The 62,547-nt window shown below is 27.1% G+C and overlaps 3 protein-coding genes and 1 pseudogene across 5 annotated transcripts; 1 reads left to right on the top strand and 3 right to left on the bottom strand.

Annotated features, from left to right (window-relative positions):
* Positions 1-4,915: 4,915 nt before the first annotated feature.
* LOC126899752 (peroxisomal biogenesis factor 6) lies at positions 4,916-21,411 on the bottom strand. 3 transcript variants are annotated; one of them, XM_050674913.1, is made up of 12 exons: positions 21,266-21,404; positions 20,211-21,202; positions 19,254-19,477; positions 18,385-18,707; positions 18,252-18,325; positions 17,689-17,841; positions 16,037-16,183; positions 14,854-14,962; positions 14,678-14,797; positions 8,872-8,949; positions 5,162-5,307; positions 4,916-5,078 (listed from the first exon to the last, which is right to left on the bottom strand). In XM_050674913.1, exons 2-12 carry the CDS (start codon positions 21,187-21,189, stop codon positions 4,993-4,995), a joined length of 2,439 nt encoding a protein of 812 aa, XP_050530870.1. In that variant the 5' UTR covers positions 21,190-21,202; positions 21,266-21,404; the 3' UTR covers positions 4,916-4,992. The 3 variants fall into 3 exon arrangements, with proteins under 3 accessions (XP_050530870.1, XP_050530872.1, XP_050530873.1); XM_050674915.1 differs by having other exon boundaries at positions 17,698-17,841; XM_050674916.1 differs by lacking the exons at positions 4,916-5,078; positions 5,162-5,307; positions 8,872-8,949 and having other exon boundaries at positions 16,047-16,183; positions 21,266-21,411.
* A 3,873-nt stretch (positions 21,412-25,284) lies between these two features.
* LOC126899764 (probable ATP-dependent RNA helicase pitchoune) lies at positions 25,285-31,002 on the bottom strand. The gene is made up of 6 exons (XM_050674951.1): positions 30,834-31,002; positions 30,352-30,768; positions 29,917-30,081; positions 28,458-28,759; positions 25,930-26,082; positions 25,285-25,868 (listed from the first exon to the last, which is right to left on the bottom strand). The coding sequence occupies exons 1-6, from the start codon at positions 30,847-30,849 to the stop codon at positions 25,383-25,385; spliced, it is 1,539 nt and encodes a 512-aa protein (XP_050530908.1). The 5' UTR covers positions 30,850-31,002; the 3' UTR covers positions 25,285-25,382.
* Positions 31,003-31,144: 142 nt separating this feature from the next.
* Positions 31,145-53,282, top strand: LOC126899745 (calcineurin-binding protein cabin-1-like). Its single transcript, XM_050674897.1, has 32 exons — positions 31,145-31,440; positions 32,124-32,237; positions 34,954-35,088; positions 35,466-35,567; positions 36,122-36,330; positions 36,393-36,627; positions 36,722-36,842; positions 39,675-39,822; positions 39,900-40,067; positions 40,120-40,311; positions 40,375-40,548; positions 43,473-43,644; positions 43,814-43,926; positions 43,997-44,186; positions 44,294-44,459; positions 44,530-44,671; positions 44,767-44,859; positions 45,040-45,220; positions 45,287-45,464; positions 45,563-45,699; positions 45,759-45,872; positions 46,286-46,450; positions 47,089-47,187; positions 47,709-47,918; positions 48,295-48,434; positions 49,139-49,364; positions 50,058-50,127; positions 50,311-50,510; positions 50,575-50,738; positions 50,795-51,038; positions 51,727-51,795; positions 51,862-53,282. The coding sequence occupies exons 1-32, from the start codon at positions 31,345-31,347 to the stop codon at positions 52,915-52,917; spliced, it is 5,823 nt and encodes a 1,940-aa protein (XP_050530854.1). The 5' UTR covers positions 31,145-31,344; the 3' UTR covers positions 52,918-53,282.
* A 6,325-nt stretch (positions 53,283-59,607) lies between these two features.
* On the bottom strand, positions 59,608-61,353 carry LOC126897999 (uncharacterized; annotated as a pseudogene).
* Between the last annotated feature and the right edge of the window lie 1,194 nt (positions 61,354-62,547).

Genomic DNA, 62,547 nt, shown 5'->3' with positions numbered 1-62,547 from the left:
TTTTTTTTTTACATTTTATTTAAAATTTAAAAGTAATTAATATTTTTAATAAAATGTAAAAAAAATAATTATTGAGATATAACTATAGACCTAACGTATAACTATTATTTGAAAAAAAAATCAGCTAAAAATATTAACTGGATCAAAAGTTATTTAAGTTGTCAGTGAGTGGTGGGCCATTCTGTATATATACATGTAAAGGGACTTGAGTACGTAAACGTATCATGCATGAGGTGTAGCCGTGTTTTGTGGCGGGTGAACATTATACACGAGGCAGAAGCGTCGGCTGTAAGAATATATAAATGAATATTAACATATACGTATAAATATTAATATATATATTAATATTAGCGGTGGCGGTAGGAATATATGAACTTCGCATAATATCGCGACACTTTTGATGGCGTCGACGACGCGATGTCCGGCGTGATCCTCGGGCGTCAAAAGGTTAGCAGCGTAGATGACAACAGTGCGCGAGTGCGGATCGGTTTGTTGACGTTGTCACTTGGACAACGGTATCATTAACGGCAGGACGTCGTCGGCCGTGCGGCATTTTCTGGACTTTGCACCGCGGCGTAAAACGACGCGGGTATGTGTCAATTACAATAAAAATTTGTTATATANCACTTGCTGGACTTTGCACCGCGGCGTAAAACGACGCGGGGCTGTGTCAATTACAATAAAAATTTGTTATATATATATATATATATATAATTGATGACACGCGCGCGTCTACGGGTTGGAAAATATTATTTTCGACGACTGTAGAGCGGGGTGGGTGAATGCGTTACGACCGTCTAGTCTCGTGCGCTTGTGCGTGGAAAGTTACAAACAACTCACAACACACAACATACAAGTGAATCTAATATAAGCGTGTTAATAAATATAATTAAAAAAACTAAAAAAACACGCTTTTAAACTATATTTATTTTTTACTTTTTAGTTTCATGTTACGATAGTAGTTACTATCAATATCATGGTTGTTACGGGTAACGGGAAATCAGGGTTCGATTCCGGGGTGGGAGTCTGAGAAACGGCTACCACATCCAAGGAAAGCAGCAGGCGCGTAAATTACTCACTCCCGGAACGTGGAGGTAGTGACGAAAAATGACGATACGGAAATCATCCCTCGTAATCGGAATGAATACTTTATATCTCTTAATTAGAATAAATCGTGTTAATATATTAATTTTAATAGTAATTAGAATATGTATACATGTACAAATAATGCGACTTAACTACGTAAACGTATCATGCATTAGGTATAGCCGTGTTTTGTGGGCGGGCGGGTCGGACTAACGTTATTCCTGAGGTATAAACGGCGGTAGGAATATATACGTAAGACGAATGCACGCGGATGATAATGGTCGGTCAAAATAAAAATTTGTTTATGTATATATAATATTAATGACAAGCACGCGCGTACGGGTAAGATAACTAAAAATAAATTTTTATAGGAATAGTGTGCCGTCGTGTGGTGAGCGAGGCGTGGGGTGGGGTGAATGCGTTATGACAGTCTAGTCTAGACGACGGAATATGCGATAACGCGTGGCGTTTGGAGAGTTACAAACATACATACATACAGGTGAAACTAATATAAGCGTGTTAAAAATGTAATATTTGCGATAAAAATCCACCTTCTATAAGAATGTTTTTTGTACTTAAAACTGCCATATATTAACATATAATTAAATATTAACAAATCAAAAAAATATTTTTTTATATTGAAACCTTATGTAATTTCCTTTCATTTGATATCATTTNTGTATTGAAACCTTAGATATTTCCCTTTCATTTGATATATTTTTTTTTGAAAATCTAACACTTATTCTGCTCACAAGGGGGATTTAAAATAGCAACTTTTTTTACAAAAACTAACTTTTTCAACTTAGTTTTTGAAAATGTTTCGGAAATACTGCGTCTTTTAAACATGTATAAAATTAAAGCTTATTTTATGTACTATAAAATGAAAAAAAAAATTTGTCCCGACGACCTATCTGCTATGCGAAAATGGCTACCGTATTCAAAAATATGCTATTTTAATATTTAGGTTAATGTTGCTTTTGTAATTATCCATCAATTTCTTAGAATTAAACACTATCTACAGATTTGCATCGAAGCGTTTCTTATGATAGTGATTTTAATCACTGTCAGATTAAATCTATACTGGTGAAAAATCAACAAATCAACATAATTTTTTTTTATACTAAAACCTTAGATATTTACCTTTCATTTGATATCATTTTTTTGAAAATCTATCACTTAACCTGCTCATTGGGGGGGATTTAAAATGGCAACTTTTTTACAAAAATTAATTTTTTCAACTTAATTTTTGAAAATGTTCCGGAAAGACTGCGTCCTTTAAACATATATCAAATTAAAGCTTATTTTATGTACTACAAAATGAAAAAAAAAAATTTGTCCCGACACTTTTTTTTCTACATTTAAACGGCTGCCGTAGTTAAAAAAACACTATTTTTGTGTTAAAATTTTCGATTTTCGATTTTAAATTTTCAACTTAAAAATGCTATAACTTTTTGAAAAATGTATATATCAGCACAAATTTTTTTTTTCTAAATACATTATAAGTACATCTTTCATTTGACATACTTTTTATTAAAATTGGACAATTTCCCCTTATATAGGGGGCGTTCAAAACTTAAAATATTGTAAAAAACATAGATCTTTTTCAACTGAACTTTTGAAAATGTTCCGGAAATACTGCGTCCTTTAAACATATATCAAATCAAAGGTTATGTTATATACTATCAAATGAAAAAAAAAAATTTGTCCCGACATCTTATCTTCTATGTGCAAATGGCTGTCGAAAATTCTAAAAAAAATGTAATGTTTGCGATAATAATTACATTTTATCGGGATGTTTGTTGTACTTAAAACTGCCATAAATTTTTCAAAAATGAATAAATAAAAATAATATTTTTTTGTATTGAAACCTTAGATATTTCCCTTTCATTTGATATAATTTTTTTTGAAAATCTAACACTTATTCTGCTCACTGGGAGGATTTAAAATAGTAACTTTTTTACAAAAAATAACTTTTTCAACTTAATTTTTGAAAATGTTCCGGAAATACTGCGTCCTTTAAACATATATAAAATTAAAGCTTATTTTATGTACTACAAAATGAAAAAAAAAAATTTGTCCCGACGATCTATCTTCTATACGCAAATGGCTACCATATTGAAAAATATACTATTTTTGTATGATAATTATGGGTTTTGTATTTTATTTTAATAGAAGTTGATGTTGCTTTTGCAATTATCCATCAATTTTTTAAAATTAAACACTATCTACAGATTTGCATCGAAGCGTTTCTTATGATAGTGATTTTAATCACTGTCAGATTAAATCTATACTGGACCCTACTATGCAATCTCTACTATGCCGCGACCCCACTGTGCTACCGTTTTTTGTTTATTTATATATGTATTGGTAGAATGACTAAGGGAAGGAAAGGAAGGAGAAGTTACGACTTCGACATTAGATATATTTGTATTTTTAGCAATATCAGAAAAGGTAAAAGCTTTATTAACTAAACTGGAACGTTTGATCGAGGAGGCTTCAGAAAACGAGACATTGTTTGTGGCCATTATTTTTTTAATGACCTTTTGCACAGACAATTCGCTGCAAGATCTATCCGTCGCAGCGTGGTTAAGTTTACAAAAAATTCACGAAGGAGTTGTGGTTAACTTGACGTTACTATTAGATTCAGTATGGTCAAAGAGGCCGCAGTGACTGCAGCACTCCTTACTGCGACAGAATTTGAAGGTGTGACCAAAACATAAACACTTGCGACATTGGACAAGAGAACGAATACTCGTAGAAACATCGAAAATAACTTTGTACATTAATAATTTTTCAGGAAGAGTTGCTGACAAAAATTTAAGTTCAACTAAATTTGAAGAAACTAGGATCTTATCTTTTTTTATATTAATGCGTCTAAATGAAACAACTTTGACTGAACATTCATAACCTTCCCAAAAGTCTTCTTCAGAGGTACTTTTGTCAAGACGTATGATTCCAATACTATATAGTAAAGTGTTACGAATATTCGCAGAGTAGCCGTGTTCAGAAAGAGTAGGAGAAGTGAGTCAATTGTTGGCGTTAATAACCGAATCAAACGTGATTTTCACACGCTTAGAATAGAGTTTATGCTCAGAATACAAGAAAATAGTTTGGAAACAGTTTTACCGAGCTTAACTAGGTGAAAATTACCTAAGTTATTATCGCTAGATGCAGAAATAAGTACGTTAAAAGGACCAATGTAGTGTAGTGGAAAGCATTTAGGAACATTGGGTTGCATGACTGTTGATATATTAGGAGAATCGACATAGAGCGAGTTTATGTTTTAAGTTGGCGAACCGGGTGACGTCATCGCGATGACTTCAGGTGAGCTACAACCCATGCTGCTAGTTTGAGATTGGGGTCATTAGATTTTGGTTTATCGTCAGATAGGTTTTTTGTGTAAAGGGCTAGTTGGAGATTTAGAACCTTGATTGTTCTTACCACAATAACGAGAATTATCCATGGTGATTTGTGGGTTGGAAGATTGCAAAGTGCTTCTACGGCGCAGTGGGGAGTGTTGCTGATCACCTCCTCCATGATTAGGTCTGGATTGCATCCAGAGCCTCGGTGGACACCGTAAATGTGCCAAAATGGCGAAACAATGGTTTCAAAATTGATAAAAACTATGAATAAGCAGAATAGTACTCCAAAAATAGGCGGGTAACTATAAACGTACGCGAGATAAACACGTCCGTACAATATGACCGATAAATCGTAACTGACAAATATGAGTATTTTATCTAATTTGCAATTTTAATAATTTTTTTAAAATATTAATAACTATTAAAAATCAAGATTTCATTTTTCATTGAAAAAAAAATTTCAAGAATATTTAATAAACTCAGTTATTTATTAGTTCAGTCTTGAATTAATTTTATTTATTAAAGATTTTAATAAAATAAATAGTTAAATAATGTTTTGATTTTTCAAAGATTCTATAAAATCTTCTTTATTGACAATAATATTGTTTTCATAGCCTTCTTTTGAGATACCTAAACAAATAAATTTTAGGTAATTATTTGAAAAATTCGATAGTAAGCATTTTATTAAGTATATTATTTGTTCATATTAATACCTTTCACTAAATTTTTATCTTGAATGACTCTTTTTGCACTGATCAACCATGCATTGTAACAAATACCATACAAATCAGCACCTGTTATCATATTTGGTAAATATTCCACGATATCTTCAAGAAGAAAATCAGAACTCAATTTAAACCTAATAAAAATTAAGTAAGTTTTTATTTTTAAAATAATTTAACCAAGTTTGTTCATTTTAATGATTCTACCAATCTTGTAATTAGAATTTCAGTATTAAAGCTATTTATGGTAATTTGTATTTTAAAATATGTTCTATATGTTAAGTACTCTAAATACACTTAGAATATTTTTGGCACTTATTAGTATTTAGAATATTAAATACTTCTTAGTGTAGCATCCATTTACTATACTGAATAATCATTATGATTCCTTATATGATGAAAATTATTAATAGGAAAGTTTAGAGAAAAGAAGAAAAAGCTGTGTGTGGTATTTATAAATTCGGAGAAAGCGTATGATAGAGTACCGAGAGAGATTTTAAAGTGAGGATTAATGAGGAAAAGAGTCCCGAAAGGTACAATAATATAATAGAAGATATGTATGATGGTACTTGTGCTAGGGTAAAAAGCATAGGAGGAGTATCAGAAGGTTTTCGGGCAAGAGTAGGAGTGCACCAAGGTTCTGCATTAGGCCCTTACTTATTTTCTATAATGATGGGTGATATTACTAGAGAAATACAAAGAGAGGTGCTGTGGTGCATGTTGTTTGTGTTAATAGGAGAAAATGAATCAAAGGCTAGAGGTGTGGAGATCAGCTCTTGAAGAAAAGTGTTTTACTTTAATAAGTAGAAGTAAGACAGAGTATATAGAGTACGAGTTTGACAAAGGAGAACACGAGGTAGGTGAAATGAAAAGATCAGTGATAATAAGTGAGGACGTGATTGGAAAGGTGGAGAGTTTTAAGTATTTAGGGTCAGTTGTGCAAAAGAGTGCTGGTATTGACGAGGATGTAAGATATAGAATTAAGTGCGGGTGGTGGAAATAAGGAGAAGCGTCTGGCGTCTTATGCGATAAAAGAATTACAATGAGGCTGAAAGATAAATTCTACAAGACTGTAATAAGGCCAACTGTGATGTATGGTTCAGAGTGTTGGGCGGCTGATAAGAAAGTAGAGCAGAGATGAGAATGCTTAGATGGGTAAGTGGAGTGACTAGAAAAGATAGAATAAGGAACGAGCATATCAGAGGGAGTATAGGTGAAACGTCAATCGTAGATAAGATGAGAGAAAATAGATTTAGATGGTTATGAAGAGAGAGGAATAAGAAGCTATAAGAACAGTTATGGAAATGAATGTTGAATGAAGAAGAGGTAGAGGAAGACCATAAAAAGATGGAGGGATGCTATTGAATGCGATTTGAGGACAGCTGTTGTGAATGTAGATGATGTGGGAGATTGTGTCAAGTGGAAGTTTAGGATAAGGGTGGCCGACCCTAAGTAGTTGTGATTAAAGCGAGTAAAAAGAAGAAGTATTTAAATATGTATATTAAATACATTTTATAAATATTTTTAACAAATCTGTCTATATGATGATGGTAATTTCTATCTAAATGTATTTCTATAAAAATGACTGGGTTTATGGAAATCGGACAATTATCAACCACAAGATAAAATAATTGCCTGCTGACTACTGAATAATTTTTATTAATTAAGAATTAAATACATTAAATTAAGTTTTTTATATTAAAATAGGATTAATTGGTATTTAAAATTTGGGATTTTTTTTGTTTTGTAGCAAAGCATAGGCGTTAAGTAAACAAGTGCAAATATTTTTTTATATTAAGCTAAAGGAAGTCTAATATTTTATTATTTAACTAATCAATTGAAATAAAGTTTCTTTGTATTTTTTTAAAATTTATGCCTTTACAAAACAAAATATTTATTTGAAATTAAATAATTGGTCAGTTTTTATTTAAATAAAAAGGTGACAAATGTTTTGCGTACACAGTCATATGTTGTCTTTGTTGTGACCACCCCATCAATATGTGACTGACCGTTGGTAAAAATAACTGGACGAGTTCCACGCGACTCGATAAAACGAGTCATTATTCATTAACAATCAAACGCTCGCTTGAGTATCGTTGATACTGAACAATATATTATTGTTTCTCATTCTTTTTCTTTTGTGCTCTTTTGAAGCATCGTAAACTCAATAGAAACTTGGTGTAGTTGAAGCGGTACACCCCGGTCCAGACCACATAGTTAGAATCGCTATTATTCGCACGGCGGAGACCACGATGAAACGACCAGTGGTTAAATTAGCGGTATTACGGACTGATCCAGATTCGCCTTCTTAAAATATTTGATTACACGTTTTGTTTAATTGAATTTCGTTATTTTCTGCATTAATTCCTTCTTATTCGTCATTATTTCCTTTAATAATCCTACAAGCTGTTTGAGAGTATATTTTTATGTAAATATTATGTATATTTATCTACCTTTTTATTTTTTTTTATTTTTTATTGTATAATTATTATATACCAAACGGTATTAAAAAAAAATGTCGTCAATCCTTTTGTTAATACACTGACATGTTTCTAGCATTACCAAGGTTTATTTGTATTTATTTTATTTCTCATTATTGTTCATAATATGATCCACGGGCTATGGTGACCGAGAAATTCATTGAAGTCCAAAAGATCTTTATATGTTGAAAGACATATCTACGTTTTTCAATGGAGGAGGATGTTGCGTACACAGTCATATGGTGTCTATGTTGTGACCGCCCCATCAATATGTGACTGACCGTAGGTAAAAATAACTGGACGAGTTCCACGAGACTCGATAAAATGAGTCATTATTCATTAGCAATCAAACGCTCGCTTGAGTATCGTTGATACTGAACAATATATTATTGTTTCTCATTCTTTTTCTTATTTTTTTGTGCTCTTTTGAAGCATCGCAAAGGTGTATACACGAATAGTTTCGTATACGCAAAAATTCTCTACCGTCGGGACGAGTTAACTTCATTTCCACGCTGTGGAACGCATTCTGTACCACGTCTCCTGTAATTCGCAATCCAGCCCCAATTAAGGTTGCTGTCATCCATGGACATACATACAGGTCACATTTATTGTATATTTTATTGGTAATTTGTGTATGAATATATTAAGTACATCTGTGTATATATAGTTTTAGTTAATTTCTACTAACATTAATTTAAGATTATTTTATATAAGATGTTTTACTTAGAAATAATAATATAACTAAACATTATTCAACATTCCTTTTCTTATATACATATACATCTACTCATGACACGCAAGTAGTGTTCTCCTTTTAAATTTTAGTTAAAGGAACACTCAAACAAAATGTTCTAAAACATAGCCATACACAAAAAAAAATATTTTTTTGGATTAAATTAACTTAGCCTTCAGAAGTTGGATCACGCTTATTGTTTTTCGGATTGCTGAAAGTCTCTATAGTTTAAAAATCTCCAGTAAATCAGGATTTTGATTTTCAAAGGAAACTCATGAAATTTATTCATCCAACTTATATGCTTGGCTGAGTTTTTAAAGGTAATGTCAAAACACTGACATGCTGGGGGTTTCCTACCTCAAAAATACAGTAAACAGGTCTTTAGGCAGGAAAAAAATATATTTTTTGTGTGACTGTGCTAATACTATTTATTTTTATAGAATAATATTAGTGATAATTAATGACAGCATAAATACTAAAATACATACTTTCTAGTAAGAGCTTTGAGTACATTAGTTTTTGATACTTTGTCTTCACAACCACCTACGTAAATACTTTTGTCAAGTCTAATACAAAAAAAATAATTCTGATTATTTATTAAATATTAATTTTTTACTAGTTAATAATGGCCATTCCCACAAGACCTAGATGTGAGAGATAGATTTATTTAAAAAAAAACCCAGCACAGGGGGATTGCGGCACAGTGGTGACGTGGCATAGTTGGATTAAGTAAAATGATATCTGACAGTGACTAAAATCACTATAAAAAAACCCAGCACAGGGGGTCCGCGGCACAGTGGTGACGTGCCATAGTTGGATCAAGTATAATGATATCTGACAGTGATTAAAATCACTATCAAAAAAGAACGCTTCGATGCAAATCTTTAGATAGTGTTTAATTTTAAAAAATTGGCGGATTATTCCAAAAGCTTCATAAACTGCTAGTTCCTTATTAATATCCTGATTAAGATAAAGTATGTCGAATGAAAAAGGGATTATTAAAAAATAGTATTTCCCATAAAAAAATTATATTGATCAATACACTTTTCAATAAGTTATAGCATTATAATGTTAAAAATGTAAAAAATAAAATTGAGAATTTTCACACAATAATAGCATTTGGTAGCCATTTTCACCGTGAAGACAAAATAAAGTCCGAAATTTTTTTTTTACATAATAAAGTAGATTACATTAGCTTTAATTTAATATATATATAAAAGTGTCAGACTTTCCGGAACACTTTCAAAATTTAAGTTGAAAAAGTCAATTTTTTGTGAAAAAGTTGTCATTTTAAATACCCCCTTGTGGGCAGGTTAAGGGTTAAATTTATAAAAAAAATATACCAAATGAAAGGTAATGATATTATGTATCTATATAAAAAAGAATTATATTGATATGTTTATTTTTGAAAAAGTTATGGCACTTTTAAGTAAAAAAAATTGAAAAAATTTCGAAAATTAGCGATTTTTAAATTTGTAATTTTTTTGGAGGTTTCCCCCATTTACGGGGAACGAGGGAATTTTTTTCAATTTTTAAGGGTAATGTCTTCGACTAGATACGATTTTTGATCTTTTGACGTATCATTGAAAGAAATCGGTTCGGTGAGAGCTGAGAAAAAGTGGTAACAGACAAAAAAAAAAAAAAAAACACATCTTAGTAAAACCAATACCTTCTCAGCTTCGCATCGAAGCTAAAAAACGCTTTAATGCAAATCTTTAGATAGTGTTTAATTTTAAAAAGTTGGTGGATTATTCCAAAAGCTACATGATCTGTTATTTCCTTATTAATATCCTGTTTAAGATAAAGTATGTCGAATGAAAAAAGCATATAAATATTATTTCTCTTAAAAAAATTGTGTTGATTCATACACTTTTTAATAAGTTATAGCATTATAAAGAAAAAAAAAAATTTGTTTTCAAATTATTACTGATTTTGATTTTTATTATATTAAAAATAATCAGTTCAAAATTTCATTTTGAAGCTATTTTTTTGGTCCTTTAAAAAAAATTAAATATGTTGCTATAACTTTTAGCTCAATTACAGGTTTGAAATTGACATAATTAAACAGAAAATTTTTATGAGAATTAAAAAAATGGTATTTTTAAGATTAATATGCAGTCAGGAAATTATATAATTACTATTTACAGTATACTTATCAGAAAATTATTTTTTTGAATTTTTATCGTAATTGAACACTTAAATAGAAATCATAGTAATCATTTCTAAGTAACTTTTGGTATGTAAAAAGATTCTACAATTGAAATATCTAGAACTGAATTAATTTTAATGATTTACTTTAACTAAAAAAAAAAAAGTTGTCATTTTGAATCCCTCTTGTGGGCAGGTAGAGTCAAATTTATATATAAAAAAATTGTACACCACCTTATATATATAATATTTCTTATTTTACTTAAATATAATCCATAGAAAACTTATTAATTAAAAAAAACGGTAGCCATAGTGGGGTCGAGGCACAGTGTAGACAAGGCATAGATGGGACAAGTATAGATGATATTTGACAGTGATTAAAATCACTATCATAAGAAACGTTTCGATGCAAATCTGTAGATAGTGTTTCATTTAGAGAAATTGGTGGATTATTCCAAAAGCAACATCAACTCTTATTTCTTTGATTATATCCTAATTAGTAGTTCTTTGATTTTAAAATATAATATATGAATAAATACTAATTATAATTATTAAATTTAGTATGAAATTGATATTCAATAATTTAATATTGTAATTTAAACGGAGAAATTATAAAAATAATAAAGAAGTTGTATTTTGCTTTATTTTTACGTGTATAAAATTTTAAAAGGCTTGATACAATAAAATTCAATAAAAACTGTTTGTTACTATAAATAAATGCACTGAACTACAAGGAACTTTCATCAGTAACAAAAATATACCATTCTAAATCAACTTTTCGCGATGTTTTCAAATCTGCAATTAGACTTTTTCTATCAATTCTAAGTTTTAATATTATCATAAATTAGTATTTACATATAAAATATTCGCATCGAACGATAAAATTGGCTATTTAAGCTAACTCAAATTTAAAAATTACTTTTTCGACTTTAAAAAAGTAAAAAAAATTTAATAAGTTTAATTTCTTATGTCTTATGAACTTTATTCTATGTCAATTAAATTATATAATATTCATGAAAGTCAATATATTCTTCTAATAAGATATTTTAAAATAAAATACAAAACTTAGAATTTTAATAGAAAAATAGCATATTTTTGAATACGGTAGCCATTTGAGCATAGAAGATAGGTCGTCGAGACAAATTTTTTTTTTTAATTTTATAGTACATAAAATAAGCTTTAATTTGATATATGTTTAAAGGACGCAGTATTTCCGGAACATTTTCAAAAATTAAGTTAAAAAGTTAGTTTTTGTAAAAAAGTTGCTATTTTAAATCCCCCCCAATGAGCAGGTTAAGTGTTAGATTTTCAAAAAAATGATATCAAATGAAAGGGAAATATCTAAGGTTTTAGTATAAAAAAAAATTATGTTGATTTGTTTATTTTTGAAAAAGTTATGGGAGTTTTAAGAAAAAAAAGTGAAAAATATGACAGAATTATCCGATTTTTAAATTTGTAATTTTTTTGAATAATTCCCCCATTTGCATGGAACGAGGAAAAATTTTTCAATTTTTAAGGGTAATGTTTCCAACTAGATACAATTTGTGATCTTTTGACGTATTATTGAAAGAAATCGGTCCAGTGAGAGCTGAGAAAAAGTGGCAACAGACATAAAAAAAAAACACATTATGGTAAAATTAATACCTTCTTAGCTTCGCATCGAAGCTAAAAAAAACTAAATGATAGGTTAAGACATGCATCTATATAAAAAAAAATTATACTGATTTAGTCAATTTTGATAAAGTTATAACAGTTAACAAAGTTAACACACAATAAAAATTAACAGAAATTATAAAAATAATAAAGTAGTTGTATATTGCTTGGCTTATATGTGTAGAAAAATTTAAAGGGATTGATGCAATACTTTTTAATAAAAAATTTTTGTTACTTATGAATAAATACACTGGACTACAAGGAACTTACATCAGTAACAAAAATATCTTTTTTCTTTTGATAAAAATTTATCAGAGTAGCTCAATATTTTTTTGCATTTATATCGTAATAGATAACTTAAATAAAAGTAATAGTAATCATTTCCTAGTAACTTTTGGTGTTTAAAAACATTCTACAATTGAAATATGAACTAAATTAATTTTAATGATTTACTTTAACTAAAATAATCAATAAAAAAAAAAAAAACACATCATAGAAAAATGAATACCTTCTCAGCTTCGCATCAAAGCTAAAAAAGTGGTTAAGAAGATCTACTCAATAGCGTATTATAAAATTTGATTATAATTGTAAAAATTCATTGTTAATTCAGGAGAAACTAACAAACATTTTTTTTAGAAATAATTTATATAGCAACATGTTACCAAACATTTGGAATATTATAGTCTAGTAGAGCATACACAAATAGAGTAAAAACTAATTAAACTACAAAGTAAACATTAAAAACGAATGTTTTTAATTGTCTGTATGGAGAACATGGGACAAGTAACTGTTTAATTGATAAATTAGAATTTTTTTTCAATTTTTGAGGGTTATATCTTCAACTAATTGTAATAATTTGACGTATCGTTGAAAAATGTAGGTTAAAAATAAGCAGAGAAAATAAATGATAGTCACAAAAAAATACCTTCTCAGCTTTGTATCGAAGCTAAAACCTAAAATATAGTAAAATAATTTTAGTATGAATAAGAAATTTCTTCTTGCAAGGGGCGACTACAGTGATAGGATCCTTGATCTTTATTGGAGTTATTGAATCTAAATGAGATAAAAATCAAACGAGTTGAAATTTTATTCTAATTTAAAAAGCATCAAGAAAGAAATCCAAAAAATTCCTTGCCATACGCGGGTTAAAACCTTGTACCCCAAGCGCGTAAGACACAAGTTTTACCGACTCGGCACTATACGTTGCTACCAATAATTGAAAAAAAATGGCAATTTAAGCTAGTTCAAATTTCAAAGTTATTTTTCTCAACTTAAAAAAAGCAAACAAAATTAAATAAGTTTAGCTTTCTATGCTATATCAATTTGATTTATATAATATTTATAAAAATCAGTGTACTCCCCTTGTCAGGTATTTTAAATTAAAATAAAATACAAAATCCAGAATTTTACACACAAAAATAGCATATTTTTGAATATGGTAATCATTTTCACCACGAAGACAAATCCAGAGATCAATTTTTTTTTTTTAATTAAAGTACATTACATAAGCTTTAATTTAAGATATATATAAAAGTGTCAGTATTTCTGGAACACTTTCAAAAATTAAATTGAAAATGTCCCAGTTTCAATACGCATGTTTTAAGTTTTGACCCCCCTTGTATAAAGGAGTATGATCAGATTTACAAAAAAGTGTCTCAGATGAAAGGGGTATATAAAAATTATTTATAAAAAAATAATAATATTGATCCATACATTTTTCCAAAGGTTATAGCAATATAAATTTAAAAATATAAAATCGAGAATTTTTTCACAAAAATAGTATGTTTTTCTTTAACTTTGATGTCCGCTTTCACTATGAAGACAAATCCAGAGGTCAAATTATTTTTTTTTTTCAAAATAAAGAATATTACATAAGTTTTAATTTAAGGTATGTATAAAAGTGTCAGTATTTCTGGAACACTTTCAAAAGTTAATTTTTTGTAAAAAAGTTACCATTTTGAAATCCTTCCTGTGGGCTGGTAAAGGGTCAAATGTTCACAAAAGTATATAAAATGATAAGTAAATACCTCAGGTATTTATATATATATATATAAAAAAATTATATTGATTCGGTCATTTTTAAAAAAGTTATGGCAATTTTAGGTAAAAAAAATTTGAAAATATGTCGAAAATTTGCAATTTTTAAATTTGTAATTTTTGGGGGGATTTTCCTCGTTTACATGGAACGAGGGAATTTTTTTCAGTTTTTGAGGTTAATGTATTCGACTAGATACAATTTGGGATTTTTTGACGTATTGTTCATCAAAAACGGGCAGCAAGAGCTGAGATTGAGCGTTCACAGACACAAAAAAAAATTAAAAAAAAAAAAAAAACATATCATAGTAAAATTAATACCTTTTCAGCTTCGTATCGAAGCTAAATATAGAATTACTTTCTTGGAGGGGTAGTAAAAAATGTCTTTAGGTATATCTTCAAGACAAAATATTGAGAAAACTTCTATTAGATGTTAATATTGTTAACAAATTTTTTTACCTTCCAGGCCGTATTAAAGCAGAATCTATGAGATCAGGTCTATTTGTTGCACCCAACACAAATATCTCTTGATTTTCTGAATTAACTCCATCCATTTCAGTTAACAATTGTGATACAACTCTGCAAATAATAATGCTCATTAAATGAAATATATAAAAAAAGTTACATAATTATACCTATCTCCAACTCCACCAGAATCACCATTTTGTCCTCGTTTAGGCGCTACTGAATCAAGCTCATCAAAAAAAAGAATACAAGGAACAGCTGAACGTGCTTTGTTAAATACTAAAATAAATTATACATTTATATTAATAGAGTTTATTATTTTATTATTATTATTTGTAATCAAATTTAACGTCCTTTAAAAGCTATTGTTTGGTTCAGAGGATACATAGGTCAGTGCAAAAAAATCAAACCCTGGTATATACACTACAAGGAACAATCAATTTTTACCATGTAAACACCTAATTTCAAAAATCTTTCTCAACCATTCAAGTAAAACCTAAAATTAGGTTTTCCAACAATTTTTTAAAATTTTATTTGCTTAATTTAATATCTCATTAATGACTAGATGAACTTGTAGTTCATAAATTACTATATAAATATATTATAAAGTTAAACTATATTTAGAAAATAATGTAATATCTGAGATGTATGAAAAATAAAGAAGTAGATGAAAAGTACATCACAGTATAATTAAAATACTATTCATGAACGATTGAATATTACAAAAAAATTTTTTTTGAAGCATTTATAGAACAAAATAATTAAGTATAATTCACAGTTAAAATAATTTGATATCAAAATAGTCATGTTTTTCTTGAAACTATAATGCTTGTTAATGAATGACAAACATTTTTTGATCCTTAACAATAATTTTTGTAAAAAATGTGTGACTTGGTACTCTTATTAAACATTTTTTTTTGAAAATCTAAACACAATAAGTATTTACCCAATGTTATCCTTCCTTTGTCTACTATAATATATCTTATTTTATTATAATAATATTAATAATCGTAATAATATAATATATTTATTTACATTTATTATATTATTTCAGCATATTAAGTTGTAAATTGGCTAATTTGAAATCATTGTAAAAATAAAAAATATAACATTTCATATTCTAACAATCTTTAAGAATATACTTTTTTGTATAGCAATAAAATTTTGGAAAAAAATGTGAATAAAACAAGCTGAGTTTATTCATGGAAAATTTTATCACAAGGAATAGAAACGGGTACTTTGAAATTGTGCGATTGGCTGAGGCTAAAAATTATGTAGTGTAGATATAATTTTTTTTCATTTTAACTATTATTAGGTAAAAAAAAAATGTCATTACTCTATCAGAAAATTTACCTTCTCTTACATTTGCTTCACTTTGTCCAATGTACATATTCAATAGCTCTGGACCTTTTATTGATAAAAAGTTATAATTACATTCAGTAGCAACAGCTTTTGCTAGTAATGTTTTCCCAGTTCCAGGTGGTCCATAGAGTAATAAACCTAAAAACAACAAAAATTAATTATCAATGATATAAATCAGCAGTACTCTAACTTTATTTATGATGGTATATACTTTTTTTAATGAATTTAATCACATTATCTTGCTGTATAGGTGTATTTAAAGTCAATTTACCCACTCTATTTTACTTTGTATTAAGGTATACATAGGTACTAAAATAAATTTATAATAAGCCAACCCCAACGAAAAGGTCTAAATATGTAAATAAAGATGTTATTATTAGATGAAACATTAATTTAAAATAGTTAAGTATAATTGGGATATTATAGTGCAGTGAAGTTGAAGCAGTTCGTTTATTAGTATTGTTTGATATTTGCCATAGATTTAAATCACTGTTGTAAAATTCTTTGATGCAAATTTGAAACAAATTTAAAAAAATGTTAACATATTCATTAAAAATTACATGACTTTTAACTTTAGAGACCAATTATTAATTGATTTTAAGTCTTTCTTTTTATCATATAATTAACTAATTAATTAATTGTATCATATAATTATAAAACAGATAGATTTAATTAAATTTAGTTTTGAATAATGTTCCAATTGCTATGTAAAAATCTTCAAAATTGGGCATTTTTATACAAATTTAAATGATTTTATCTGATAACTTCTAGAAATCAATCTTTGGATAGTTTTTCTATTATTATCTTATAGTAAATTGTATGATCTAAAATTTGAAGTAGGCTTAGTGAAATTAAGTTTTTTAGAAGGTTATAAAAATTTGAAAAGAAAATATTTTAATAATGTTTGAATGAACCCATACTTTGATTAATGTCTTCCATTTTGATTTTCCAGAAAAGTATGATATCAGCAAGGTACATATTAAAATATCTAAAATGTTTGACAATAGAAATTTTGAAATTATCTGTCCAGTTCACAAAAAATTATTTCAATATAAAGTATAAAAAAAATATCAAATTCTCACAAATAGTCAAAAGTATGAACATTAGAGAGAAGCAAATAGGATACCTCACCACCTCTCCCAATCTCTGAAACAAGACCTCAACTATGTACAAAAGATGACAAAATTCCTCAACGCACCGAATTGTTTAATTTAATATAATATTTGTATAACTTATGTACTAGTGACCAATTTCTATTCACTCTTATTGCTACCCTTATCTAATTAATTTATTGTAATATACACTTGATATGCATATAATCACAGCCAATAGCTTTTGTTGCTGCGGCTTTTACTTAAAAAAAAAAAAATATCAACATCAACTGTTTTATAACAATTGTAATATTTTAGATGTTTTTATCTTAATCATGAAGATTAAGGGTAATTTTTCTAAACCATGATACTCTTAACTTGAAAAACTAGATACAATTTATGTTTATTGACATATTATTGAGCAAAACTGGTCCAGTAAGAGTTAATCAATTTAGTCTACTGACACAAAAAAATACAACAGAGTAAAACTAATATTAAATTGAAATTAATTTTTAACCCCTTGTAATTTGGAAATCATTAATTTAAACTAACAATAAATACCAGATCTCTTTATATTATAAGTTGTAGGTTTTAAAGCCATTAAAATTTCTTCTTTAACATATTGTAAGCCACCAATATCATCCCAATTAACAGTTTGTACTGATGGTGATCCTATTGATTTAGAAAATTTGGTATTTATTTCATCTAAACAGAAAATTAAAAATCATATAAAATGTATCAATATATAATTATATAGTATTATACTTCAATAAATATATAAAATAATTCTATAAAACATTGGTCATACCATTTACATATATATTATCAATGTTTGACAGAATTTTTCTAGGAGTCCATAGATAAACTTTTATTAATATTTCTAAAATTCCCCCGAGGATCAATATATCTTTTCATTACACATAGTGTTGAATAAATTAAACAAGTTGGTTTAAAAATAAACGAATAACTAAATTAGTTAATATTATGCATACATTATTTTAATAGAAAGGATAATATTATGACCATTTCAATCTACATTGAGAAATGTCTTCTGAGATATTGTATTTAATTAATGTTTTTATATTTTTGAAATAATTAGAAAAAACTGAACTTACTAATTGCAAACATAATATCAAATTCAGATAAATTTATTTGATAAGTTCTGTCAGAATTTATACTTGTATTATGCCTGAAAAAAAAAATTAAAATTAAACTAAATAAAAATTAAAATGACAGTGAGAAACCAACTTTGTAGCTATTAAAATCATATTTAGGTAATTTGAATAATTGTATCCAGATGTAAGTTCTATGATCTTATTAAATAGACACGTTTCAATGTCAATAGATTCATTCTTCAGCATCCATTTTAATAATTTTTCTCGAGAAATTTTGTTTAAATTTTTTATTTCTAGAACTTGCAGGAAAAGCCTCAAAAAACTAGGACTTAATTTTTCTTTTAAATTTGTAGTGCCTATTATAATGATTGGTTTGGTAGTTTTAATTTGCATTTGTTTTTCTAAAATGTTATTCAACTCTTGTTCTAAATCTTTTGTTGAAGATAAACACAGAGCCTAAAATAGTAAAATAACATATTTCTATAATATAAAACACAAATTAAAATATAAGGTTTGTTTCCAAAAATAATTATTTTTCAATAATATAACCTTTTTCTTCTAGTTGATAATCAGAAAATAAAAAGTTATACAAACTGAAGATAGTGACAGACATTTATGTTACTCCTTAATTTTTTTTAAATTATCAATATTTTAAAATTAAACAACTCAAATTTTCAAGAATGGTATACCTCAACAAGTTACATATAGCAGGTCATAGTAATATAATATTTAATTGTATTTAAACTTTAATTATTAAAGTTTGATCTCAGCACAACATAAATAAAATGAACATTCAATTTAGAATGTAGACTCATTATACTTAGCACATAAATATTTTATGTTTTTTTTATGTATATTTATTTAAGCCACACTTTTTTATATAAAGTACTCAATTATACGCTTAACATTTTATATTTAACATTATAAAATTTTTTTTTTTATTAGTACAGTATTCTACATGTACTGTATTAAATTATAGAAATAGTTTATGAATATATTTACTTCAACATTTTCTAAATGTAAAAGACAGGGTGAATGTTTCCTAATTTTTTCAAAAAAATATTCTATTTTTTTTTTTAACTGAGCAATATTGTTTGTTGGCCATTCAAAACAACATTGAGAAATATATTTCAGACCAATAAATTGAGCTAATGATTTGATAAGAATATTTTTACCATCGCCATTATTCCCAAAGACTAAAAACAGTGGTTTCAGTGACTGAAGATCTGAAATATTCATTAAAATAATTAATTATGTAAAATTAATCATATTTTTAAGATATACAGAATGTCACAGAAAACAATTATAATTGTATTCTTTTTAATTCAGGTTTAAAAATAGGACACCAAGCTGGAAAACAGGAAAATCCTTTAAAAATACAGTACCCCTACATTAAAAGTAGTCATGTACTAGCCAAATCAAACGAACCTTTGAAAGTTCTTCAGTTTCAAAATGGAATTTAATAAAATCTAAAATTTTTTCTTGTAAATCAGTTTGAGAATCAAATTAATAAAACTAAATATCATATTGAATAATGTTAAAAAATGTTTTTGTATGAAAATAATTAAAATTGATGTTCGTTTCAAAATTGAGTTTGACTTTAAAACTGAAAGTTCAGTTCAAATCCAAAAATAAAGGTTCTTAACTGTTAAAAGTATATTTTTTATTATTTTTCATTAATAAAACAATTTTATTTTTTAAAATTTCAAAATAACAATTCATGTTTTTAAATACCTAGGGATGTATAAAAAAGATTAGGATAAATCTTTTTTTATATTTAGAGCCAATTTAATCAAATTCAATGTAAAATTGAATATTATTAAAATTTAAAAATAATTCAAACACTTTTTTATGAATGATAAATATTTTAGCTTTGTCATGAACAGTTGCATGCAAAATTCGTTTATTTTAGTAAATTATTTAGAATTATAAGAATAATTAATTATAATGTTCACTTGCCGACAAGCGTATTGCTAATAAATGGCTGAATCCAAGATTTTATCACCTCACCATAATCTTGCAATCCATCAGGAATTATATTTATTAAATAATCATTATAATTATTAATTTTCATATTGTTAGAGTTATTTGTTAAATAATAAAATTGTGAGGGTAAATACATGTTATTTAAACATTGAACCTCAATTAATTTAGTTTGTTTATTTGTTATATAAGCACTTTTTTTAAAGTTATATAAGGTTTCATTGGTACATTTACCTTTTAAATTTAAAATTTTTATGTAAAAACTATGAGTCATTGAAGGATTTATTAGATATTTATTTTCTGGATACCACTTATTTAAATCTATATGAAGCACATCTCCAACAGAAACGAATATGGGGAAAGTAAAGTAATTAAAAAATGCTTTGTCTATCAATTTTTGCATACTATTATTAAAATTAAATGGCTTAGAAACAATTATTGAAGCTTCTTGTGATATTTTAGGTTCATTTTCAACCAAAGGTTTAATTAATCTTAGTTTAAATACATTACAAGATGGATCACAGTTTTTTAAATTAAAAAGATTTGTTGAAGTAAGAATGCAATTTCTTTCTTTCAAATCTTTTAACACTATAACTCTATTATAATGTAATATAGGAAGTTTATAAGATTTGTTAAAACATACATTCATGAACACCCATTGAAAATTAGTTAATTTTAATTCATCTAACATGTGTTGACTAATAAAAATACATTTATGTATATGTAATGGGTACTTCATTATTATTTTTAAATTATAACTATTGTTTAAAAGTTTTTCAAGTATTTTTTCAGGAACACATTTAAATGGAACTTCAAGCCCAAATAATACTCGTAACTTTAGATCATACAGTAATCTTCTAATAATTTTTTTTACTTGATTTGTATTTTGGCACAATTTTAAAATATACAAAGTAATTACAATGTATTTTAAAAATGATTTCTTAAGACAATCCATTTTCAACTTTTACCTAAAATAAGGATACATGTAATTTTTTTACAAAACAAAAATTATTTTAACACATTAAACTTACTAATATGTAATATAATATAGTTCAATTATTGTAATTTTTCACATTTCATTTAAAGTGACTGATTCTAATTAGCTTAATTTCTATAGAATGTCAGTTATTATTTATGTTTCGTTTTAGAGTTGTTATGAAATATGGGGCGACATTTGATAATACTTTATTGATAAGAATGTATATAATATACGATATGTGGGAAATTTATGTAAACTATTATTTTAGTATAGTGTCACAGACTATATAAAACTATTTTCATTTAGTCTGTGATAGTGTGATCACAGTTCGTGGGTGTAGGTCAATTTTAATAATTTTTCAGGAGTCATTTAATGTATCTTAATTTGATTACTATTATAAATGAAAGTGTATTGATATGATTTCAATTTAATCATTATCGTTGATATTTAAGAATAGTTTAACTTTTAGATAATTATTATCAAATCAGTCATTTTATCCAAAAATTGATATGCACCAATTTCGCTTTATTCCCAAAATTCATACATTATATATTGGTTTATTACAACATCAGATTTTATCAATATTATGTTTGGAGGACCATGGGTAATTGCCTTGCTCGTATCGCCTTTCCACTATCCTCATGTATAATTCTATAGATTTTGTATTTTTACAAATAAATTAACACAAAATTGTTACAAAGAAAACAAGTTGATTTTTTGTGAAAAAGATATAATTTTTCAAATGATACATTCTATAAACGTTTCCGCAATTATGTTCCACAAACAATATTTCTCCAAATACATAATAAAATACAAATTTTTATACAAAAGCTTTTAAGTGTCTAATATCTTGATGTAAACATTAATAAAAAGTTATATCCCAATTTCTTACTATTATATAATGATATAATTATCAACCTGAAGTTACTTTATTTGTTTAACGGTTTTGTATAAATTAAGTCTTAACAGTTTATCTTCTATATCCTTTAATTTACTAAAAGAAATGTCAAAATACGTAATATTTCGTGAAATTGGTATATTTACGAATATTTCATCATATTTGACGAACCATATATGATACGACCTAATGTTTCATACGAAAATTGTTTAAAATTAAATTTTACGAAATAAAAGTAACAACTGAAAATTCTTTTGAACCGATCATTTTATTGCTATAACTGAAATATCTCGATCATATTTTGATTTTTACTCTACTTCTTCTTCTTTCTCGTCTAAATCCCAACTACTTGGGGTCGGCCACCCTTATCCTTAACTTCTACTTGACTCAATCACCCACGTCATTTACGTTCACATCGCCGTCCTCATATCACATTCACTGATATCCCTCCATCTTTTTATGGTCTTCCTCTACCTCTTGTTCCTTCAAAATTCATTTCTATAACTGTTATTACAGCTTCAGATTCCTCTCTCCTTATAACATGACCAAAGCTATTTTCTCTCATCTTTTCTACGATTGACGTTTCACCTATACTCCCTTTTATATGTTCATCCCTTATTCTATCTTTTCTAGTCACACCACTCATCCATCTAAGCATTCTCATCTCTACTACGCTCATTCTCTACTCTACTTTCTTGTCAACTGCCTAACAACTCTTATGATCGAGATATTTCAGCTATAGCAATAAAACGATGGGTTGAAAAGAATTTTTACTTAGTACTTTTATTTCGTAAAATTTAATTTTAAACAATTTTCGTATGAAACATTAAGTTGTATCATATATGGTTTGTCAAATATGATGAAATATTCGTAAATATGCCAATTTTACGAAATATTACGTATTTTGACATTTTTTTTAGAAAACTAATGGATAAAGAAGATAAACTGATAAGACTTAATTTATACAAAACAATTAGATGTACACTTTGAAATTACTAGAGAAATACAAGGAGAGGTGCCATGGTGCATGTTGTTTGTATAGGAGAAAATTAATCAAAGGCTAGAGGTTTGGAGATCAGCTTTTGAAGAAAAGGGTTCAAGAATAAGTAGAAGTAAGACAGAGTATATAGAGTATGAGTTTGACAAAGATGAACACGAGGTAGATAAAATGAGGAGGTCATTGATAATAGGTGAGAACGTGATTGGAAAGGTGGAGAGTTTTAAGTATTTAGGGTCAGTTGTGCAAAAGAGTACTGGTATTGACGAGGATGTAAGACAGAGAATTATGTGCGGGTGGTTGAAGTGGAGAGTCTTATGCGATAAAATAATTACAATGAGGCTGAAAGGTAAATTCTACAAGACTGTAATAAAGCCAGCTATGATGTATGGTTCAGAGTGTTGGGCGGTTGATAAGAAAGTAGAGCAGAGAATGAGTGTAGCAGAGATGAGAATGCTTAGATGGATGAGTGAAGTGACTAGAAAAGATAGAATAAGGAATGAGCATATAAGAGGAAGTATAGGTGTAGCGTCAATCGTAGATAAGATGAGAAAAAATAGATTTAGATGGTTATGACGAGAGAGGAATAAGAAGCTATAAGAACAGTTATGGAAATGAATGTTGAAGGAAGAAGAGGTGGAGAAAGACAATAAAGAGATGGAGGGATGTCATTGAATGTGATATGAGGACGGCGATGTGTACGTAAATGATCTGGGAGATCGTGTCAAGTGGAAGTTTAGGATTAGGGTGGTCGATCTAAGTAGTTGGGATAAAGATGAGGAAGAAGAATTAGATCTACAGTTTAATTTCAGTATTTTTTTTTCTTGGGTTGCGCTTTGATTGATTGCTCTGCCAGTCCTACCATTTACTACTGTAAACAATTAGGTATTAGACATTTAATGGGAGCACCATTCCATCCTGCATCAAATGGTTGCGCTGAATAAGGTGTCAAAATCGTTAAACAATTCTTAAAAAAATGCTCGTTCTCTTTAAACTAGTTAAACAAATTTTTGCTGATGCATAGAAACACACCGCACACGAGACGCCAGCTAAGTTAATGTTAGGGCATTCTACTAGAACAATATTTGATTTGCTAATACCCAGCACTAATGAAGTAGTAGTAGACAGTCAAATTTCTCAAATAAAATATGGGGGGAATAGAAACATAAAAGTGACAAAACACACAAAGTTACATTAGATCAAGGTGCCACGTGGACAAGACACGACGACCAAATTTGGCCATTAAACAAAACAAGCGGTTCGTTATCCCCCGTAGGTGAAAATACTGACATAGACAACAATGACCACACAGAATCAACCGTACCGCTCTGCAATAAATCTCCCCGACCTGTTAGAGTTAAAAAACCTATTTAGCGTTTCTCTCCATCCGACTAAAAATGACAACAAATAATTTTACACTATGTAAAAATCTCTGTCTATATGAATGAATATCTATCTGTTATAAACAGTAAACTAAAAACTAAATCTTACTCTCTCATCAAATTTCAATATTTATTTATATGTTAATAAATATTTAAAATATAAGTGTATTATAATTTTATAAGGAAAGAGGTTTTGATTGATTGCTCTGCCAGTCCTACCATTGGTTCTGTATAATATAGGTGTTCTCTGCTCCTTTATAGCTAGAAAGTCAGCTTTTTCATTTCAAGTGACACCGTTTTTTCTTGGTATCTACGCTAGTATAACTTTTTTAAATCTCAATATTGATTCTAAAGTTTCCCTACATTAAAGGACAAGCTTTGAATTCACCTGATTGTTATAGAGTGCTTTCAGAACCACAAGACTATCACTTGAGATAGTTATGGTCAAGAGGTAACAACAAAACATAAAATTAAAGAAAGTGGTTTAAATTATAAATTATGATTAATTTTTAAGAACAATTTTTTTTAGCATTTTTAGCATACCAACTCAAATAGATCATATTTTGACGATTGTTACGTATTGATAAATATTATATAAATTAGTAGTGGGGATTGTCCACTACTCTCGAGTGCGATCAATGACACACAACCATTAACAATTATATTGTTTCTCAATAAAGACTTATTTTCTGTTTAACTATTTGATGTTGTCTTTCATATAAACAACACAACAACGATCTTTTTATTTTTTTTATTATTTATTACACATTTTTCTAAAAAGTGCAAAACTTGAACATTATTTCAAAGTTTTATTTAAGCAAACATAAATCAAAATAATATTGCAAAAGTTAAATAACAGTAAAAAAAAAAAAAATTATTTAGTAAAAATGTGTCATTTTTTAATTTTCCTTTTTTTTTCCGGAGGTTGAACAAATTTATATACTTTTTTATTGTCAGGTTTATTCAATTTATTGAATTTACCCAAACCACCACCACCATGTCGTTTTCTTGGTCTTATAGCTTTGGCATTAAGTTCAACTGCAGGGGGAGTTGAAAAACCAAATGATTTAGCAACTTTAACAATATCTAATGTTCCAACATCAAATATTTGTTTTAGATGATGAGAATCATAAGCACGGACATATGATTTAAATGCTTCTTTAGCAGATATATGTAAAAAATAATTTTTTGCTACTAGTTTTTCAAGTTGTAGTTGAATATCGGAAATCTTATTCCATGAAAACTCAAATTCATTCAAAGGAACTTTTGCTTTTTTTAAGTATTGTAAAAATCCTAATTCTTCAGGTCGTAGTATAAGAAGTGCATGACCACTACTACCTTCACCTCGAGCGGTACGGCCAACACGATGAATATATTCCTATAAAAAATGTATAAAATAATAATCCCTTTTTTGAAAAGTTATTAATTCAACTACATACTTTTGGGTCATCAGGTGGATCATATTGGACAATCCAGTCAACTAAAGGAATATCTAAGCCTCGAGCAGCTACATCTGTGCAAAGAAGTATACCTGTTTCAGTATTGCAATATTGAAAAAAAGTAGTTGTGCGTTTCTCTTGTTTCTGTTTACCCTACATATAAATGAAAAATTTGTCATAATAAATTTTTAACAATAGTTGAAAAAATGTTAAAAAATTTTTTTTTTTTTTTTTTTTTATAAAATATACTTTTTGGGTCTCAATATTTATTTTTTATTTACTAAATTGCAATTTCCCTGCGGATAGGGAATAAGAATACTTCCACAGCCCCTCTGCCAGTCGTAAAAGGCGACTAATAAGGTTATATCAGATTGACAGCCAGCGTAAAAATCTTTGTCAAAAAAGAATGAGGAATCTTGAACAAAACTTAGGCGGATTGTCCTATCTCAGGGATAACAGAAAGTAGTTAAAAACGGAGAAGGCCTAAGAAATAAAGTGTTTGATATCAGCCAGACTACTTATTCAGTAGCTGTTTCACCAATCATGTGTACAGGTCTACCCAACGCTTGTAGTGTTAGGGACATCTCCACTTAATTCTAGGCTGGACTCGTGTATAAGGAAGAAATATAGATACAAAGTAAGAATAGGTACTTGGAATGTTGGAACATTAACTGGTAGAAGTGGAGAATCAGTAGAAGTATTGAAGAGGAGTAAAGTTAACATTTGTTGTGTGCAGGAAACTAAGTGGAAAGGAGAGAAATCACGGGAAATAGGCGAGGGTTATAAAATAATATACTTAGGTAAGTCTAGTACAAAGAATGGTATAGGGATTATAATGGATGAGGAGATGAAAAGTGAAGTAGTAGAAGTAGCTAGGAAATGTGACAGAATTATGGTTGTAAAATTTATATTCGAAGAAAAAGTGCTGAATGTAATAAGTGCCTATGCGCCACAAGTGGGATGTGATGAAATAGACAAGGAAGTTTTGGAGAGAGATGGATGAGGTGATGCAAGGGGTACCTGGCAATGAAGAGGCGGTGATAGGTGGAGATATGAAAGGACATGTAGGTAATGAGAGGAGAGGATATGAAAGAGTACATGGAGGATATGGTTTTAGTGGGAAGAATGAGAAAGAATACTGGATTTTGCAGTATTGTACGATCTTGTTCTGGTTAATACTTATTGTAGAAAGAGGGAAGAACATTATATAACATATAAGGTGGAAGGAATAGATCACAGTTTGATTATTTTATGTGGAAGAGAGAGAGCGTAAAGCGAGTCAAAGATTGTAAAGTTTTATCAGGCGAGAGTGTAACTACACAACATAGACTGATGGTGATGGAGTTGTGGTGTACCCGAAAGAGAATAAACAAAAATAGAAGAAACAAAGGGGAAAAATCGAAGATCCGATGGTGGAAATTGAAAGAGTTTGTAAAGGCGTAAAAAGAGAGGGCGGTGTGGAATGTCGAGGGAGACATAAATGATGTGTGGAATAGATTTTCTAGTTGTGTAAAGAATACTGCAAAGGAGATTGTTGGTGAGAGTAGGAGTAGAATGCCAGGTAACAAGGAAACCTGGTGGTGGGATGAGGACGTTCGAAAAATCATAGAAAGTAAGAAAAAGCAATTCAAAGTATGGCAGAAGAGCAAAAGGAGAGAAGACTGGATAGAGTATAAACGCTTGTGCAAAGGAGCCAAGTGTGCAGTAAGTAAGGCAAATTTTAAGAGGTATGATAAGCTGCTAGGTACAAATAAAGGTGAAAAATAAGTATATAGACTTGCAAAGATAAGAGAGAAAAGGTCTAAAGATTATCATTATAAAAGGTATATAAAAAGTGTCGATAATAAGGTACTCTCGATTGATGATGATGTGAAAAAAAGGTGGAGAGCATTTTGAAAAATTATTGAATGAGGAGTATCCAAAAGAGACATTAGAGTGATTCTTTTAACTCTAGTTACTTGATTTCTCTTAAAATAATTTTCTTTTTGTAAATTTGCTAGTTAAATGTATAACTCTATTTATCACTTATAAAATGTTTATCCTTTATATCTTATATGGGTATCATCTTTATTTTTTCAAATATCAAGAATAAGGTGACCGTAAGCTACATGGGTAGGTTTTTTTTAATAATATTTAGAAGTGCCACCCCTTAGAATTGTTAATATTAGGCGGTGTTGGCAAGGTGGGGTGAATGCGTTACGACGTCTAGTCTCAAGGTCATAGACGACAGGATACACGAGAATAATAACACGTGACAGGTGGACATTATAAGTGTGTTAATATGGAAGATATTTAAAGCTAAGCACTTTTGAATACATCAATGAATATAAAATTATGTAGTAAAACATTATAAAAACTTATAAGTATAAAATTGATTTTAGAACTTTTACGTTTTTTTAATCAAAACTATCAAATTTATTTAAAACTTTATGAAGATAAAAAAAAATTAAACATAGCTATAACTCTATAAAATTTTTATGTTACCTATGAAAGTTATGAGTAATAAGCCATAGTATATATTAACTTACATGAATACACATGACAGGTAAATCTATATAATTGAGTAATTCATGGAAATATTTAACTGCTAGACACGAACTAAAGAACACCATAACTTTTTTGTTTCTATTTTTTTTTAAAAATGTGAACAACAACAGAAATCGTTTCTCAGAGGGACATACAACATATCCTTGTTCTAAACCTTCAACTGTTGCTTCATCTTTACTATCATCAACACCAACATAAATAGGTTCTTTTTTTAAAGCAAATGTTGTCAATGCATCAGTTTTTGGTGTTTTTGTTGCACTAAATAGCATAGTCTGCCTTCGCTCTATAATAAAACGAACATTTTAAATATACAAATTTTATGTTTGTAAATAGTTGCAATTTGAATTTAAAAAAGTTAATTTGATAGGTTTTCTTCTATTTACTTATGTATTAAGTTAATAATTATTTATAACTTAAGTAGAAAAAAATAGATGTAAGTGATATAATTATTCTAATATTTATGTTGTTTTTCTTATGATCGTATTATCATTAAATATAGATAGAATAGAGTAACAATTTGGCAACTATACAACTGTGCAGGAAATTAGTTTAATAAGGTCTATTACTTAAGTTTCATATGGGTGTCAACTTTTTAATGATAATATATATACAGGACGATTTTTTTTTATCATAACCCACTCAATCACTTACAGAATAAATATAATTTACACATTTACAACTAATTAAAATATAAATAAGAATTTTTGTAAAATTAAGTGTTTATTTTCAAACAAATCAACTATTTTCTTAAAAGTTCGTCAAAGGAACTTGAGTATTTATTCCCTACGACCAAATAAAAATTTAATACAAGTAAACACTAGCCACTCAATTTCTTTTTAAAAAATAATTGTATTACAAAAATTATTTTTGGTACCTATTAGTTTCATTATTTTCTCAATTTATCAATATTACTTACTTTTAATTCATTCCTTATGTCTTAAAAAGGTGACAACTTAATTTTTTTAAACAAAATAACACACATATTTAACTAGCTCATAAAATAGAAAGTAATGTAATTAAGAAAATAATAGGCCAATAACAACTTTTAAACCAGTACTTTTAAAGTTACTAATATTATACATAAGCAAAAGAAGGAATGACCTAAAAATGTCTCATAATAAATATTATAATACCCGTACCTTACCTTCAGTCTATATTTTAAAAGGTAATAAATCTGAAACAATGAGCCAAAGGTTATTATTGACCAGTTCTTAATTAGATTCTTTTTGTTTTATAAACTAGTTAAATATGTATCCTGGCATTAAAAAAAAAATTGACACTCATATAAAGTATAAAAGATGAATGAAAATGTAATTGTACCTGATAAATGAAGAAATTAATGAAACCAAAAATTATTTTTTTACAATACCTATTATTTTAAGAAAAATTGAATGGCTAGCATTAAAAGAATCACCTTATTTAGGAAAAAAATATATATACTTGGGAGCAAATTTATAATTTGTTTTATTTCTTCTTCGAATCCAATATCCAAAATACGATCAGCTTCATCAATAATAAGACATTGAAGATTTTTGTATAAGAAATCTGGGGAATTTTGTAAATGATCTAATAACCGACCCGGTGTAGCAACAACTATATTTATACCTAAATAAAATAAAATTATATTACTCAAAAATTATGACAAGGAGGTTATAATTAACATAATTAAAGGAATAATTAAGAAAACAAAGAACTTACTCGATTTTCAAGAAAATTAACATTTCAAGTATTAAAATCACCAATTAAAAATTTATCAATTTACATTTATTTTGATCCATAATTTAGTTAACTATACTCTCATAATTTACAATAGACTTGTATTAAAGTTGTTATTAAAAATATAAATGCTATTTTTACAAAAATATATTATAATACCTTTAGATAGTTTTGTAACTTCTGTTTGCCTATTAGCACCACCCATCAATAGCCCATAAGTATGATGATGATGTTTCATTAATTCTTTAAGAACTCCATAAGTTTGCATTGAGAGTTCTCTAGTTGGTGAAATTATAATAACACCAGTACCATTTCTTGGCATAAATTTTAGTTTATAAATAAGTTCGACTGCAGGAATTAAAAAGGCTAACGTTTTTCCACTACCTGTTTTGGCAGCACCCACTAAATCTCTACCCTCTAATAATGGAGGAATTGTCTTTGCTTGAATTTCTGTCATGGTTGTAAAACCCATGTCAGTGATACCTTTTAAAGTATTTTCACATACATGACCTTCAAGGCTATTAAAGTTCCGTTCAGAAGCTGTAATTTTCAAACCCAAGTTGGAACCAGGTAAAGCTACAACAGAAAAGAAAAGATAAATTTAACACAACAAGTAACATTTAAAAAAAAAAGTAACTTACACTGATCATCAGCCATTTTATGAAATTAAGTAAAATTTTGAAAGACTTAAAAAGACTTTCTTAAAAAGACTTTTTAAAAGTTTAATACTAACATACCCGTTAGTTGTAAACAAGTAAGAACTATTTTGGAAGTATTACATATTATAATCAAGTTATAGGTTATTAAGTCCACATGACTTTTGGTATGTATCAGTGAATAATTTTTTATATATAAACGCGGTTGAAATTTTACAGCAATATTTTGTTATTATCTATGGTTTTTATCGTCAACTATTATCATTTTTTGTTATCAACATCTATATTCATTTAAAATTATAGTTGTGTTTATTAGAATTTAAATTAAGTAAAAATTACTATAATTTATTACTTAAAACTTACCGTTCTTATTATTTTTCAACAAACGATTGCAAAGATGACACAAGTGATTTTATATCAAATCAAAGTTTTAGCTGTTATTTAACTGTAAAAATTATTATGAATTTTTATGAATAAATAATATTTTTAATTCAATATGTTTCCTACTAAACTTAAAGCTTTGAATGCTTCTACTTCAGACGAAAGTAGCGATGACGAAGAGGCACCAGTTAAGATCACAAAAGAAGCATTAGTTAGTAAAACTTAGTTATAATTACAATTTTTATTAAAATAAATAAATTTTATTTTGATTTAATATTATGCATTCAAATATAAATCTAGATAAATAATTTTGTCTTTCTTCTTTTTTTTTTTGTTTTACAAACCATTTATAAATACTTATAATATTTAAGTTTTTTTTTTTAGTTTTTGGAAATTTAATAATTTTATCTGTTTATTTATAAGTATTTTCAGAATTATCCCTTATGCTTTATAAAAGTTAAAACACCATAATGATAAATGAAAACTCACATTTACAATTTAATAAATGGATTTGAATTGAAAGGGTTTTCTTTATAGTATAAAAAAATTTAATTTGATTTTCAGTTTGTAGCTTAGTTATTTTTATACTATTTCTGAAATCTGATAAATACCAATAATTAATTTTTCTTGTATCTTTTAATAATCAACTTATAGTGAATTTTATATCTTTTTTCACTAATATATAATATTTTTGGTTATTTAACTTTTTTGACTATTTATTTTAGTATATAGGGTGTATATTGGAACTAAGTCCTAAATAAGACAATAATTACCTTCATTTATTCAGGTTATAAAATTAATTACAATAAAATATTATTTTAATAATTGGAAACGAATACATTAGTTGCAGTAATAACATTTTTATTTAGTATAGTTTAATAATTCTTTTTTTAGGAAACTAAGGCTGAACTTCAGTATAGCCAAGCTCTTCAGTTTTTAGCTAGAGATAAATTGGATGAAGCCGAAGATGAATTATTTAAGTTGCTTCAAAGTGAAATTATTAGTTCTGTAAGTTTTTTAAATTTAGTACATATAGAGGGATTCTTTTATCATTATATAATTTAATCAAAAAATAAAAATATTATTGAAACACTCCTATTAATCTTAAACTCTCTGTTGGTAAATTGTCTTATATTATCCTCTTGAAGAAATTTTCATGTCATTCTTATCCCCAAAACTAATACGCCCCTCCTCTTTTTTGACTTATTGCCCTCTCCACATCTCTCTGTAAAGTAGTAAAATACATAATAAAAATTTATTTTGAACTATTTAAAATAGTCTGATCCCTAAAAACCTACTCAGTTTTAGGAGAGGTTTAGGTACTAAGGAATGCCTATTTTCTTTTATGGAACCCATCTATGAGTCCTGTTACAAAACAAATTCATTCTAGCAGTATTTATTGATATCAAAGGTGCTTTTGACTCAGTCCATATTCCTACTCTTTTAAAATGCTTAAACGTCATTAAACTACCTCTTTTTCTTTGTAATTTCATTTCCTCATTATTTTCTCATCCAAATCTTAATATTTCCTTTTCCTCCAACCTTGCTCCCCTTTCTTCCTCCTTTACTTCTGAATGCGTTACTGTTCTTAATGCACTATTCTACATTTAGACCAAACAATGATTCAATGAATACTGTAATAAATATAGTTTAAAAAAACTGAAAAACACGCTTTTAAAGCATATCAAACTAAAAAGTTAAAAATAATTTTTAAACTAAGCTTAAAACAATTATGAACTAAAAATACTAGTATTATTGTGAAAAAAAGAGTGGGGACTTTGTGCTATATTTTTCGTATATTGAGTGCCCGATGCTTTAAAAGCGTGTTTTTTAGTTTTTTTAAACTATATTTATTTTTCACTTTTTAATTTTTTATGACATCGCTGTCACAGTCACATAGTGTTTATTGTCAATTATGATTGTCAATAGATATAATTTCTGTATTGCCAGTTAGTGTGTTTATAAACTCACAACAATGTGTCTTATTACCATTGATAATAAAGGCTATATACTTGCGAATGTCATCATAAAAAACCAATTAGCTACCTGTATTTGTAATCCCTTATGTATTATACATGTATATACAAAAACATTTGAGTTTTTAAATGTTTTTATCTAATAATAAACAATAAAAATTAGTTTATGTATATAATATTGATGTACGCTCGCATGTATGGGTACGAAAACCAAAAATAAAATTTTACAGGAATAGTGTTGTTGGCGTGTGGTGGTGAGTGGGGTGGGGTGGGGTGAATGCGTTACGACAGTCTAGTCTGAAGGCCATAGACGACGGGATACGCAAGAATAATAACAAATGACGTGTGGAGAGTTACTAACATACATATAGGTGAAACTAATATAAGCGTGTTAAAAAAAAAAAGAGAACTAGCCCAGAAACAATGAGAAATGAAAAGAATAATAAAAAGAGTTAAAAGAAAGTGGGAAAAACAACAAATCGAGATGATGAAAGGGTTTTTTAAAGACTATAAAATGTTTTTCAAGAAAGCTAACAAAATAAGAAAATTGTGTAAACCAAAATCGACAATAATGAAAAATCAGAATAACAAATTTATAACAGATAATCAATTCATTGCTGTAGAGTTCAAAAGAGTCTCACAAAAAAAACTGGTCCAACCAGAAAAATTTGGTGCACAATTGAAATTAGTCAGAATGGTGAAAGCATGCATTTTTATTGCATGGATATTTATTCAGAAGAATTCGAGACAAAAGTAGGTTTAAAACAAGGAGATTCCCTGTCACCGACGTTGTTTAACATTGCCCTAGACGAAGTTATTAGGAAGGTTGAAGAAACAGCGAATGGTTTTAGTTTGAATGGAAAAGCACACGCATTACTAGCCTATGCTTATGACGTAGTAACACTTGGATGCAATGAAAAAGATTTAAAAAATTTTATGAAGGAGCTGATTAACCAGAGCGCAGGTCCAAAATATTATCAAAAAAATCAAATACGCGACTATACAAGGTTTTAATGAAACTTGTGATTCTATATACATGTAAAACATGGCCTATGTCAAAAGGACACAAAAGAAAATTGGTAGTCTTAGAGAGAAAATTCTTACGGCGTATTTTTGGTTTTAAAAAAATTATCAAACAAGTGATTATGAAATACAATCCAATAAGGAAATTAAAGACCTATGAGGAGAAGAGAACATTATTCAGACTCTCAAAGGAAAAAAAATGAGCTGGCTTGAACACGTATGTAGATAGAATGAAATAATAAAGGATGCGCTTAACTGGACACCAGAAGGTAAGATACCACTAGGTAGGCCAAAGAAAAAGTGGATAGATGAACCCAATCAGAACTTTCAGTTGATAACCCGAAGGAATTGGCTAATGACAGAGTGGAATGGAGAAGGCTGTGTGTGATCTGCACGAGTAATGATAAAAAAATCTTCAATGATTTTTTTTTTTTTAATTTTATTTGATTAATTATATTTTTTAGATTAATAGTTAACGGTATTTAAATATAAATTAAGATTACAAAAAAAAAAAGTATTTAAAATACATAACTATTCAAACACAATTTTTTTTAAGAATTCTGAATATCATAAAAATTTTAAAAAATATTATAATACTTTCATTAGTATATTTTACAAGACTATGCCTACTACTACTGTTATTCAAATATACACCAAAAAACCTAATTTTTTAATTAGAATTTTATTATATGGTATAGTTAAATATTGTTTAATTTTTTTTCTAGTTAAATACAACACTTAATCAAAAGGATTCTTCTAAATCAGTTTTAACACATTTGAAATATTGTTGTTTGACTAATTTAGGAAATATTTTAGCAAATAAATCTAATTATCAAAAAGCCTTAATATATTATCAAGAGGTAAGTTTTATTTAATTCTTCTTTTTCCACGCCTTAATCCCAACTACTTAGGATCTGCTACCCTTATCCTAAACTTCAACTTGATACAATCTCCCACATTATCTATGCAGACATCAACCGTCCTCATATCACGTTCAATAACATCCCTCCATCTTTTTTTTGGTTTTCCTCTACCTCTTCTTCCTTCAACATTCATTTCCATAACTGTTTTTATAGCTTCTGATTCCTCTCTCTTTATAACCATCTAAATCACTTTTCTTTCAGCTTATCCACAATTGTCACTACACCTATACTTCATATATGTTTGTTCCTTATCTTATCTTCTTTAAACACTTCACTCATCTATTAAAATGTTATTATAATTTATATTTCCATAGGCTTTATTAATGGATAATACAGATTTGAATCTCTGGTATAAAATAGGACTTACACATAGTAAAATGTACCAAACTGATCAAGCTATATCAGCATTTTTAGAGGTAATGTATATGGATTTAATTAACTGAGTGAGAAGTGAAAAGATAATTTCACCTACAAAATCAATAAAAGTTTTTTTTAACAAATTATTTATATCACCTGAAAGTTTTTAAAAACACATTTTAAATTGTTGATTTTTCATTAAGAAAAAGAAAACACTATTTAGAGTGCCTTTGAAATACAAAAAATTATACAATTGATCTCTGATATCTCCTGTTTTCCGAGAGATTTTCCATGCCACATTATCTTATATTTTTCGTATAAAATTATTAAGTGTCTACATTATACACTTAATTTATAACATAAATTATATAACCCACACTTACCTCCCCACAAAAATATGAGCAATTTAATCAGGTATTAAATTAGATACATACTGACCTACTGAGATAACAAGAAAATCCTGGAAATCTCTTTGATATAGCCCCTATGTCTCAAAAAGTTATAATATAAAAAGACATTTATCATTTTTATCGTAAAACAGTGAGACCATAGCATGTTATTTTAGTTAATGTTTTAATATATTGTATAAGTATACTGAACTTTAATTTTACAGGGTTTAAAATGTAATCCACATCATTGGCCAAGTTTAGATAATTTAATTACGTTATTGTTTGCAAGTAATGAGTATATTTGCTGTTTACATTACATAAGTATAACTCTGAATTTAGATCCAGAATATTTGAAAGGACATTTTATTAAAGAGATTATTTATAATAAATTTCCTTCTTTAGTATCATATTTTAAAAGTTATTGTCCTAATGGGTAAGATAAAAATTTCAAGATTATATTTTAGATATTATAAAATTCAAATTTTTTTTACTTAGAGGTTTAGATGTAGAGTGCACAGAAGAAATTGATGAAGATATTAAGCAAAGAATTCTAAAAGAAATAAATAATATAAAAACAAACGATACATGTTTGGGATTAAACAAAATTTCTAGATCTAATGAATGCTCATTGATAATTTATGCAAAAATATCTGATTTTAAAAATTTTTGCAATTTAGGAAAATGGTTATTAAATATTTATAATAATTTATTTGAAAATCATGACCATTTGGTAAACAATTTATTTATTAAAATTATTATGTATTTTCATTAATTTCATTTAGTATTATTAATGATTTATACAATCATTATTAAATTATTTCTAGCTGTTATATCAAGTAATTAAATTCTATGATGAAACTTCAGAACAAATTGATTCAGATAACTACTTAAAGTTAGACATTATGAAGGGGGATAATTTTGATAATCCATTATTTAAACATGAAGGTAAGTAATCAATTATACATGAATACTATAATAGCATTACTGTAAGAATGATAGATTAAGGATAAGATTTATTTTCTCAGCAAATTGAAGTTTTTTTATTTTGTTTATGTGATAAAAATGCCTAACATTATTCTCAAATATACATGTGTATACACATGTCTGCAAATGCTTCCTTATATATCCCTTTTCATTCAGAGAAATAAAAATAAGTCACATATCAGGCAACAGTGGTCAAATAATTTTTTATCAAAAATTGACGTACATAGAGTGCAGTATGATCAAGAGTGTTGCTGTGATGGCAAACCAGTCACCCAACTACCAAAAATTGGGTCTTTTCATCTGCAAACTGTTATGACAATTTTTCAAATCTTCTAGATGAACCTGGTTAACTGTCTGACCTCGTGGAACACTCTGAATGGACAACTCCTCTCATATCAAAAAAAACAAATAAGCATTATCTTAATGTTTGATTATCTTAATCTTAAAACTCACCTGAGAGCTTTTGGGGTGAGGTAAATTCGGAGTCTTCCATTGGCTTGATTGTTGCTTAGTTTTAGGATTGTACATATAGCACCATGATTTATCACTTGTTATGACTTTTGAAAAGTGTGGGCTATTTTGAATGTAATGCATGCTTCTATGTGACTTTATTTTTACTGTGCGGTTAGCATTCAAAAAAATATTGTAGCCCCTCTTCTCAAATCATAATGACACATCTGTATAGGTTGGTACCTAATGAGTCTTCTTACATGGAGCGCCTCTGACTGCCGCTCAATTCCTCAAAGTTTTTGGCCTTTGATTTTGTTAACTATTGCTCCCAGTTGATCTTGTGATTCCTGATTTGCATTTGTTGACATTGCTGTTTCTTTACTAGTTGATGGTTTACTAAGTGCCCTTTTGTTCACATAGGGACTTTTAAATTTGATAATTCTTCTGTATAGTACAGTCAATTCATGCTCTTGTTCCAACAGATTGTCTGTAAGATCCTTGTTTGTCTTAAGTTCGTTGTTTTGTGGTTTTTCTATATTTTTATCTATATAGTTCCTACAAATAGATGAGAAATAAAGGTCCATCACAGCAGAGCTTAATATTATGATAAAGCTGTATACTCTGTGGTGCATCAGGTGCCATAGAGAATTCCAATGATCAGTTTACCTTTTGGTTAACTATCTTGTGACAAGTTAGCAACCCTTTTACATAGTATGGCTGGGTTAGGATAGCCTAACTTATCTAATACTTTGATGGATGAGTGGAGTACTTTTGAAGAAAGAATAAGGAAGAAAAATATAAGGAGCATAGGTGTAGCGACAATCGTGGATAAGATGAAAGAAATTAGATTTAGATGGTTATGAAGAGAGAGGAAACTATAAGAACATTTATGGAAATGAATGTTGAAGGAAGAAGAGGTAGAGGAAGGCCATAAAGAGATGGAGGAAAGACATTGAATGTGATATGAGGATAGCTGATGTGAGCGTAGATGATGTGGGAGATCGTGTCAAATGTAAGTTTAGGATAAGTTTGGCCGACCCCAAGTAGTTGGGATTAAGACGGGGAAAAAGAAGGAAAAGAAGAACATAATCCTACGGGTGAAATACAGTACTGCAAATCCCCCTCCCACACGACATAAGTTTAGTTTTTTTTATCTTGTTTTTGCATAGAGTATTTTAATTGTAATACTAATTCTTATAAGCTTCCTAAGGATACCTATATAGTGGCAGATCCAGGGATAGGACAAAGAAGGTGTGTGTTCCCTTTAAACTATTGTTGTTTGTAACTTAAAAGTTTTTTGAGTAAAAACACAAACTAAAAATGATTTTTAATTTTTAGTTTGATGTGCTTTAAAAGCGTGTTTTTTTTAACTGTATTTATTTTTTACTTTTTAATTTCATATGCTATGAAAGCGTGTTTTTTTTAAACTATATTTTTTCTTCCATTCAAATTATATTTTTTTTACTGATTATTCTTGGAAAATATTTACAGCCATTATGGGCTTTAATTATAAAAATCATTTGTTACCTCCTACGAATTAAAATTTAACTATCAGACATGTATCCTTGGGTATTTTCATAAGCCTTATGTATTTTAAGAAAAAGGAAAGTTACAAACAAACATACAGGTGAAGCTAATAATTTTGATATGTATATCAAATGAAAAAAGTAAACATAAAGTATTTATGAAAAAATAATTGCATTGATCCACACATTTTTTCAAAAGTTTTAGTTATTTAAAGTTTAAAAAAATAAAATCTGAAATTCTAAATTTTAACGCCTAAATTGCATATTTTTTAACTACAGCAACCATTAAAGATAAAGGGTCAGATTTTCAATAAAATTATATCAAATGAAAAAAAAATGTCTAAGATTACAATTTATAAAATAATTATTTTGATTCGTTCATTTTTCAATATGTAATGGCAAGTTTTAGAAAAAAAAGTTTAAAAAATGTTGAAATTTACCGATTTTTAAAATCATAATTTTTTGGGTGGATTTTCATTATTTACTGGAAACGAGTGCAACAATTTTTGAAGGTAATGTTTTCAATTAGAAACGATTTGTGATCTTTTGACATATTGTTCAGAAAAATCTGTCCAGTGAGAGCTGAGAAAAAGTAATGACAGACAAAAAAAAAAAAAAAATAAATAAATAAACACATTATGGTAAAATTAATACCTTCTCAGAATTGTATCGAAGCTAAAATCTATGTCTTATTGTCAGATAAAAAATTTTGTATTCCCTTTGAAATAGTACTAATTCTGTGTGCACTTGCTAATTTTTAAAACAAACACATTCAATAAAATTTATTTTTGCTAAAAGTCTGTTTTAATTGTGCTAGTTAACACAACAAAACGAAGAAAAAGCTCCCCATCTTTAGCAGATCAATTGAAACTTAGTCGAAGATCGGCGCGAAATAAAGCTAATAATAAAGTTAATGAGTCATCACTTGCAAAAACTGTTTGGGATATAATACCAGAACATTTAGGGTAATATTAAGCTCTTATAAACTAATATTCATACTTTCAATTACTCTTGAATGTTTGCAAATTTTCAAATATTTTAGGTTCAATAAAGATGGTAGTGATAAAATGACTCTCACTTCAATAAAATGGTCAGATGACTCAATGGACACAATGGATTTATACAGACTATATGAATTTTCAGATGTGCTTAGTGATGGACAAACTGAAAATTTGCTTAAAAACAATTTATCTGATGAAGAACGTCAAAAGTTTGTATTATACAATTAAAATTAATAAATTTATTAAATAAATAATTTACAGGTTAATAAATAAAGAAGGTTTTTTTGGTACTGATCTTGAGAAAGAAGAAGTAATTTCTTTTTTAAAAATGAATGAAAATAAATCAATTTCTGATTTACTGCAAATCTATTTGACTTTTATTACTTTTAAGTGGAATTATGCATGGCCTTTGGATTTGATAACAATATATATTGATTTATTTAAAAGAGTGTGGTATGATTTATGTTTTTTGATATTATTTCAGTTTATTTTTTTTTACTAACTTATATTTTATAGGATTCATACTGAAACTCAAAATATTATCAGTATTAATAAAACTGACTTATACTTATTGGACAATGAAAAGATTACTAAAGTAAAAAATGATATTATATCTGTACTTACTTATGGAGAACTACTCTGTGATCTTTATTTTCAATTAAGACTTGACCATAAACCTTTGGAAGGAAGGTACAAATAATTTTTAACAATATAATATAAAAATTGAACTTAAAGTATCCTTTACTTTTCTTAATTATTCTTTATTCTACTTTAATTATCATTGTATACTTATTGTTCATTTAATATATAGAGTGATTCCTTTAACTCTAGCTACTTGATTTCTCTTAAAATAATTTTTTTTTTTTAAATTTGCTAGTTAAATTTATAACTCTATTTATTATTTATAAAATGTTTATTATGTTTATCCCTTATACCTTATATGGGCATCATCTTTATTTTTTCAAATAGCAACAATAAGGTGACCGTAAGCTACATGGGTAGGTTTTTTTTAATAATATTTAGAAGTGCCACCCCCTAGAATTGTTCGAACATTGATATTGTATAAAATAAGATTTTATGAGTTTGCTTAGTGGAGATTATTATCATTTTTGATAAATTAAATAAATAATATATAATATATAATATGAAATAATAAATAATAATGTGTGGTGTGGCGTGGTGGTCACACTAGTTATTGACAAAACTCTAGTGTTAAGTCGCGCCTACCGCCGTAGTTGAACGGATGGGTGACCAAGTGTGCGCTTCTATAGTGATGAAAAAGCACCATGTTTCCAGTGCAGAAGGCAACGGGAAATCACTGTACTTAAATTTCACCAGGACATACCAATCCAATTGGTATTAACAAACCTAACGGTTGTAAAAAAAAAAAAAAAAATAAATAAATAATAATACTAATTGATATCTGCTATCAAAAGGAGTATCCAAAAGAGATGTAAGAGGATATCTTGTGGAATGAGGGACAGGGTAGATTTAAACAGTGAGAATGAGGTATGGGAGGCTGTGGCATTAATGAAAAATATAAAACAGTAGGACCAGATGAAGTGCCAGTAGAAGTATGGAAAATATTAGGCGGTCTTGGCATTAGGTGGTTGAAGGAACTTTTAAATAAAATCTTATTAGAAGGGAAAATACAAAAATGAATGGAGGAATAGAATCGTGGTGCCGATATATAAAGGTAAAGGTGACATACAGGAATGTGTAAATTATAGTGGTATAAAGTTTATTAGTCATAGTATGAAAATTTGGGAAAAGGTAATAGAAAAGAAAATAAGAAATGAGACATCGGTACCTAAAAACCAGTTTGGATTTTAGCCTGGTAGGTCAACAATGGAGCCATTATTTTGTGTGAGGCAACTAATAGTAAATTTTAGGGGAAAAAAGGAAAATACTTCTTAGTGTAGCATCCATTTACTAAACTGAATAACTATTATAGTTCCTTTATGATGAAAATTATTAATAGGAAAGTTTAGAGAAAAGAAGAAAAAGCTTTGTATGGTGTTTATAGATTTGGAGAAAGCGCATGACAGAGTATTGAGAGAGGTTTTATAGTGGGCATTAATAAGAAAAGGAGTCCCGAAAAGGTACATTAATAAAATAGAAGATATGTATGATGGCACTTGTACAAAGATAAAAAGTGTGGGAGGAGTAACAGAAGGTTTTTGGGTAAAAGTAGGAGTGCATTAGGGTTCTGCTTTAAGCCCTTACTTATTTTCTATAATGATGGATGATATTACTAGAGAAATACAAGGAGAGGTGCTGTGGTGCATGTTGTTTATGTTAATAGGAGAAAATTAATCAAAGGCTAGAGGTGTGGAGATCAGCTCTTGAAGAAAAGGGTTCAAGAATAAGTAGAGTAAGACAGAGTATATAGAGTATGAGTTTGACAAAAGTGAACTTGAGGTAGATAAAATGAGGAGGTCAGTGATAATAGGTGAGAACGTGATTGGAAAGGTGGAGAGTTTTAAGTATTTAGGGTCAGTTGTGCAAAAGAGTGCTGGTATTGACGAGGATGTAAGATATAGAATTAAGTGCGGGTGGTTGAAATAAGGAGAAGCGTCTGGCGTCTTATGCGATAAAAGAATTACAATGAGGCTGAAAGATAAATTCTACAAGACTGTAATAAGGCCAACTGTGATGTATGGTTCAGAGTGTTGGGCGGTTGATAAGAAAGTAGAGCAGAGAATGAGTGTAGCAAAGATGAGAATGCTTAGATGGATGAGTTAAGTGACTAGAAAAGATAGAATAAGGAATGAGCATATAAGAGGGAGTATAGGTGTAGCGTCAATCGTAGATAAGATGAGAAAAAATAGATTTAGATGGTTATGAAGAGAGAGGAATAAGAAGTTATAAGAACAGTTATGGAAATGAATGTTGAAGGAAGAAGAGGTAGAGGAATGCAATTTGAGGACAGCTGATGTAAGCGTAGATGATGTGGGAAATTGTGTCAAGTGGAAATTTAGGATAAGGGTGGCTGACCCCAAGTAGTTGGGATTAAGGCGAAGAAGAAGAATATCTGCTGATATTCTGATCTGATATATCTGGGTCTAAAAAAACAATTTACAAAAATGAAAAAAAATTTTTTTTTCAAATAACTACAGTACAAAAACTGTATATTGTTGATATTGTCCAAAAATTAGAAGTAAATATTTTATTTAAAATTTTTTTGCAACAATAATTTAAGTTTGTAGAACACATTAAATAACTATTATTTTGTAATTAATCTACAAAATATATAAAATTACATTTTGTTTTTATTTATTAAAAAGTTTTTTAACTTAAAAATGTTTTGAAAAAAATTTTTTTGTATTGGTTTGGGTACTTCTGTAATAATGGGAATAATATTCTGGCAATTTATTTAAATTTTCTTGTAAAAATTAATAATATATTTATCTTTAAATAAAAACTCAATATTTCTTATAGTAAAAACTATTTTTTTTTTTTCATTTTTGTGCATTAGCTTTTTTAGATCTTATCCTAATATGAAATACTCAGAATATATTTGAATTTTTAATCCAAGTTTCATATTAAAATCATATTTGATTTTTGAAACAATAGAATTATGTACATTTTTTGACAATAATCGTTTTAAATAGTATATTAGGTGGTGAATTTTGTACTTTATGGATGGGTGATATAGATGACATTCTCTCAATGTTAGATTTAAAAGAAGATCATGAAAGTATTACTATTCGGTTTTATTGGTTACAAGCATTATTTCATTTACAAGAAAAAGAAATTGGGCTCACATGTGACGTGCTTAATACAGTAACTTATTTATTTGTTTTTTTAAGTATATTTTCTCTTATAATACTAAATTGTATTCTTTTTAATTTTTATATTAGTAAGTTTTCTGTAATTTATTTTTATTTATTAATATTTTAAAATTAATTTTATTAATTCAATTCAATAATAGTTCAATATGAATTTTTTTCAGTTATCATCTATTTTAAATAATTATGAAGATTATGAAATTGTGATACCAAATATAGAATATTTTTATAGAATTAATAAGAAAATAGTTGAAAAACTTATTATTACATTAAAACGGTTTGTTATAAATATATTATTGAAATTGTAATGATTGAATGGTATTATGTTAATTATCATTATTTTATAGTAATAAAATTCTCAGTACTGTGAAGGACTTGTATGAAGCACAGGACTTTAATACTGTTACTGAAATCTTAAAAGAAACATTGAAGTCTCAAAGCCGTACAACTATAGAAATACCTAACTATCAAACTATGACTCGATTAAATCAATATATATATCTGTTAAAATCATTTTTTGAATTGAAAAACTATAATGTATGCTTAAACAATTTAGAATTTTTTAAATTTTTTTAATATTTAATGATAAATGTATTTTTTAAAAAATCTACTACAATAAAAATTGATTTTATAATATTTTCCAGGAATTATTCAAGTGGTGTGAGCCATGTTTATATGAAGCTATATTACAACACCGTAAAAGTTTAATTGAAGAATGTGATTCAATCCAAAAAACCAGTCAAGCTGAATTTATAAATAATATTTTTAATGCAATGTTAGAATCAATAAGAATTGTTGGACTTCAAATTTGTAAGTGAATTCATTAAATACTTTAAGCGAAAATTAGTTTTAAAATGCGTTTTATGCCTTGTTTTCCTAGTTGATGACTTACCTCATGGATTTAAGTCTAGGCTACTACAATCAGTAATAAATTTACTATCATATCTCATTGAAACAGTTGAAGGAAATCCGGAAATTGATGCAATATCTCCGTGGTTGTTAATTTATAATCTATTAAAGCAGTAAGTTTTATATGCAATATGCCATTATTATAACTTTTGGTTATTTTATTTCAAGAAATTTAATTCTTTATCTATATTATAAAAATTATTTTTAGTGAAGAGTCAAGAGAAAGTTCAGTATCTTTACAAGTGTCCAGTATCCCTCAGTCATTGTCATTATTAATTCTTGGACATGAATATTTAGGAAAGTAAGAAATTAGAAATATAAACAGTAGTTTTACTATGTATTATAATTTTAATAATATATAAAAATGATAATTTTAATATGGAATTTAAAAATTCCCCGTAAAAAATATGTATCCTTTTATCCTTTTAATATTTATAAATATATTAATCAAAGTATAAATTTTTCTATGTATCATTCTTAGAAGATCATGGTGTTGTTTTGAAGATGGCGTTCTTCTCTACTTAATATTATGTGAAATAGAACCCTACATTCATTTAGATATTTATACTGAAACACTTGCACAACATGTAGAACAAATATTTCAATGTTTGTATACAAATTTAATGAAACGTAATAACAAACCTCGTGGTGTACAACTACAAGTAATATTTTGATATTTCATTATAACTATTTTTCATTAATTTGAAATTATATTAAAAAAATTTCAGCAACATAATTCTATGGGTCTTGCTCTGACATGGCCTCGTGCTAGACAATTAGCCTATTTTCATCAACCCATAGAACTGCCTACTTTTGATGGTGTGTATAAATTTTTTTCTGTGAATTGTGATACGGAAATAATATTCAAAAAAGTAATTGCTTTAATTCCTAATGAAATCAAACCAGGTAATTTATTAATATTATAATTTTATTGATTAAATTAATGAACTAAATTTAAATTATTATGTTTAATTGAAAAACTATTCATTATTATTTTTATTTAGATCGATATTTAGATACTTTAATGGAGTTTATAAGAGGTGAATCTAATAATCTTCCAGCGAATGATAATCCACTACCTAAAGATGTTGAACATGTTTTCTATCTTCTAGCTGATTACAACTTTAAAAATAAAAATTGGGTAGTTTAATTTATTTGTTAATATTAAATTAAATGTTAATTTTTTGAAAATATTTTTAGAATAAAGCTATACGATATTATTTACTTGATCTTTGCAATAAAATAAATCGCTTTGATTCATGGGCAGCTATGGCTTTGGCAAGAGGTAGTCAAATTGAAACAAAGTTAAATTCTGTAAGTGTTAAATTTTATATTCAATTATTTTATGCTTTAGAGGAAAGCAGTTTTTTTTATCTGAAATTTTGCATAAGTAAAAAAGAAAATATAATGAAAAATTTATAATAGGGCTAAAAAATGTGTTGTGTTATTATTGGATACTTTATGTATAGGGATTAAAACAAATAACAACATAAAATTAAAGATTTAAAAATAAAAACAAAAATAAAAATTTATTGAAAACTAATTTTTTATGGTATAAGAACATTTTTTTAAATAAATTTAATTCATATTTACATTTAAATTAATAATGTATTTTACTCTTAAAAAATATTAAAATATGTTTACTTTTTTCTAGTATTAGTTAAAATTAAATTACTAATAAGTAATATTGAAATATTATCTTTATATAAATATTTTCAAATTTCAAGTGTGAATCTATAAAAAATGAAGGAGATATAATTAGAAGAGCTCATATGACTGGAAGATGTTATAAACATTCATTAAAGATAAATCCTGAAAATACTACATTATTAATAGAATATGGTACATTTACATATAGTATTCACTCATACTGCTCACGTTTATTAAAACAAGTATGTATTTTTTAGTTGATTGTATTATTTAAAATTAAGAGCAAGATATAGTCAAAATTTAACTAAATAATAAATACTATATCCCAGTTAGTCTAAAGCTATTTATATTTATGTATTGACTTTTTAAAACCATTTTATATTTTGAACAGTCACAAACTAACTTGACATAATCAAAGACACCCTTATAGGAGATGAATAAAACCTTCTGTATAAAAAAATATATTCAAATATAATTTAAAGAGGGTTGTAAACATTTTTCTTAGATATACCATTCATGAAAAAATCTTTTAATAAATCTCTTCTTTTGTTATCTCATATACAAGGCACTTAAATGCAACAGGTAAACATAACTTTTTATACAAAAATTTAATTACGTGTATCATTAAACTATAATTGTGATTTTTACTTTGTAGTAATATATTAAAATAAAATTATGTATAAAAAAACATGAAATAAATGTTTTTGAATTTTTTATAGTGTTATCATAAAAACAAAAACTTATAATTTAATTTTCTCAAAATGATCATTTTTAATCCTTATATCCTAAACAACTTACCTAAAATTTTTATTTATCCTAAAATATTTCATTTTTATTGATGTTAAGAAACATAATATAGTTAACCAACAATTTTTTTAAGGAAACATCTAGTATGAGTTTGCAAATGTTTGGAGAGCTTGAAAAAGAAAAAGAAAAAATGATAAAAGTTGCACGAAAATGTTTTGAATCAGCAAACAATGTAAATATAGAATAAATTATAGCTTTTACTATTTTTAATAGTAATAAATATTAAACTTTGTCAAAATGTAGATTATCAAAAATAATTAGTATAGTGTAATCATTACAATTATAACTAAATAAGCATATTATTAGTCATTATATTTTATATATTAAGCAAATTCTTGTTATTATATTAATTCAGCTCTAAAAAAACTTATATAAAATGCTTTACTTTAGATATGATCTCACCAAAAAAAAATTACAAAATAAAATATTCCCAACCAGTCATATTCCTGATTAATACTGCAAAACATGAAATTTAACATTTAGATAATATTTATTTAATACTAAAATCATTTTATAACTTATTTTTAATAATAGTTCTTATTTATTTATAATATATATTAAAGAAATTTAATTACAATTTTTGAAACTTAAAATTTTTTTTATTGATAAACTTCTTTATTAATTTCAATTTATTTTATCACACTATTTATTAAGTTAAAGTAATATAGTATCAATATTTTTTTGATTTTTAAGGTATGGGAGTACACAGATTGTGATGCTCAAGATGAAAGATGGGTACACCATTATATACTTGGAAAAATAGCAGAAAAAAGTGATGATAATCCTTCTATATTTATGAAGCATTATTTAAAAGCTATAGAATATTTAGATTCATACGGAGCTAAGTATCCTGATCATATTCAATATACTACTCCATTATTATATTCTATTGAAGTATTGGAGGTAAATGAAATTTGTTTTTATTATATTTCTAGCCAATATTTTAAATTAAAAATTGACTAATTTTATTAAAACATCAAATCAATTGACAATTATTAATAGAAATGTGTATGTTACAAAAAAAAAAAAATCTGGATAAAGATAACTGAATCTATTACATTTAAATTGTTATATATATACTACTTACAAGTCATTTCAGAAATATTTAATGTATTTCTATACATAAAATATGTACCTTGTTATTTTTGAGATAAATTATTAATGTATAAAATATTGTAATATATACTGATATCACTAGAAAGAATTATTCTTTAAATTTGTTATGTTTTGTTGTGTCTTTTTTAACATAAATTAAATTTTTGTTAATATTTTTATTTAGATTTTTTATAGAATGCATGCGGGTACTTTAAAATTACTTGAAAAGTATGATAATAATTCCCTAAATGAAGAATTATTAATTGAAATTGAAAAAGCTTTAGATCAAATATCAAATAGCTCCCCTGTATGCAATAAAAACAAGTAAGCAATATAGTATTAGCCTAAATTAATTAATACATATATGTTTAACTAATACAAACTATAATTTAAAAATTCATTTTGTATTAATAATTTGATATAATGTTGTTATCATAAAATTTTAGATTTCATTTAGCGCCAATGATTTCTAATTTCTTCTCCTTTTTTAAAAATAATTTGCTTGAGTATGAATTGTATTGTCTTATTAAAAAAAATACATTGATTATTTACTTCATTGATTTATTATTATTACAATTTATTATCGTAATTTTTTTTTTCAAATATCAATTCCTTTTTCTATACACAAGTTGCGCTGAGCTATGTAGGTATTCCCATCCAATGTGACATGAGCAATAGAATTTAGAGAGGATGTTAAACATAATTAAAAATAATAATAATATAATACACATTATCACCTAATACAAATTTGTATTAATTGACTTGAATATTTAGTAATGTGTTTTTCCGATATTATAGTTTGGGGAGATTAGGATTTATCCCCCTAAATCAAAAAAATATTTCTACGCTAATATATAATCCTATGACAAAGTAACACAAACTTGAAACCTTTCAAAGGCTCAAACAAAATGTATAAATGTATATAATTCACATCCTTGGTAATGTGTATTTATATCAAATGTATATTTATTTATTTATATTTGCTTAATATTTTATATTTAATTATTTTACTGACACTTGATTTTTAGTAAATCAAACTTTCAATTTTCAAATTGTAAAATAAATGATGCAGAAGAATTGGATATAGTTGTTAAACAAACTTTAGATTGCATTCTCAATGAAGTTTTTGAATCCAAAAAGATAGAAAATACTCATTATATCATTAAAACAAGTTATAAAGCTAGCAAGTGTTTAAATCAAGAAAGGAATAACTTAACCTTTAATGAGAAATACTTGGAATTCCCAATAGTGCAGGTGAAGATATTATTTATATTTGCCATTATAGTATAGAATTGTATGTAATTCAGAGTAGTGCTGACTAAGAGTACCAAGAATAAAAGTGATTAAATAGATCACTGCGGACCTTATGTATTTGCATGTAAATATATAATTTATTACATTGGGAATGATCCCTGCTTATTGTTTTTTTATGAAACTATAAAGGCGCCTATAAGACAACTATTATCAGTGGCATATATAGAGGAGCTATAAGGGTTAAATCCCTTCTCATCGACTGTGCTAAACCAATATTTAATATAAAAAGTCACCAACTATTTTTTTTTTTTTTGAATATGCCCCTCTTCCATTTAATAATTTTATTACCACTAAATAGTATAATTAAATAATTTAAAATGTAATTACAGTGTTTAATATGACAATTATAATTAGATCTTACATTTTGTATACTGATATGAGATTGATATTTTTCTATTAAATTTAAAGGAACTTTATTTAATATAATAAATATTTTTCCTTGTGTTGCATAATAAGTGATATTTTTCCCTTTAAATTCTATAAATTGTATTTTTCTATTTCTACTTTAATTAATATTCAACATTTTTAAAATGATTAATTCAATGTTATATTTTTTAATAACAAAAATAAAACTATTTTATTAAAAATTATTAATACTATTTATAACTAATTTATTTATTTTTAAAAATTTAGGAAGATATGCTAGTACCTATAAAAAAAATTAAGTTGGATTGTATTCAAGGAAATAACCATTTATCTCAATGTAAGTTTATTTATAAATTTTTAAGATGCATCAAAATATTTGAAAGAGCAAATATATAGAGAGGATCAAATAAATAAGGTTTTAGATCTTAGGAATTTAGTGAAAAAAAATTTAGTTAAGGCAATTTATTGACCCTTTCATTTACTTTTTTGTAAAAGTTTAAATAAAATTTTTTTTTAATAGTACATTTGAAATTGATCCAACGTTGCATAAATGCTTTAGAAGACTGTATAAAGAGATTTCCTCAACATTATAAATCTTACTACAGATTAGCTCATTTTTATTTTCGATCATCTACTCACAAAAATTTTACAAAATGTAAGGAATTACTACTAGGGAGTCGTGGTTTATTTGCTGGCCAAAAAAATCACAATTTTTTTCAAGTAAATATCTCTTTCACTTAAAAATAATTTTGTACTTCACTTTTATTTTTTATTTATATTATAGGGTATTTGGCGAATACCAGTTTGTGAAATTGATAGACCAGGGTCATTTGCATATCATATGAGTAGATGTATTCATTTGCTATTGGACTTTCTAAAGGAAACGGGTGATTACAAATCATTGTTAGACTTAGCTATTCAGTTAAAAAATATTCCTGAACCAGAAAAGTAGGATCAACTTAGATGTTATCTTTACTTTTTATTAATAATTAATTATTTTTTAGAAAATATTTACGTGATGATGAACGGGAAGGTATTTCTAAAGAAGCTTTATTTCTTAGTATTCAAATACTGCGAAAACTTAAGTTAGAAAATTCAAAATTTAATAATCAATCTAAAAATGAACTTTTATTAGTTGAAGTGTATAAAATTTACAAAAAAGTGATGAAGCACTGGCAGCAAAAAGAAAACACAATATCATTATCTAAATTATTACTAAATATATACCAGAATATTTTAGGAACTAAGGTAATGCTTTTATATTTTTATTAAAATGATTAAATTTCAATATAAATTCAAGTTAATTAAAATACTTTTGTTCAAAAATGAAATAAAACTATACCTTCATAACAATTAGTAAATCAATTTTTGATTTACTAATTTTTACATAAGAAGAAATGTGGTATTTGCTGACAAGAATTAATTTATAAAACCTTTAATCAATTATATATATAATTTAACTAGATAATAACTTTTGAACTAGTATTTCTAAAATTGAAGGTGAGGTGCAGATTATGTTATTTTTATTATTATGTATTACTCCTCTTTGTATCAAATGTATACAATTTTCATGACTTCTGAAATACTGATTCAAAAGTTGTTATTGACCAGTCATTAATTTAGTTGGACTATTTTCCAATATTTAAAGTAGTATAATATGTTAGCCATATGCAATAAATTGGATAAATCAATAATAAAAAAAAAAGAAAAAATTTAAATATTTGTTTGCTTTTAAAAAAAAATTAAGTTGGTACCCTTTCAAACGGTAAGGGATAAATCTAAAAAATATTAAACAACTTATTAATCGAGAAACAAATAGTGGCAAATAAAGCAAAATAAAAAAAATTCTCAAAAGTTTATTATTTTAAGAAAAAGTTAAACCAATTATCTTGTATACTTTAAATAAATTTTGTAGTTAAAATTTTTTTTCTTTTAGGAAGAGGTTTCTATTGATGTAATAATAAAGCATGCTCAAAAGCTTGACAAACAAAAAGAGACTGGGAAGGTTGTATCCAATAATGATTATGTTACATAATTAAAAATATATTTTTCAATTTTTTTTTTTTTACAGGTTATATGTTCTACAACTGCACAATCAAAATCTGCAGTAAAACCAGAATCTCTTCAAACATCAACTCCTTTACCTCCCAAATCGCAAAAAAGATCATTTCATCCTGATCCATCTTCTAGTATACCTTATTATCAAGATTTATCAAATCAATTATTGTCTTTTATGTCTTCATTGCAAAATCCAAATAAATGTCCTTCACCAATTCAGTTAAGTAACAGTGATATTACATTACAACAGAAACTACAAGCAACTAAACAAAAACTGAAACGTAGTCACAAGCAAAAACATTTTGTCTCCATTAATAAATCACCTATTAATAACTTGTTGGAACAACCTAATATGAATGCATTTCAGTATGAAAAATCAAAAAAAAATCTGAATATTAATTATGGAGAGTCAAAATTTGTTCAAAATTTTAAATCACGTGAATTAGATATAAATTATACTCCACAAAGTTCAAAGAATATTAACACCAGTAAAATTAATGAATCTAAAATAAGTCCCCATTTTAAATCTACAATAGAGTTAGAAGTAGGTAGAAAATTGAGTTGTGTTAGATCAAATAAATTGTCAAAAGGGCAATCTTTAGAAAAATCAAAATTTAACAGTGTAATAAACTATGAAAAAATCAGACCAGTAGAATTTAATCAAATAAATAATATTCATGAAAAAAACTTCATCAAAGGAAAAGTCAAACAGTCTAATTTGGTTAAACCAAATTCGGTATATATTGATTTAGATTCTGCTGCAGAACAGGCTCGATTACAATCTAATGTATTTCAAAATAAAATAGAAATGAAAAATACACCTATTTCTCTAAATCCAGCAACATTGCTATCATCTTGTCCTGGTTTAAGTATAACTCCTGTTGTAAATTCAAATGATAATATAAACATACACAAAGGTCCACACTACTCAAATAGTATTCCCTCATCTCAAAATTTTAATTTTCAACAAGCAATTCAGCAACTTGGAAAAAATTTAACAATTACCAAAACTGAAAAAAATAGTAACAATGGTAATAAATCAATTTCAGAAATAATTTTCATAGATTAACTTTAAATTAACTGTCAATTTTTTTCCTATATTAAATATAAATATATTTTTGATCTATACTTTTTTTAAATCTTATTATTTAAATTAAAAAAGTGCACATTTAAATTTATTGTGTGGCTTGGTAATTATTGTGTGAAGTTATACATTTATATCAGTATTAATGTTAGTAGTTTTCTATTTTCTGTTTTTTCTTTTTTAATATCTAGTCAAATGGTGTTGTAGTAATTGTAATTAATTATATGTATTGTCTTATTTTATCTTCAATGTGTATATAATTATCATGATTTTTTGACATTAATTTATACTAAAATTATTATTTTTTCTACAAGATATTTGAAACCTAATAAATAAGTATATTTTTTAATGTTTTTTAGTATTGTAATAACTTAAAATTATTATTGTACTAATTTTTAATCTTTTAATGTTTAAATATTTTATCTGAAACTATAAAGATTTCGAATAATAGATTTAGTTGAAGGTCAGACTCACATATCCTCTTGGGTACTCTTTAAAAATAACTTCCTCTTATAAGCTTACATTAAGATCACATATGTAACTAGGGGAAAGTAGCTTAGCCCCCTAACATTTTTATTCTAGTTTTACTTATGATTATGACTATTTAAGTAGTAGAATGCAAGGAAACAAGGTAACCTGGTGGTGGGATGTGAACGTTCAGAAAATTATTAAGAGTAAGAATAAGTAGTTCAAAGTATAGCAGAAGAGCAAAAAGAGAGAAGATTGGATGGAGTATAAATGCTTGTGCGAAGAAGCTAAGTGTGGAGTAAGTAAGGCGAAGTTTATGTGGTATGATAAGCTACTAGGTACAAATGAAGTTGAAAAATAAGTATATAGACTTGCAAAAGTAAAAGAAAAAAAAATATTATCATTATGTAAGGTGTATAAAAAGTGTTGGTATTATCAAATGATGATGATGTGAAAAAAAAGCGGAAAGAGTATTTTGAGTATCCAAGAGAGATATTAGAGTATATCTCAAGGAATGAGAGACTGGTAGGTTTAATTAGTGAGAAAGAGGTACGGGAGATTGTGGCATCAATGAAAAAGAATAAAGCAGTAGGACCAGATGAAGTGCCGTGTTAGGCAACCCAGTAACACTGGCTGTGTTGTGAACCAGCTCTTGATTAATTTCGGGCTGATTCACAACGTGGTGGTGTGAATTGTATAGACGGCGTGGGCTGCCCTGAAGTAATGCCTAACGGCAGTTCCAGGGCGGTCCATAACAATGCCGGGTGTGGAAAAATAAAAGTCAGTTTTGATATAAGTTAGGCGGGTGGCGATCCGGACAGTTTCGGCATACCGAACGGTGTCCGGAGTGACTGCGAATATTCTGTCGTCACTACTGACCGCCGACTTACTCGCTGAGGTCCTTGTTTAAAAAATCTGTGACGTCCTTGGTTTTTATAATTAATTTTTTGGGGGTTCTTCTTAAAATTCTACGTCTTTTTTGTCATTTAGATAGTCCACGATTTGATTGCCCATTCGTCTCTTTATATTCAAATGAATACGATCGTCAAAAATAGATAATATTGAAGTTTCTACTCCAAGGTACCTTAAATGATTTACAATCTTTTTGATAGCTAATTAAGCTACTTGTGCATCATCAAGTGCTTTTAAAAATAAAATATTATATGGAGATTCAATAGAATTAGATACCATAAACCAAAATTTTATATAGCATTTAACAACTAAACAACATATTATTTTTAATGATTTTAATCCAAATGGAATGAAACGGCATTGTATTTGGAAAAAAACATTTTGAGACAATAAATAGCTTTGCATATTAATCTAGCTCAATGGTAAGCGCCTGGTTTTCGACAATTAATGCCTTTAGGTAATATCCAACCTAAAAAAACTCAGCACAGGGGGGTCGCGGCACAGTGGTGACGTGGCATAGATGGATCAAGTATAATGATATCTGACAGTGAATAAAATCACTATCAAAAAAAAACGCTTCGATGCAAATCTTTAGATAGTGTTTAATTTTAAAAAATTGGTGGATTATTCCAAAAGCTACATGATCTGCTAGTTCATTATTAATATCCTAATTAAGATAAAGTATATCAAAGGAAAAAAGGATTATTAAAAAATATTATTTCTCATAAAAAAATTATGTTGATCCATACACTTTTTAATAAGTTATAGCATTATAAAGTTAAATATAATATAAAAAATAAAATCGAGAATTTTCACACAATAATAGCATTTGGTAGCCATTATCACAGTGAAGATAAAATAAAGTCCGAAATTTTTTTTTTCCATGATAAAGTATATTACATTAGCTTAATTTAAGATACATGTTTAAAGGACGCAGTCTTTCCGGAACATTTTCAAAAGTAAATTTGAAAAAATTAATTTTTTGCGAAAAAGTTGTCATTTAAAGATTTATAAAAAAAATATACCAAATGATAGGTAAAGACATCATGATTCTATAAAAAAAAGAATTATATTGATCCATACATCTTTCAAAAAGTTATAGCATTATAAAGTTAAAAATATAAAAAAGAATTTTTTTACAAAAATCGTATTTTAGCTTTGATGCGAAGCTGAGAAGGTATTGGTTTTACTAAGATGTGTTTTTTTTTTTTTTTGTGTCTGTTACCACTTTTTCTCAGCTCTCACCGAACCGATTTCTTTCAATGATACGTCAAAAGATCACAAATCGTATCTAGTCGAAGACATTACCCTTAAAAATTGAAAAAAATTCCCTCGTTCCCCGTAAATGGGGGAAACCTCCAAAAAAATTACAAATTTAAAAATCGCTAATTTTCGAAATTTTTTCAATTTTTTTTACTTAAAAGTGCCATAACTTTTTCAAAAATGAACATATCAATATAATTCTTTTTTATATAGATGCATAATATCATTACCTTTCATTTGGTATATTTTTTTCATAAATTTAACCCTTAACCTGCCCACAAGGGGGGATTTAAAATGACAACTTTTTCACAAAAAATTAATTTTTTTAACTTAAATTTTGAAAATGTTCCGGAAGGTCTGACACTTTTATATATATCTTAAATTAAAGCTAATGTAATATGCTTTATCATGAAAAAAAAAAATTTCGGACTTTATCTTATCTTCATGGTGAAAATGGCTACCGAATGCTATTTTTGTGTGAAAATTTTCGATTTTGTATTTTCCATTTTTAACTTTATTATGCTATAACTTTTTGAAAAATGTATGAATCATTACAATTTTTTTATGAGAAGTAGTATTTATATAGATCTTTCATTCGACATACTGTTTTTTTAAATCGGACCATTTCCCTAAATACAGGGGGGATTCAAAACATAAAAATGCATATAGAAAGTAGAACTTTTTCAACGTAACTTTTGAAAGTGTTCCGGAAGGTCTGACACTTTTATATATATCTTAAATTAAAGCTAATGTAATATACTTTATAATGGTAAAAAAAAATTTCGGACTTTATTTTATCTTCATGGTGAAAACAGACATTAAACTTAATAAAAAAAATACGATTTTTGTAAAAAAATTCTTTTTTATATTTTTAACTTTATAATGCTATAACTTCTCGAAAGATGTATGGATCAATATAATTCTTTTTTTTGTAGATGCATGATGTCTTTACCTATCATTTGGTATATTTTTTTTATAAATCTGACTTTTTACCTGCCTACAGGGGGGGATTCAAAATGACAACTTTTTCACAAAAAATTGACTTTTTCAACTTAAATTTTGAAAGTGTTCCGGAAAGTCTGACACTTTTATATATATCTTAAATTAAAGCTAATGTAATATACTTTATCATGGAAAAAAAAAATTTCGGACTTTATTTTATCTTCAAGGTGAAAATGGCTACCAAATGCTATTATTGTGTGAAAATTCTCAATTTTATTTTTTACATTTTTAACATTATAATGCTATAACTTATTGAGAAGTGTATTGATCAATATAATTTTTTTATGGGAAATACTATTTTCTAATAATCTCTTTTTTATTCGACATACTTTGTCTTAATCAGGATATTAATAAGGAACTAGCAGTTTATGAAGCTTTTGGAATAATCCACCAATTTTTTAAAATTAAACACTATCTAAAGATTTGCATCGAAGCGTTTTTTTTTGATAGTGATTTTAATCACTGTCAGATATCATTATACTTGATCCAACTATGCCACGTCACCACTGTGCCGCGACCCCCCTGTGCTGGGTTTTTTTATGAGGACGGTGGAAAATACCACCTCTTTTTTTTAATAAGTTTGATGTCTGTTTTCACCATGAAGATAAATTCAATAAATAATATTATTAAAATAAATTCTATGTTTTCGCGAATAACAAAATTAAATAATTTTTATTACTTAAACGTTGAACAATCAATGTTACNAATATTATTAAAATAAATTCTATGTTTTCGCGAATAACAAAATTAAATAATTTTTATTACTTAAACGTTGAACAATCAATGTTGAAAAATCAAAAAAATTTGTAAAGACCTTTTTTTTACATTATTGTTTATTGCATTATTAATTCTATGGAATTTATAAGTATATACAAGGTGATTTTTTTATCATAACCAACTCAATTACTTATAGAATAAATATAATTTAAACATTTTTCTTTTTGGTTATCTTTAGTTACACATTATTCTTGAATTATTAACTATTGAAAACTTTTTATGTTCATCCCTTATGCCTTGTAAGTGTGACAACTTTTTTTTTTTAAATAGGAACATATTTTGAATTTAATAAAATTGTGGTGTACACTCTCTATAATAATATCGTCGTTATCAGTTGCTGACCGGCATTCGATGAGACCGGTTTGTGTCGTGAGCTTTTATATTAAAATGTTATTCATCTAATAACTTGTGTATTTAATTTATTAAATTAGTTATTATAAATTAAGGGTGAAAGGATCTACAACAAAAATGTTTATTGATTGTTTATTGTCAATTATGATTATCAATAGATATAATTTCTGTATTGCCAGTTAGTGTATTTATGAACTCACAACAATGTGCCTTACTACTATTGATAATAAAAATATTATGCAGGTACACGGACCTGCATATATTNAATAACGCACCCCAATTGTATGGATCATGATTTAAAGCTTTTAATGCTTGTACATGCGCGTTTAGTGAATCAACTAAATGTTTTAATTTAATGGCTGATTCTTTATTGATTGGTTCCAGGTCAAATATACGTTTCGTGTGTGTTTGAATCAACATACGGGTATTATTGTATCTCATCGTAATTATTTTCCATGCAATTTCATAATTCGATGACGACGTTTCTAAATTTTTAATTAATGAGCTCGCTTCACCTTCCAGTGCATTTCTTAAATAGTAAAATTTTTCAATATCTGTTAATGCATTATTTGAATGTATCATTGCACAATATATGTCTTGAAACGTAACCCAATCATCAAATTTACCCGTAAATGTAGGTATTTCTAATGGTTTAAGTTTTACTAATGGAAAGCTATGATTTTTTGTAATTTCATTTTGATTACCCTCTATTTGTTGTCGACTTTGCATAATCGCATTGCTTCCCGATAATCTGTCGTCGACTTGTGACATTAAATCGAAATATAAATCTTCGAATGTAGACCGATATTGTAACTGGTCGTTTTTAACGTCTAATACTTCAATATTGTTTTGAATTGCGTCGAATTCGTTCCATGCTTCGCGAATTTTCTCGGCCCTTAATCTTAATTGTGTTATAATGTTAGATTTAGGATCACTCAGAAATGACTGAAATCGAGTGAGCTTCGCTTTTATTTGTCCACGACGTAGAATGAATGCAGCCAATTCGTTATTATCTTCTTGCATTATATTAGATATAGATTTACAGGAGAATAATTTAAGGAATAAGCCACTTTTAATATTTAACTAGACTCACTAACCTTTTAGACGTCTTCTTTTTTGAACTCTAATGTGATACTAGTTCTTGGAACAATGTTTGTTCGCACCCGGTTCGATTGGACCAATGTTTGAGCAACTCGTTATTTAAATAATAAAAAAGAGTGGACTGTATTTCTAGATTTTAATTTATTATAATGAAAAATTATTTATAGTAACAATTATTACGTCGCGAATCGGTCCGGCAATGTTACCGGCGCGGCATATAACGAGCAACTCGATCCCACCATTATCACAAACGATCATCGTATACTGAACAGTCACTATTTTTTAATATTATATATTTATCACGTTCATTGCATGTATTAATAATTATTTTTAGATCGTTTAAAATTATTTTTTCATATAATTTATCATCTAAACTAAAGTAAGGAGTAGATGTGTTAATAATCTCTTTAAAAGTGACAATAGGATCAAGAATTATACTACTGGATATTAAATGTTTTTGTTTTTCAATAACTCTATTAGTTACTTATGAAAGAGGATATTTGGCACTTTTTATTGATTTTTTTATGTATTGTAAATAATTTTCAAATTTAAAGCAACTAAAGTTATCAAGACAGCCATGAATTTTAACATACATAGGAAGATGTATTAAGCTATGAACGTTATAAGTCATAGAATGAGCCCCATACAAAGAAGAGTACTGAGAAACAAATTCATTCAGTAAGTTTTGAGCTAAATCATTTGAAGTTTGACATATATCAGGAGATATCAAAATTCTTATTGCATACACCAAGAGTTTAAAATGAAAATACTTTAATTTATTTAAATTTCCTTTTAAAACTATTAATCCTGAGTGTAGACAAACATTCTTAATTCAGTAGCTTTATAGTATTCTATACTATTTAATTCTCTAGGAAGACGACTAAATTCAGATGATACGTTCAATCGTAGATTCATCAAATTATTAGATATTTTAACTTTATTTTCCTCAGCTAATCTAACGTCCTTCTTACCTTTAACCCAAAACTCTAACAAACGTTTTGTTACACCCAGGCAAACATTATGCATATAATCAAGACACACGTCGTTAATTATATTTATAGGTAATAATTCAAGAGGGCACTACCTTTATGATATTCTTCCTGTGTTTTAGAACGAAATGATTCATCGGTTCTAAGAGGCGATTCTATTTCTAAAAATGACATTCTATTATTTATGAACGAACCTTCCTGAGTACATGAGGTACATCCAAAATAAGCATTAAATGATTTCACATTAAGTACAAAGCTTTTAGCTGGGGAATCACAAATTATATGACCAACACCAAACTGATACAAATTTCCACCGATAGTTAAGCCATTATTTAATAATATTGAAAGATCTGTAATAAATGGATTTAAAAATTCATGAATTGACTTTGGTTTGGTATTTCCATGGAATATTCCAATTGGAAGTACATATTCTGATAATAAGTTACAATTTGTAAATGCAATTAAGATTGGCCAAAGTTGACTCTTCGAACTTCTTGATTATGGTAGACCATCCAAATTAATACCAATCTTTAAAACAATATTTGGGGTATAGATTAAATTATTGTATTTTTTTAATAAAGGAGATATCATGTTTTCTAAGCCTAAATGAATATAAGACCCATGACCTATATTTGAAATTATGTGCGTTTTAGGAGTTTTCATTAGAGTTCGATTATCTTTAGGTACATTAATACCAGCAGAATTAATTATTCTAAGTATACAATTTGCACTATTATGAGATACTTTAAATTTCAATACCCAAGACCTTAATTCATCTTCAATACTAAATGATACATCCTTTATTAAAGAATTATCTTCAGAATCCACATTAACATTTGAAAAATAAATATCATCTATATCACTAAAATTTCCAGAACACGATTCATTATCAGATACTGATGTAACTAAAGAATTTTCTATTACATTAAGAGACTATGATATAGAACTATAATTAACATCTAAATTTGAATTCATACCAGATTCTAATATTGGATGTGTAGGCATATTAGAGTTATTTGATTTGTTTGAAGATGTTGTTAATTTCTGTTTTTCCAATTTTAACATTTGTCTGAAGTATCTAGTTGTAACTTCTCCTAAACATTTTTTTTTCTATTAATTTTCTAAAATAAATAAAGCTAGATAAAAAACTTTAAATATTTATTTATTATATATTATAGATAATGTATCAATCTAAATAAAGAAATAAAAATTGTACTTTCTTAAATATAAATAAAAACTTTTTATAAATATTATTTTAAAACATAACTGTAATTATAAATGTATAAAAAAAAACAATAACCTATATAAAAATTATATTGTCACTCGTTTTATTTGTCCCTTTGTACTCTTGTGTTAGCACGCCTAAGCCATTCGTCAATTTCTATTTCTACATCAGAGTTTGTCATGGGTTTTTTGGCATTATCTTTAATAACTTCTACAAGAAAGAAGTAAAACAAAATAAAACATTCGTAAAAAAAATAAGAAAAAAAGATAAAACAAAGTAAAACATTCGCAAGACTATACAAATCTAACTGAGAACTCTTATAACTTTTGACATAGTTAACGTTTTAGCTATATATATTTTTTTAAATAATTTATGCATTCATAAACTATGTTAAAATCATATCAAATAATTATTAAAAAACAAAATTATAAAATTTAATTTTATAAAAATAGAAATAGAAAAACCTGCATCAACTAGATATTGTAGGCCTATAAAAATTGAGTTTATAAAAGAATCTACAGAGACATCTATAGCTGAGAAAAAAAAAGTTCAGAGTCAAATAAATAAGTTAATTAATAGTACATAGACTTTTTATAATAAATCATATATTGTAACTCACAATTTGATTTTAGCAATGGTTAATGGAAAAATATGTAATGCACTAACAGACACGATATAAACACAAATGTTTCTTGGTGGTGCAACATCGAAACAGTTTAATTTAATTGATGAAATGGTTAAATGAGAGGTAAAAATTGATAATTTATCTTCTGGGATATCAGTTTTACATGGGAGGACTCGTTTTTTCGAATGTCTCCTACATTTGTCTTACAAATTACCACTCAAGAAATGGCAAACTAGAGGAGATGTGGAAAAAAAATTGTTTCAGAAAACAAACTTAGAATCCAAAAAAAATTCAAAGAAAAATTAGGATTACTTGTAGATAAACTCAAACCAGGTTTTGGAAATTCTAATGATGGTAATACAGCTAGAGGTTTTTTTTTCAAAATTTAGAAATTTCTACTGAAATTACAAATATAGACATAGAATAATAAAAAAAATACATATAGTCATAATAGCAGTAGCTAGTGAACACGAAATAAAGGTCAATGAGCTTCGAGAATACACGTATAAAACTGCAAAATATTTTGTTGAGAAGTATCCGTGGTACAATATGTCACTTACTATGCACAAGTTTTTTATTCATGGACCAGAGATAATTGAATCTGCTTTATTGCCAATAGGACAGTTGGCTGAAGAAGCCAAAGAAGCACGAAATAAAGATTTAAAGAGATTTCGAGAGCATAACTCGAGGAAATGTTGTCGTGAAAAAACTAATTTAGATATATTAAATTCAGATCCAGTAATTTCAAGTAAAAGAAAACTACCTAAGAAAAAAACACAATTAATTGAAGCACTTGCATTACTAAAATCACTAGATGTCCGGATCTCTCTTCAATATGTCAAAGATAGTGATGACGATAACCATGACTAATTTTAAATTTAAAACTTAAAATAATACAATTT

The sequence above is a fragment of the Daktulosphaira vitifoliae genome, unplaced genomic scaffold (genome assembly GCF_025091365.1).
Source record: "Daktulosphaira vitifoliae isolate Bord-2020 unplaced genomic scaffold, ASM2509136v1 Scaffold_2, whole genome shotgun sequence".
Taxonomy (NCBI): domain Eukaryota; kingdom Metazoa; phylum Arthropoda; class Insecta; order Hemiptera; family Phylloxeridae; genus Daktulosphaira; species Daktulosphaira vitifoliae.
The sequence above is the reverse complement of the archived record's forward strand: the minus strand, read 5'-3'. Positions and strand labels throughout refer to the sequence as shown.

Coding starts and splice junctions, on each gene's coding strand:
- LOC126899752 (XM_050674913.1), bottom strand. CDS start 21,189: ATGGATTGTCTTAAGAAATCATTTTTAAAATACATTGTAATTACTTTG. Junction 14,963..16,036: donor TGAAGCAAATGTAAGAGAAG/GTAAATTTTCTG, acceptor AATTTATTTTAG/TATTTAACAAAGCACGTTCA. Junction 8,950..14,677: donor GCTTTAATACGGCCTGGAAG/GTAAAAAAATTT, acceptor TTTTTGTATTAG/ACTTGACAAAAGTATTTACG.
- LOC126899764 (XM_050674951.1), bottom strand. Junction 28,760..29,916: donor AATTATAAATTTGCTCCCAA/GTATATATATTT, acceptor GTTTTATTATAG/AGCGAAGGCAGACTATGCTA. Junction 26,083..28,457: donor TACCTGTCATGTGTATTCAT/GTAAGTTAATAT, acceptor ATTTATATGTAG/GGTAAACAGAAACAAGAGAA.
- LOC126899745 (XM_050674897.1), top strand. CDS start 31,345: ATGTTTCCTACTAAACTTAAAGCTTTGAATGCTTCTACTTCAGACGAA. Junction 45,873..46,285: donor TTGAAACAAAGTTAAATTCT/GTAAGTGTTAAA, acceptor TCAAATTTCAAG/TGTGAATCTATAAAAAATGA. Junction 47,919..48,294: donor ATTCTATTGAAGTATTGGAG/GTAAATGAAATT, acceptor ATTTTTATTTAG/ATTTTTTATAGAATGCATGC.